This window comes from Triticum aestivum, chromosome 7B (genome assembly GCF_018294505.1).
Source record: "Triticum aestivum cultivar Chinese Spring chromosome 7B, IWGSC CS RefSeq v2.1, whole genome shotgun sequence".
Lineage (NCBI taxonomy): Eukaryota > Viridiplantae > Streptophyta > Magnoliopsida > Poales > Poaceae > Triticum > Triticum aestivum.
The window spans coordinates 43,485,785-43,557,873 of NC_057813.1; the positions used below are offsets into that span (position 1 = coordinate 43,485,785).

The 72,089-nt window shown below is 44.5% G+C and overlaps 2 protein-coding genes across 2 annotated transcripts; both read right to left on the minus strand.

The window, feature by feature from the left end:
- Positions 1 to 17,932: 17,932 nt before the first annotated feature.
- On the minus strand, positions 17,933 to 20,036 carry LOC123160905 (probable glycosyltransferase At5g25310). Its single transcript, XM_044578754.1, has 3 exons — positions 19,556 to 20,036; positions 19,074 to 19,434; positions 17,933 to 18,972 (listed from the first exon to the last, which is right to left on the minus strand). Exons 1-3 carry the CDS (start codon positions 19,825 to 19,827, stop codon positions 18,256 to 18,258), a joined length of 1,350 nt encoding a protein of 449 aa, XP_044434689.1. The 5' UTR covers positions 19,828 to 20,036; the 3' UTR covers positions 17,933 to 18,255.
- Positions 20,037 to 31,774: 11,738 nt separating this feature from the next.
- LOC123158967 (uncharacterized) lies at positions 31,775 to 34,469 on the minus strand. The gene is made up of 3 exons (XM_044576778.1): positions 34,034 to 34,469; positions 32,676 to 32,825; positions 31,775 to 32,435 (listed from the first exon to the last, which is right to left on the minus strand). Exons 1-3 carry the CDS (start codon positions 34,398 to 34,400, stop codon positions 32,137 to 32,139), a joined length of 816 nt encoding a protein of 271 aa, XP_044432713.1. The 5' UTR covers positions 34,401 to 34,469; the 3' UTR covers positions 31,775 to 32,136.
- Between the last annotated feature and the right edge of the window lie 37,620 nt (positions 34,470 to 72,089).

Genomic DNA, 72,089 nt, shown 5'->3' on the forward strand with positions numbered 1-72,089 from the left:
GCGGGATAAGATTCTGCACTTCTTTCATAGCAGTATCAACCCGTTGGTTGTTTTCATCATAAAAAGACCGATGAACTGACAAGTTAGCCTCTTCAGCCAATTGGCTTGACAGCGGACGCATCTCCTTCGTCAGGGCTTTGAGGGCTTCGTTATCAAATGCTGACCTGTTTTCTTGTTCATCCGGAAAGCTCTTGGCGATATCAACTGGATCCAGGTCAGCTATCCATGCTTTGGCCCGAGTCAGTGCTAACAAAGCACCAGCCCTGGCAGCAGATCGCTTCATCTCTTCTATCTGTGCCGGCGTCATCGACAGCTTGGCTAGTGTATCTTTGATCTATGTTGGTGCCGGTTTGTTGTATGAGACTGCACAGATAACTCGTTGGGCACCGGTATACAGTTGCTCAATCAACGTATATACTGCCTTCAGCTTCATCCGCATGTTAGAGCCCAGACGAGCAACACGGCTACCTATAACGGTTTAAGAATTTGATGTTAAACTGGCAATCTCAAAGGTGGTTATTCAAAGAAATTTTGACAAGAATATTTACCAAATATTGCAGAGGTCATGGTGTTTACTTGGCGCTTTAACCCAGTTAGTTCTTCCGCCACCGGTTTAAGAGCTGACGCGGCGTCTTCAGCCCACTTCAACAATGCAGCCTTTTCAGTTTCCCAGCTGGCACGTTCATTCTTGAACCCTTCCTTTAGTTGTTCCATGGCTGTCAAAGCGGTTTTAAGTTCATCTTTGGCCTTGGAAGTCTCTGATTGCTGAGAGTTGATATTCTCTTGAAGATCGACAATCTGGGAGTCTTTGTTGTTTATGTTGACCTGCAAAAATCAGATGATGAAGATGATAATATTTTCTCAAAGTCCCAAGCATATAACCAGTTATACACTTGGCACTTGGGGGCTAATGCGGATTGCTTCTTTCCTGCTAACTATTCAAAGTCCCAAGGATCAATACAGGTATTAATCTTGGCACTTGGGGGCTAATGTGTATTTGATCAGAAAGTAAAAGGACAAAGGAATTGACAACATATAGTTTGGAACATGAAGTCCCGGTTCATCTTGATAAGATAAACCGGCCCTTGGGAACTACTAAGTTGAAGTGTTCTATATCCAAAAAGTCTCGGTTTATCTTCAAGAGACAAACCGGCCCTTGGGAGCTACTAAGTTGAAGTGTTCTATATCCAAAAAGTCCCGGTTTATCTTCAAGAGACAAACTGGCCCTTGGGGGCTACAATGGAGTTGACATACAGAACAAGAATAAAGTGTTGGAAAAATTACCTCATAGTGCTCCTTCATCATGTTCACTAAACCGGCCTCATAATCTTGGCTTGTGTAGAGGCGGTTTAGGAATCCGGAATGGAGCTCTTGGGCAGTAAGGTTCACATAGCTGGATAAATCGGTCTTCTCTTTTCCCTTGCGCATAGCAACATATTCCTCCTTGGCAGTGTGCTTGGATAAGACAACCGAATTGCCTGGGACGGTGTGACCAGTACCAGTGATAATGACATCATCATCGCCACCTTTTGATGGGCTTGGTAGATTAACAGTATCCCTGGCTGGGCTTGGCGGATTAACAGTGTCCCTAGCTGGGCTTGACAGACTGATAGTATCCCTAGCTGGGCTTGGCAGGTCTTCATCCCTGGCCGGGCTTGGAGGATCAACACGAGGACTAGCCGGGTTAGCTTCCGGCGGATCAGCATCAGTGTTTTGACCCTGTGGGGCAGGATCATCCATGACAATATTGTCAGTATCTCTACCAGTGCCTTCTGGGGTCCTTCCCGGATCAACTTCTTCAGTGGGGGTACTGGTTTTAGTTTTCTTGCTCAGTCGGGCTTTGGCGCTACAATATCAGACAAAGGTTAGTATGATAAACCGACGCACGAAGGAAAAATCTGAAGGGTAGTATACTTACCCAGGGACGGTCTTGAGGGGAGGCAGTTGAGTGGTTGATGAACCGCCAGAGGAAGAATTGGAAGACACCCGATAATTCAAATCATACGGATTAACTGGGTATCAGAAGCAACCTGCCAAGGGATAAGGTTTATTAAAAGAGCAATAGACCTCTGGACGTCGTTTCCGGTTTGGAGTGTCTGATAAACCGGAAGAAGTGACTTGCTGGCCACTGTGCCGGGTTGTGCGACGGCCTTCAGGTTGCTGTGTCTTCAAAGAAAATTTTGGATCCAAATGAGCAAGAGGGTGAGAGTATTTTACTTTCCAAACTGCACGATGAAATTTTTGAACCGGCACATGATCTGAATCGGAGGAAAGGGAGATTATCTCAACATGGTCAGCACGACTGGCTTCCGCATCATCCTGGTAATAGTCATTGTCAATAAGGTGTACGAAAAATGAGCCAAGGGAGTCAAGTTCAACCTCTTGTTCCGATTCATCGACATCTTCGGGCGGATCAGAAGATTCGGCGGTTTTCTTCTTGGCTGCTCTCTTTGTGACTTTGCTTTTGGCACGAGGAGCCCTCGCCGGTTTATCTTGAGCTTTCCTCTTCCAGAAGGAATTATTGGCCTATAAAATTGAACAAAGGTTTATTAGAACAGTGTTAAAGCAGAGGCGGATCAAAAGGCACAAAGTTAAATCTTTACCATTGGCGGTTTGTTAGAGGCATAAAAAGGACGCAACCCAGTTTTACCGCACTCGGCGATCGGTTCATCCAACATCTTCTTGACGGATTCAGTTACTTCATCATCAGTCATTTCAATTTCATGATACCGTTGAGGGTCCTTGATGTTGCCAGTATACTCATGCATCAACCCGGGGCGACGGCTTAAAGGCAGGATACCCCATGAAACCCAGCAGCGAAGAAGATCGATGCCGGTTAAGCCATTTGCTAGGAATGCCCGGAGCTTAGCAAGTTGAGGAGCATAAGCCTGTCGCTCTCTGGCAGTGAGCCGCGGAGGTAGTGGATGGTCGTTGCTGAGCCGGTGAGCACGATAACCCAGCAGAGGGTTTTCGTCAGCAGGAGTGGTGTTCTGATAGTAGAACCAGGTTTGATTCCAGTCTTCGGATGGCTATGATCTTTGGCATGAGGAAAATCGACTTCTTTCCTCTTCTGAATCGATACGCCACCAAGTTCGGTATTGGGGCCGTCAGAGAATTCAGTTCGGCGGTTTAAGTGGAAGAAATCCCGGAAGAGCTCAATAGTTGGTTCTTCTTGAAGGTAAACTTCACAAAACAATTGAAAGTTGCATATGTTGGACACAGAGTTTGGTCCAATATCCTGAGGATGGAGTTGGAAGCTAGCTAGTACATCCCGGAAAAACTTTGATCCGGGAGGACTAAAACCCGGGTCTAGGTGTTGCATGAACATGATCACTTCTCCATCTTGAGGTTCAGGAGGGCATTCAGGGCCAGGGACTCACCAATGAAGGACACTTTTCTTGGCCAAAGCGCCGTTAGAACATATCCATTGAGTTGAATTTCTGTGATCCGGGAAGGAACCCAGTTGCAAGCGGAGAATTGCTTGGTCATTTTGGAAGACAAACTGTAAAAGAGGTGTCAAGGCTGGTTTAAGATTCAAGGTTGATGTGCACTAAACTGATGTTAAACCGGGAAATTTAATCAAGGCAAAGATGAAACTTAAACCGGATACTGCTACTCAAAGTCAAGATGGCGGTTTAAGAGAGGGCTAACGGTATCTGGCGGATTATCAACTACTAAAGGTTAAACCGCCTTTAAATAGAAGAGGCAGATCTGAAATCTACTAAGTGTTACAGAAACAGGTTTCACAAAATGGTAATATAATTTTGGATCTACCATGGTTCGGTAAAGAAATTTTTCTAAGACCTACAATGGCGCTAAGCAGAACAGAGAAGGTCTAGAGGGGATTTATCCAGGAACAGCAAGATGTTGTAGAACGGCAGACTAAAGCTCTGGATCTACCGCAGAAGGAAACTATCAGGCCTAGCTAAGATGCAGTAAGAGGCCAAGGGGAAAAGTGGAGAAGCACTGATGAACAGCGAAGAACACAGATGAACACGAAGCCCTAATGGAGATCTAGGGTTAAGGAAGGGAGTACTTACCAGGGCCACACAGCGGCGGAGGAGTATCGCCGGATCCCTGGTACGAACAGGGTGATGCAGCGGCCTAGTCGGTGCAGATTTGAGGGTCGACGGCGGCGGCGGTGCTTGAGCTCTTCGGGCCGCGAGGAGGAAGACGAGAGGCAAGGGGGGGAAATGGAAAGACCCCGGCCTTATTTATAAAGAGAAGGGGATAAGTGGCAGGCGCAAGAATCGAGGAGCCTGAAGCGGCAAAAGAGGGTGCAGCTGTCGCCTCAATCTTCGGGAAATAATTAATGAAGGGAATCTTTATTATCTTTTTATACAGAGATGACGTCATGACAATTCATTGCTGTGTTCAGAGGATGACGTCACGGAGGTTTACCAAGGTTGACAGGGAGAAGACATGATGGCGGTTTACGAGAATCATAAGAAGATGTTCACGGAATTTTTCTAAGTATTGAAGATTGACATGAACAGGTTCAAATCAATCTGGGGCCTAATGTTGAGGATATAGCTACTGAGTGTAAACTGCCCAGGAGGGCCGGTTCACGCTCAATTGTACTGAAGCCCATGAAGACAAAGATGGCGCTTTACTAATGAAGCTTAGAGGCCCAAAGCCCAAAGGCGGATTAGGGCCCATAGTTGTAAACCGCCATAGTTGTATAACTTGTATTGTAAGTCAGGAAAAGGGGGAGATCGAGCCGGACACTTGTATGAGCCAGCCTCGGGACTCCGTAAACCGGCCGGGCGTCAACCTGTGTATTTAAAGGGACGACCCGACGGTGGTTCAGGGGCAAGAAACAACAACTCGAGACCCAGGCAAAGCATATTCTCTCCCTGGTCATCAAAATCCAATCAATTCCATCACAACTAGATGTAGGCTTTTACCTTCATCGAAGGGGCCGAACTAGTATAAACTCTCGTGTCCCTTGTCCGGTTTAACCCCTTCAAGTTAATCTCGTTGTGATGGCTCCACGACTAAGTCCTTCTGTTAGGACATCTAACGTGTTATTTCCACGACACCTTGTGTGCTATCAAACATCACAATGTAACTGGTGATTATAAAGATGCTCTACAGGTGTCTCCGAAGGTGTTTGTTGGGTTTGCATAGATCGAGATTAGGATTTGTCACTCCGTGTATCGGAGAGGTATCTCTGGGCCCTTTCGGTAATGCTGATCACTATAAGCCTTGCAAGAACTATGACTAATGAGTTAGTTGCGGGATCAAGCATTACGGAAAGAGTAAAGAGACTTGCCGGTAATGAGATTGAACTAGCTTTGAAGATACCGACAATCGAATCTCGGGCAAGTAACATACCGACGACAAAGGGGACAACGTATGTTGTTGTGCGGTTTGCCGATAAAGATCTTTGTAGAATATGTAGGAGCCAATATGAGCAGCCAGGTTCCGCTAATGGTTATTGATCGGAGATGTGTCTCGATCATGTCTACATAGTTCTCGAACCCTTAGGGTTCGCACGCTTAACGTTCGATGACAATTTGTATTATGAGTTATGTGTTTTGGTGACCGAAGTTTGTTCTTAGTCCCTGATGAGATCACGGACATGACGAAGAGTCTCTAAATGGTCAAGAGGTAAAGATTTATATATTGGAAGGTGGTATTTGGACACCGGAAGGGTTCCGAAGTGTATCGGGTACAAACCGGAGTACCGGAAGGGTTACCGGAACCCCCTGGTGGAAGATAAGGGCCATATGGGCCATGGGAGGGAGGCTAACCAGCCCACAAGGGGCTGGTGCGCCCCCCACAAGGAAGGAGGCCGAATTGGACTAGGGAAAGGGGGCGCCACCCCCCTTTCCTTCTCCTACTCCCTCTCCTTCCCCCTTTCCACCTCTGTAAGAAGGAAAAAAAAGAGGGGGGGGCAAATCCTACTAGGAGTGGAGTCCTAGTAGGACTTCCCCCTCCCTTGGCGCGCCCCTGGTGGCCGGCCTCCTCCTCCCTCCTTTATATACGGGGGCAGGAGGCACCCCAAAGGCACAACATTGTCTTAGCCGTGTGCGGTGCCCCCCCTCCACCGTTTACTCCTCCAATAGTATTATCTTAGTGCTTAGGCGAAGCCCTACTAGGATCACATCATCAACACCGTCATCACGTAGTCCTGCTGACGGAACTCTCCCTCGACCCTCTGCTGGATCAAGAGTTCGAGGGACGTCATCGAGTTGAACGTGCTAAACTCGGAGGTGTCGTACGTTCGGTGCTAGATCGGTAGGATCGTGAAGACGTTCGACTACATCAACCGCGTTAACATAACGCTTCCGCTTTTGGTCTATGAGGGTACGTGGACACACTCTCCCCCTCTCGTTGTTATGCATCTCCTAGATAGATCTTGCCTGATCATAGGAATTTTTTTGAAATTGCATGCTATGTTCCCCAACATTTTATAGCATCGGTTTCAGGGTCAGTGGGGCCACCAGGTGGGGAGCACCCACCTGGGCGCGCCTGGGGGGGGGGGGGGGGGGCAGGCGCGCCTTGGTGGGTGCTGCCCACCCAGGTGCCCCCCTCAGGTATCTCTTGGCTCCAGAAATTCTCTTTATTGATATAAAAAATTCTCGCAAAGTTTCGCTCCATTCCGAGAACTTTTATTTCTGCACAAAAACAACACCATGGTAGTTCTGCTGAAAACAGCATCAGTCCGGGGTTAGTTTCATTTAAATCATGCAAATTAGAGTGCAAAACAAGAGGAAAAGCGTTAGGAAAAGTAGATACGTTGGAGACGTATCATGTATCGTTGCTCTTAAGGATAACAAAATGGGGTCTATTCCTACATGAATAGATCTTGTCTACATCATGTCATCATTCTTATTGCATTACTCCGTTTCTCCATGAACTTAATACACTAGATGCATGCTGGATAGCAGTCATTGTGTGGAGTAATAGTAGTAGATGCAGGCAGGAGTCGGTCTACTAATCTTGGACGTGATGCCTATATAGTGATCATTGCATGGATATCATCATAATTATTTGAAGTTCTATCAATTGCCCAACAGTAATTTATTTACCCACCGTATGCTATTTTTCTTGAGAGAAGCCACTAGTGAAATCTATGGCCCCCGGGTCTCTTCTTTATCATATTTGCCTTCAAGATCTATTTTTATTTGCTTTTATTTTCAGATCTATTCATCCAAAAACCCAAAAAAATCTTGCTGCAATTTATTGTTATTATTTTATCTCTCGTTCCCGCGAGATCTATTTATCCGATCTACTACAAATTTATCTATCTTTTTACCCGGGAGGGATTGACAACCCCTCTTTTACGTCGGGTTGCAAGTATTTGTTCATTGTGTGCAGGTGCCGTTCACTTAGTGTTGCGTGGTTCTCCCACTGGTTCAATAACCTTGGTCTCATCACTGAGGGAAATACGTACTGTAGCTATGCTGCATCATCCCTTCCTCTTTGGGGAAATACCGACGTAGTTCAAGCCGCATCAGGGCTCGCGGCTCCGGTCTTCTCCGGCGATGGCGAGGCTACCGGTGGGGTCAGGGTGCAGTGCTGACTCCGTTCAGAGGGAGAGCAGGCGTCGGGGAGGTCTCCAGCCGCGGCGGCTAGGGAGTCATAGATCTCGGCGGCGGTGGTTGATCTTGGGGGACATGGCCACAAGGGCTCCATCGAGGAGTGGAGGCGATGGGGAGGAGCGCCAGAGAGTGGGGGGATCTTTGTGGAAAGGAGGAGGGGAGGGGCTCTGCTTAGCTCGAATTTGAGCGGAGCTCCGCAGTTGCCATGGTGGACGGCGGCAGACAGAGGCGAGGTGGAGGGGCTCCAATGGACTAGGAGGGCCGGGGAGACGGCGGTGAGGTGCGGAGTACCTCTAGGAGGCTATATATTGCTGGGGAGAGCTCGGGAGCGCTCAAGAAGCTTCGGCCGACTGGACAAGGAGGAGCACAGAGCTATGCGGCACTGGCGAGCTCGAAAGCGACACAACTACGATGAGACAGGTCGGAGCAGTGGCACAGAGCGACGCAGGGGATCACGGGGGAGCTCTAGGACACGGCGAACACTCGCGAAGAGGAGGAACGGACGAGGTCAGGGGGCTCCACTTGCTAGCGTGCGCCGACGTGCATGCCAGCCATGCAGTCACCGCGTGAACTGGCGCACGCGGTTGCACCCTGGCCGGCTGACCATGTCCAGTGTGTAGTCCCTCTAAGATAGGTTACAACTCTGGTGATTGCTCGAAGAAAAGCATTGTGGTTAGATGTGAATGATCCTCTGAAGTTTACTCTATTCAACTATTGCTTGAAACTGTGATCAACAGGGATGGGGAAGTGATAGAACAATATGTCTCAGATGTTTAGGGTAGGAAGGACAAGAATCCTGTGAAGTTTGTAGGGATTTGGACCAAGTTTTAATACAGTTGCTTAACAGTTGCATAATCTGGTCCAGAATCAAGATCATGAATTAGCACTCACATGGATGATTGGATTAAGCTGAAATTTGATGTAGATGAGTTATTTGGGAATATTAAGATACTGTAAAAGTTTCATACCATTTGGGGATACCAAAATGGTACTTGCTTCACAGTGGCCCTCTCTGCAAAGAATCTAAGAAAAATTCTAGAGAAATATTGGATGAATGAAATGAGTCCAAATTTTCTGGAGAGGTTTTACATGGGTAAGATCATGTCCTGGTAAATTTTCAGAAATAATGAAGGAATATAAAATATAGTTGCTTCACAACCTGAAAATCTGACCAGAAACCAAGATTTGAAGGTGTGCTCACATAGATTATTAGATAGAGCTGAAAATTTGTGCAGAGGAATGATATGAGCACATGAAGGAGCTTGCAAAATTTCAACTCTGACAAAAACTTCTAGCTAGTAATTCCTTCACAAAGGCTTCCCTCTGACAAAAACTTTAGAAAAATGTTGAGGAATATTGGCTAGGCAAATTGAGTTGAATTTTTTCATGTGGCAATGATATGGATAGGAAAGAGTTCCCAAAAAGTTTGGGGACAAACAAGCAAATATAAATAACACTTTCTTTTCAAAAAGCCACTTATGGCAGAAGGAAAAGGAATATTTGTGAATTATTTTTTATCATGCCAATGAAGGGTTTTGGCATATCTGTGGAAGATATGACACAAACAATTTATGAGAATTATTTGGAAATTTTGTGGAAGACGGAAATATAGGTTGCTTCACAACCTAGAGCAAATAGGGTTATTCCTTTAATAGAAAAATGGATATTCCCGAGAAAAAGAATATTGAGGTTGGTCCAAGATGGGAAAGGGCATGATGTAGGGATGGTTTAAGGATGACAAGCCACTTGGGAGAGGAATCAAGGGTGATCTCTCCAGGTTTCAAGACCACATAGCCACAGAAAAGCAATCCAAATTAAAAAAATCCACAGAAAATCAAAAGAAAAAAGGGCCAAAAATCAAGGTGTGACACAGATGCTCTCCAAGTTTTCCACATGTGTAGTATGCAAACCATGTGGTTACCTTACAGCGTAGATCTGTCTCCTCTAGCGAACAAGAAGGTTAAGTTGTCTGATATGTAGTCTTGGGTGATGATTCATTCATAGTTAATGATACCGTCACAAGTTCGTGTCTTTTGTTTGACCTCAGTGTCAAACAATGGTGTGTTGTCATGCCTTGCGATGCATATAGGTTTTGTGGACTACACATGGCAAGTACTTTGCCCGGAAGGCCCCTTTTAAATGGCAGATGTGTGTTTGCTGATGGTTTTATCTACACATGTGAAGATGGAGGGCTTGCTGCTTATGAGCTACTTGAGGAAGGTAACTCTCTGTTGCTCAGCCACCCGATCTTTCTGACATTTTCATGTTATATGGATTGGGAGGGGGAAAGGATGTGCCTGGATTATACTGGCAAAGACGACTCTGGTGCCATTATATTTTTTGTGGTGCAAGGTGGATATCCTTCATCCGACACCAAGCATGGTGTTCATATCGCCACTGTCCGGATTAAGACTGAAAAAACACTCAGCGAGAAAATTAGGAAACCGGTGGGAATCGACTCGTTGGACTGTGTCACACGTTTCGTTGAGCATGAGAAAGGAGCATTCAGTACCAGAAATTGCTTTGCAGCTGGCTCTTTCTGATATTTGAACCAATATCCCTGAAAATGACAAATGGAGGACGAGCTCAATGGAGGACGATTTTTGAAAATTTCAAATTCATAATTTTAGGTTTAACAGTTTTTGAAAACAAATACATGCATACCCAAAGACATGATGTACACGTGTGTAAATTTTCATGATGAGATAAGTTAAAATGACTAAATGAGTGCTACACACACACACACACAAAGAAAAACAAGTCTAGCATTTCAGCACATGCACTGCTCATTCTTAAAGTTCATGATTTTGTTTTTGGTGCAGCTCGCAATTCAAGGTATTTCATCACAAAATTTTCAAAATCTCAAAATTTCGATCTCCATGGAGCTCGGCCTCCAAAATGCCCTACTGTCCCACCTTACTTCCCAATGCTCCTTGGATATGCACATATTTTGGAAGCTGAAGGAGAGGATCAGACTTCAAGTGACACAGATGACAGTCTTGTTACTTCTATGCATTTAATTCTGTTTTGGTGGTAAAACTTGTCTGAGTTGTTTGGTAGAAATCCATATATTTGGTCCCTCGTAGAGCTATTTGTCCATAGAAAACAGATCATAAGCTTTCTGAACAGTACTATTGTATTGAAGTAGATCATTGATGCTGTGCTTTGTGGCCCCTTTAAAAAGAACTGGCACAAATCTTGATGCATAAATTGTATGGCTTGAAAGATTTTTTTTTGCGGGTTATATGGTTTGAAAGTTAGACATGACTTGACTAAATGATAATAAGCAAAACTATTATTATCTTTTAGTCTCTGTTACTTAAAAAAGAATAATGTTCATTTTCTTGTCGGCAGAGTGTTTCGTCGAACCTTATGAGCGTTCCAGCCTCCCCCCCCCCCCCCCCCCCCCCCGCCCTCACCCTCTCTCCATTTTGATTTTTTATCATATATTTGATTTCCTTTTCAATCGGTTTTCCTTGAAAACTGTCTTAATTGTTCCTTTTTTGACTTACAGAATAAAATTGTGTTTTCTTTGATAAGCCAATAAGTTCTTAATACCAAACAACTAATTTTTATTTAGGTAGATAGGTCACAAGCATATTTTTGTAAACTAGAATATCTACATAGAATCTCTAGAATTCAGCCGGCTATTTCTCTGTTGGCTGATGTCACCCACATGAAGTCAAGCCTGTTCTGTTGCTACTGCCGGCCTGCTTGTAACTCAATACTTTAATGTGTAGGATTTTTTTTCAGAAATTTTTGAAACATTTATGAATGTCCTTTTTAAACTTGGAGCACCGGGAGTACCCCAAAAATGGGAGTACCTGATACTTTCCCGGGTAAATATCTGGTACTCGCATCCTTGGGTACTCCCGATGCTCCAAGTTTTAAAAAAAAATCTTAAATGTTTCAAAAAATTCTGGAAAAAAATATAAATGTTTGCAAGGGATGTGACTACAACTCCTAGAAATTTCAGGCCCAAACTCAAAATGTACATTGAAAAACAAAAATGTGAAATCTGTGAATAGTGACAATGTTGATTTTGTCTTTTTGTTTACACTATTCATGCCAGATTTCAAATTTTTGTATCTTAATGTGCATTTCGAGTTTGGACCTGAATTTTTTAGGGGTCGTAGCTACATTCCTTGTGAACATTCAGATTTTTTTTCAGAAATTTTTGAAACATTTATGAATGTCCTTTTTAAACTTGGAGCACCGGGAGTACCCTAAAAATGGGAGTACCTGATACTTTCCCCTGGGCTTATATCTTACACAAAGATTTTACTGGGCGGTTTGTTGTTCTGTTTTCGTTGCCGTCGGCCTATGTGCGAACAAACAGATAAAAAGCTTGTAGTTTGGGGCGCGCCTATGTCTCTCTTTAGTATCTCTCCCTTGTGACGAGTTGTAAGGCAGCCTCGCCCGTGGGAGCGCGAGACTAGGCCGGCCCAGCTCGCGGGAGGCCACCACCGATTTTTTTTCTGTTTTTATTTCACGTGTATTGCTTTCATTATTTTTGACTTTTGTTTATACTTCTAAATATTCTAAATATGTACACGTTTATTTTTTACATAAAACATAAATTTAAAAGTGTTGATCACTTATCAAAACAATTTTATTCATATATTTCAAAAATGTTAACGTGTATAAAAATGTTCCTAATATATACCACAATGTAAATTGTGTATGAAAAAGTAGTCATCAAAGAAAAATATTTGGAAAAAATATCTATTTCAAAAATGTTAAACATATACAACAAAATGTACATGATGTATATGAAAAATGTAGAATGTATATTTAAATTATGAACATAAAACATAAATTTAGAAAAATGTGAACCATGTATAAAAAATGTTAATCATATATTTTACAAATATTAAACATGTATTACGAAATGTTCTTGATATCTACCAAAAATGCAAAATTTGTATCAAATATGTATTTGGAAAATTTTAAACATATATAAAAAATCCGGGTGTATACGAATATGCAAATGTGAATGAAAAATGTAGGCATGTGTTGAAGTGAAAAAGAAGAAAACAAAGAAAGCTGGTGAAAACCAAAGAAACGGAATGAAGAAAAGAACACCTCAGAACTAAAGAAAAAGGACCCTGATAAGTGACATACGTGTGGGCTGAAGGAGGTTGAGCCGCACGTCCTTCTAGCCACCCATTGTGACATGTCAGCCTTTTTCTTTTTTGCTCACATGCATGCAAACAGGAAAGTAAACTGATGATGTCAGTGGGAATCTTTTGGGTCTTCAAACTTTATAATATTTTATCTCTTAAATGAAAAATCCGATTGAAAACCCGTTTTGACCATTAAATCCGTCGCGACGAGAACTTCAAAACTAGATCCCATATCAAAATGTTTCGACGATATTTTTTGGCGGTCAAAAGTTGCCATGTCTATTGCACATAAATTGCCATGGTGTTTACACTGAAATTGCCATGATATGTTTCAACTACTTTTTCTTCTATGCTTAAAGTAAATTTTGACATGTTATAAAAAAAATTAAGAAACTAAACTTGACATGGTGAGTTACTAAAATTTGTCAATGATCCATGAAATAATTTTGACATGGTTCATAATTAAAAAGAAATCAGTTGTCAATTACTTTAAAAATGCATGGTCAAATATTCAAATTGCCATGAACGAGAAACTAAAATTGTCATGGTGAATTACTTAAATTTGCCATGATACATGCACACAAAATTGTCATGGTTCATACAAAAAATAATTTTCATGATCAAAATACTAAAATTATCATGATCTATAAACTAAAATTGCCACCATGATATATTAAAAATTGCCATGATCCATGAATTAAGTTTGCCGTGGTTAGTTTTTAAAAGTTGCCATGGTCAATTAATAAAATTTGCCGTGAAAAGTAGTTGAAATACAATGCTAGCTTAAATCTAGAAGAAGAAAAATAGATGAAACATATCATGGCAACTTTAATGTAAACACTATGGCAACTTCAGTGTAACATCATGGCAAGTTTTGACACCCCAAAAAGTCATCGAAACATATCAATATGGGATCTAGTTTTGAAAATCTCGTCGAAGCGGATTTAATGATGAGAACAGATTTTTAATTGGAAATTGTATTTAAGAGATAAACATTTTTAAATCCAGAAAACTAAAAAAAATTCTATTGATGTCATCTGTTTGATGTGGCAAAATAGGAGGCGTTTGAACCATGTTGCTTCGTGCCACATGTATGGCACTTATCATTTAGAAAGAAAAAACCATGAGAAAACCAAGAAAAACAAAATATAATTGAAGAAAACCAATGAAAACTAATAAAGAAACAAAGAAAATCAGAGAATAGGATAGAAAAAACAAATAAAAATGGAGAAACAAACAAAATAACCAAAGAAAAACAAAGTAAACCAAAAAGGATAAAAACCCGAAGAAAAAGAAAGAAAGAAAGAAAGGAATAACTAGCGAAAACCCAAAAATACAAAGGAACCGAAGAAATAATAGAAAGAAAGCACTGAAGACCAAAGAAAGAAACAGAGAAAACCCGAAGAAAAAAAAAAGAAAGAAATAACTAGTGGAAACCAAAAAATACAAAGGAACCAAAAGAATCATAGTAAAAAAACATGGAAACCAGAGAAAGAAACAGAGAAAGCAGACAAAAGGAATAAAATAAATAAAACCGAGAAGAAACAAGGATAAATGCAAGAAAACAAACAGAAAGGGAAAAGGGAAAGAAAAAAATAAAAGAAAACTCGCTGCAGTGAACACATCTTTTTTTTAGACATAGCAGTGAACACACCTAAAACACGATCGCTGGAAATGGGCTGGCCCAGTAATACGCAAGGAAAAATGAGCTTCAGGCGAGACTGTCTTTCGACTAGCGTCGAGCGAGAAATGGTCTTGGCTCGACCAAGCACGTTTAGTGTAGGGAGTTGTTTTTCCCTTTTTTATTTTTCTTACGCGTGTCTAGCTGCTCATTTTCCGGTTTACTTTGCTTGACCTTTTGTTTGGCTGTTTCTTTTCCAATTTTATTTTCCTTCTTCTACTTTATATGTTTTACTTTTTAGTTCTCTGTGTTCCTCCACCTTTTGAATATCACCGCGTATATTAAAAAAATTACTTCTAAACTAATTATGTATATCCATGTAATAAGAATCAGTACATTTGAAAACAATAGATTTTCCAAAATATTGTGCATACTTTTTTTAACACAGTACAGTTGAAGTCGCTTACAAACACGAATATACATCTATCCCTATGAATGCATGCACGCACACCCTACTCTTATGAGCATCTCCAAAAGACTGAGTTGACACATCATCTTCAGATTGATGATGTTACGATAGACATCTTCATAGTAGACGGGAACGTCTCCTCCCACTGAACGCACATCGCCGGAAGGCCTGGAATAAATCCAGTAAAATACGAGCACTGATGTCATGTCTTGAGACTTAAACTCTGGTGGAAAAGGGATACCATTGTCCTCCTAACCATCCAACCACATATTGGTTCGTATATTGTGCATGCCTTTGGAACGTATTTTCACTCTCGAACCAAGTCCAAGAAAAGTAAAGAAGATAAAAAATCAAGAAAAAAGACGTTGCAATTTGTGCATGAGTGTGTCACGTGCAGTTGCATGCCGGTCATGCACGCCAATAATAGGAATTTTTTAGAAGGTGCATCAGTTGTTTGCAATTGCGACAATTACAGGTGTGCATGGGTGTGTGTGTGAGTAATAGAAAATGTTAAACATTTGTGTGTACAAAATATTCATGTAATTAGCTTTTTAGGTATATTTTACAAAATTAATAGAATTGAAAAATATTGTTCATACTTATACGAGGTATGTTCAATTTTTCAGTTGTGGTCCCGTTGATATTTTGTACTCCTGACCTGACTTAAAGACATGGAGTTGCAATCCGACTTCAAACTTGAATTTTGGTCAAGCTTTATAACTTGCAATTATGACCCTGTTTGTAGTTTACAGTTGCAACCTAACATGAAAACTTGCGGTTGCAACCCAATTGAAAACATGCATTTATGACCCCATTTGAAAACTTGTAGTTTTTGGCCTTGTTTGAAAACTTGCAACTGTAACCTCATTTTTTAACTAGCACTTGGGCCCATGTTTGAAAACTTGTAGTTGCAAAATGGGCGGTTGCTCGCGGGTAACGACACTTGTAGTTACATGTCTAGTGGTGGACATGCAACTGACCTAACAACCACCTCCCGGCTCGAGTTGCAGTCGCTTTGTGCCTATGCAGTTCCAGGTGGGTTATAAGGCTTTGTAGTTGACCACCACCACCCAGACCTGGTTGCAGTCGTTTTATGCCTCGTGCAGATGCAATCGGATTACAATGGTTTGTAGTCCCAGTTGTAGTCGCATTGCGACCCATGAAGTTGCACTCAGGGTACAAACGCTTGCAGTTGCATGTCTAGTAGTGGACATGCAAAAGGTGGACAAGCAACTGGCCTGACAACCCCTTCATGGTCCTAGTTGTAGTCGCTTTGTACTCATGCAGTTGCAATCTGGTTACATGGCTTGCAGTTGTAGGCCTAGTGGTGGACATGCAACTGACCCCACAACTCCCCTCCTACCCCAGTTGCATTCTCTTTGTGCACGTGCAGTTGTAGTCGGGTTGCAACGCTTGTTGTTGCATGTCTAGTGGTGGACATGCAACTGACCTTACACCCCCCTCCACGACCCAGATGTTGTCGCTTGCTGCACATGCAGTTGTAGTAGGGTTACAATGCTTGTAGTTGCATGTCTAGTGGTGGATTGCAACTAACCCGACAACCCCCCTCCAACCGAGTTATAGTCGTTTTGTTCCATGTTGTTGTAGTCGGGTTATGACGCTTGTAGTGGACATGCAACTGGCCCCGAGAAACAGCTACCCAACTCAGTTGCGATCGCTTTGTGCCACGTTGGTGAGTCCATTTTGCATCACATTTTACCTTTTGTTTTACACTATAGTCATAGGCTTTCAAGATTTTATTGCGCTCGCGCACTCCTTTTCTTTGATTTCATTAGGATCCTAAAAGGAGAAAGGTTATCTGAAACACTAATTGGAAAAAAGACCATTTTTATGGGTAAAAATCACGCTGATTAATTGACATGATAATAACCTACATTACGAAGCGACTATCATGTGGGAGCACGACCGACCTTAGAAGGTATCCAAAAGAGAAGACGACTTCTGGTATGAGTGTGTCCACTTATACCAGCAGTGGTACCAACTAGCGCCGCCTCCTCCTAGTCAACTACTTCAATTTTGTATCCTCAGATCTCATAGAAGAAGAACAAAGAGATCGGAACCTGCTCCGGAACTAAGAAACCTCACCTCCGAAAGGATCCGGAGAGGGAATCGCTAGAAGGATACCGCCATTGTCATCATCCCGATCAAGGAGGCTTCATCATCAATCATCATCATCATCGATATCCTACTGATCAACAACTCATTCATCTCTTTGTAATTTCGAACCTAGTCCGGAGGAACCCTCGCGATGACCTTCCGCTGGCCACCGCAATTCGCAGGGAGGCCGTCACCCTGCCGCATAGACCCACCAAAAACGTTGCCTCCTTATGATGTGCAATCAGGGTGGTCGCCACTGAAATAAGAAGAATCCAACACGTCGCCCCACCGCCACCCACCGCGAGAGCTTTGCCCAGCAGCACATAACCAGTTGGGGCGGGGGGGGGGGGGGGGGAGGGGGGGGGAGGGGTGCATGGAGGAGAGGGCGATGGTGGCCTCGGCCTGGAGCCGCCGCTCGAGTCAGTGATCTCATTTTTTGGGTGTTGGTTCCGCGAACCCACACCGCCAATGAAGAGCCACCTCCAACCATGGCTGTTGTGTTACGCCCCAAACCCACGCCGACGATGAAGCAGCCAGCCGGAGCCGTCCCGAGCACCAACGCCGCTGTCCATGAGAAGCTTGTCGCTGTGCCGGAGACCCAACCGTACCGCGAGCAAGATCCTTGCCGCCTCCGTCAGCCACACGGCTTCACCTGCGGCGTCCTACAACACGATAGAGAGGAGGAAAGGGAGATCTGTGGCAGGCTGCCTCCTAAGTAGCCCACACGACAGCAACGCGGGGGCACTACTGTATGGTGCGACGCTCGTGATACTACGAAGAACACAAGAAAAACAGTCATGCATGCGTTGTTGCACAACCCGAAACAAATATCCAGTCGCACCGCATGAATCACAACACATTTGATGTGACGCTGTTGGTGTGAATGACACACGATTGTTTATCAACAACAAATCTGGTATTAGGTATTTATATGGAAAAGCTAATTGGCAACTGTTTTCTAGGAGAGCATGACATTTTGAACGTTTATTTGACGGTTTTAGTTGTATTGGGGGTGATAATTTCTTGAGAATAACATGACATTATCTGACAGGATGATAGTTTTTAACCTTCATTTCAGAAAAGGTCACACTGTTCTCAAGAAACTGCTACTCCCGACCAAATGAAACTGTCATCAAAATGTTCGGAAATCCTAACCCCTCGCAGTGCACGGTCGCCAAATAATAGGGTCCTATTTATATTCTTTATAATGTACCTGCAATTATCTAGTATGAGAATAAAATGTAGAGCATGTTAATTAGGAAGCCAGGGGTGTTGCACGGTGTTCTCTGTTCTAAATTTCTGTCTACTATTATCAGCGATGTGAATTCTGAGCCGGCTAGTGGTCGAGCCTGAAGTTTTTTTTTTTTGAAACTAGTCGAGCCTGAAGTTGAGCCTCCTGAGCCAGACGGAGTGCAGGATCATGTGGAACATGTCGAGCCTCTCCGGCGGCTGCCGCAGCGTGAAGTGCCGCTTCACCAGCCGCACCCCGTCCCGGAGCCGCTCCACCTCCGCCGTCGGTATCCCCTCCAGCACCTCCTTCAGCCTGGGGATGTCGGCGACGGGGACGGTCACCGAGAAGGACTCCCACCGCAGCACGTCGGCGAATGGCGGCGCGTACCCGTCCGTCACCAGCACGGGGATGCAGCCGGCGTGGACGGCCTCCACCACACGCGGGCTCGCCACCTCGTGCCCGCTGGGGCACAGGCAGAAGCGGGAGCGGTGCATGTAGGCGAAGTAGTTGCTCTGCCGGTCGCCGCCTCGCCGTTTGTGTCTGCTGCTGTTGCCGGTGGTGGAGGGAAGGTCGTACTCGTACACGGGGAAGGTGGCCGGGTCGCGGCCCTTCCAGTGGCGGAGCAGCAGATCGCGGACGTGGCCGTGCCGCCCGCCGGCGAAGAAGGCCAGGTAGGGCCGCGCCGACAGCCCCGGCGAGGGCCCCAGGAGCTGCCGCGGCGTGTCGCCGGTGTAGAGGTTGATCTCCGGGATGCTCACGTCCTTCCCCGGCCGGAACCCCTCGGACGTGTTGGCGTTGCAGAGCGCGCGGATGCCGTTGGCGTACAGCTCCGGGTCGCCCTTGGACACGTCAGGAGCCTACACACAATCAAGTTGTACTAATCAGCAATGACGAACACGTGAAGAAGAAGCGACAGGCGAGAAAGTTGATTTTGTGCATGCGTAGTAGTACGGCGTACCCAGTCGTGGCAGGAGAGCATGAAGTGGTCGGCGCCGGCGGAGCGGTTCCAGAAGGGGTGGCGGGAGGCGATGACGCGGACGTAGTCGCCGACGAGGGAGAGCAGCGGGGCGCGGTCGTAGGAGAGGGGCCGGTACGCGAGCTCCACCATCTGGACGACGCTGAAGGGGAGGAAGAAGGCGTGCGCGCGGTCGGCGTCCCACGTCCGGACGCCGGCCGCCGGCGGCGCCAGGAGCTCGAGCTGCTCGATGAAGCGGCCCTCGATGGTGTAGATGTCCTTGCAGAGCCCCAGGTGCAGGAGCGGCGGCTCCCCCTCCTCGTACACGTACACCTTGAACCGCCTCTCCATCTCCACGTAGCTCCTGCCACGCCATGAGTAGAGTACGCGTGTGAGTAATTAATCAAGGTCGGCCGGAGAAGGAACGGCAGATGCTGCTTGGCGTCGGCGGTGGGTGGCTGACGACGTCGATATACATGTCTTACCGGTGGAAGGCTGCCGGGTTGCGGTACACCCTCGCGAGGAGAGCATAGTCCACGTCGTCGCCGCGGAACCACGTGCCGGGCGCGGAGCTGGCGTTGTTGCCATGGCGCCGCGCCGCGCGCCGTATCGCTGCCCGCGCGGCGTCGAGCTCACGCTCCACGCTCGGCCTCTCTGCGCCGGACGACACGGGGACGACGCCGCGGCCGCCGACCGCGACCACCAGGATGGCGGCCGAGAGCGCGACGGCAAGCAAGCGCGCAGCAGCGGCAGCCATGCGCGCGGCCGGAGCCGCCGGCCTTGACGTGCCTTACCAAGCTGGCACACCTGCGCGCAGGGAGAAGGATGGATCGTCGGCCGACGAGATCCGACGAGACGGAGCTGGTCAACGAGGAGGCAGCGATGAGGTCATGTGTTCCTCGAGGCTCGAGTGGGACAAAGTTAGCAGGGTTGCAGGTCGCGAGGGGTTGGAAACTGCCGCCGGCACAGCTCAGCTAGCCAGGGAGGGAGCGGCGGGCGACGCCGTTGGTTCTACGCAAGCCTTCTACTACTAATTATTTGGAAATCTTTTTTTGGATATATACTAGTAATAGGAAATCAACAATGCAGTACTACATATATTCCGTAGAAATAATATTAATGCATCACCATTAATAGGAAATATTTTGCTTCGATCTCCTCGGCGCCCCTGCCTGCCTTCAATGCTCACTCGCTACTCCATGGAAGGATTGGTCGGCTACTCCACGCCGACGGTGCACACATCGCAAGGAGCGGCTGAGCTGGATACATGCATGTGGTCAAAACGGATTCATTTCGCTTGTCTCACACGATAGATTTGAGTATGTTTGGTTCACAATCAAAGTTGGCCACACTTGAGGTTCACAATCAAAGTTTGGTTCATAATCATAGTTGGCCACAATTTTTCAACAAATCCTGGCAAACCCCCCAAAATGAAATTATGGCGGTTATAAGTGTAGCAACATTAGGCAAAAGTGCTACTCCAAAGAATATGTGGCGTGCCACAAATGTGGCAGTGAAACAAATTGTTGCCGCAAAACACCTACCCCACTTGTGGTAAAGTGTGGTGTGGCTATGATCCAAACATAGCCTTATAGTTTGGGGTAGCAATGGATCATTTTTTTAGGAGGTTCTTTTTTTCTCTGGACGCCGGATTTTGAGAACTTGGTGTCTCTCCGATTATGGAGCATATTTGTTCATGACCAAAGTTTGCCATACTTTCCCAATTAATCGTGCAAGCCCCAAAAAAGGAGTGGCGAATAAAATGACCGTCATTAATGTAGCAAGATTAAGCAAAAGTATGAGCTAGTGATAAGTGGGATACACTGCAAAAAATGTGTGACGTGTCATAGATGTGGCAATGAAACAAGGCGAAGTATCAGGTGAAAATGAGTTTTCAGTGAAAATCTGGAAATTTGTATCATGGATTGTTGGATCAATAGTGAATGTCATGGATCACGAGTGGGACTCCTAACAATCCACTTAAACGCAAATTAGCAGATAACCCCCTCTCTCCATTAAATTACTCCAAGATTTACTTACCCCGTACGAGAAAATTGACCGTCTCAATAACCTAGCCATCACGGCGCTCTCCTAGGTGATGGCGGCTCGATGGCCGGGTTGCTACCCCTCAAGCATCTGTGACGGTGGCTCAACACCTCGGGCGACGACCACTGGTGGTCAGGGCGCTGCCACACGCATAGGTGACTTGGTGGCCGGAGCTCCGCCCACACACGGTGGTGGCTCGATGCCTCGGGTGCGGCGACTGGCGGTCTGTGTGCTGCACCATGACCAGGTGACTCGGTGACCGCGCCTCAGTCTAATAACATTAAATCTTATCAAAACATCAACTAAATCAAACACTTTTCTTACCTTTCCCTACCCATACCCAGATCAAATTAAATCTTACCAAAAGCCTCAACTAAATCAAAAACTTTCCTTGCATTCCGATCCCTTATCCATACTCAAATCAAATCTTATGAAAATGTAGAATATGGTTGGTGTAACGTATATATCAAAGACATTAGTGTTGAACCACTAGAATATGTATGCCCATATTGCAACGCATGAGCAATTAGCGCTAGTATTTCATAAATGTTGGGATGACACATTCAGAGAAGCAGACAAATACAATGTGTCTATTTTTTGCGAATGCAATACAATGTGTCTTGAACAACACCTTACGCCATGTATGATGTCCTCTGCTAAAAGATGGCCCAACCAGCATGGCAGGTCGGCCTACCATGTGGGCTTGGCTTATCAATAAGTGGAATAGCTAAACGGGGAAAAGGGTGAATGAATGGGGGTAAGCACAGAGATTCTTAACTCTATGGAATAATACGTGTCACAAGTGCAAGGATTTTTTTTCTCATTTTGTCAAAGGTTTTCTTTAGTTTTTGCACCAAGGCCACAGTAAAAGAGTGTTATGGTCATGGGTGCCAAGAGGCCTCCCCCCCCCTCCCCCCATCCCGCGCCACGTTGCATATTCTTTTTTGCATGTGTTACCATTCCTACGGTCAAGATGAATGTACCCAAGAAGACCACATACAAAGCAAAAGTTTGGGATCTTCTCATTAAACTCGATAGAACACCTTCTTTTTCTCCTTAGTGATTGATAAAGACCTAGTCAATGCTTTGTTCACATCCAATCTCACACGACCACGCACAAAATTCCCAGGAACTTTGGGTGAGGTTAATATGCCAAACCTCTTCAACTCTCTTACATCGAGGTTCTAACGCCGAACTCTCCCTATACCTAGTAGCAGGCCACACAAACTTGGATCCACACATGAATTCTATCAAAAGCAACTTCATCCATCTTGTGTAGCTGTCATACAGCTTGATCTGACAACATTATCACGAAAGATCCACATTCATTGCTCTATGATCATCTCCCAATTACCCACAGCTTGGCCCCAAGAGGCCAAAAGTTTGCGCCTTATGCTAGGCTACATGCCATCCGCATTGCATTACAAAAGGATGCACATGACAACGACCTCGTAGTGTATACACAACAGATAGCCATGAAATCAGACTTCGGACCTTCATCGAAATTCAAACATCCTCCTCCTTCTCATGCAGATCTAATCTCTTTAGGAGGTCTTCAATGTGGGTGTTCCCTCGCTTTTGATATTAGAGGTCTTGCTCTGCTCGTTGGAACCTGAAGCATGGCTTGCCATGGTGGCACAACCCAAACCCTTGGTCAGATGGAGTCTTCACCCCAAACCCCGATCTCACCAAGACCATGAAAGCTGACAAATCCGGCCCCTCAATCAGCCCAAGCAAGATCGGAATACATGGGAGTCTAGATCGGAATTGGATAGAACACTTAATCCGTTCTCATTTATTTTTGCAACACATAAAAAAGGATATATAATCAAAATTTTCTTAGGGGTATACTAGCACATATGCCCGTGCGTTGCAACGGGGGAGAAATTTCTTTGCGAGAAGCATCCGGAGAGATAATTGATGTGTCCACCAAAAAGATCTCCATAGCACTGCGATAGAGAGAGGAGTTGTGGTCTTATCGCGGGTCATGTTTGTTCGCGGGATCTTGATAGTGGTGGGGTTAGTCAGCGTGGCGGCAACCATCCAAATCGTGCCTTTTTTCCTCTGGGTCCGCGCTCTGTCTCTGGATTGTGTCTCCCTCCTCATTTGGTAGCTATGCGGCGACCTTCAGGGCATGGTTGCTTCGGCCACTCTCTCTTACGATGGTGTAACCGGATGGATTACTAATTGTAGCGCATAAATCTCATTTCATTAGCATATTTAGTGCATAACCAGACATCAATGTCACTTCTTTCTTAGGGTTTATTCTCCTTTTTTCACTTTAACGCTCGAGTGCCCACAATTTTTTTATTCAAGGCGAACCAACATATTCTATTTTGTTGGCCCAAGGAAAAAATAGCTCCCTCGGACAACCCAGTAAAGAAAGTGTGGCTGAGGCCCAATACTGCATGTGCGACGGAGCAATTTTTTTGGGCCAACTGTGTGGGAGCTACTATATGACGCTTGTTGCGTAAAATAGCGTGTGGGATGCACATCAGTTCATGTATGGGCCAACGCACAGGTAGGCTCCAAGACGACATGTATTTGTAAGGCGCGAAAACATCCAGAAAAATGATGAGTTGAAGGATCAAAATCATGCCTAAAGACCCGACTACGTGCTGCTAGCCACTCGAAGAAACGAGTCCTACCAACCAATGCCCAACTCAAATCATTAAGATCATACTTCAATGTTAGATTTGAAACATTTTTGTTTTTAAGTTTTTTTCAAAAATATAAATTGCTGAATATTCTTGGACACATGAATAATTTTGAAAATCCCAAACATTTTTTTTTGAAATTCTTACATTTTCAGAAATACACAACAAAATATTAAAAGTTTGAAATTCACAATTTTATTTCAAAATATGAACCTTTTATAATAACATGAATATTTTTTGAATTTGTGATATTTTTTGCAAAGGGAAATACGTTTTGAACATTCAGAATAATTTTTTAAAATGTGTTTCTTTAAACTGAGACATTGTTCTTAATTTGTGAACATTTCACTAAAAAATAATATTTTTCGTATTTGGAACATTTTTAAAATGTAATTTTCTTTTGGAAAAACACAAAAGAAAAAATGTATCATTTTTTTAAAATCTGAACCAATTTTGGAATGAGAACAAATATGTAATGTTTTGAACATTTTTCAAAATGGAATACATTTAACATTCTGAACATTTTTGAAAAAATTGATGTTTGCTGATATTATGAATTTTTTTGAAATTTTTGAATTTACTAAAAAAGGGAGAAAGGTATATAAACTTGAACGGAAAAAATCGCAAAAGAAACAGGAAAGAAAAATAGAAAGAAATGGGTAAAGAAAAATAGAAACATAACACAGAACAAAAAAACAGTTCAGTCCAGCTTGGATGGCCTGTGCGAATTTGTGACTATTATGGAATGAGAACAAAGGTTTGTTGTTCCGAACAGTTTTTCAAAATGAAGTGTATTTTAAAATTCTGAACATTATTAAAAATTTCGATTTGTTATGATAGTATGAAAATTTAATTTTACAAAAAAAGGGAGAAATAAAAGTAAACTCGAAAGAAAAAAGACAAAATAAATAGGAAAGAAAAAGTGAAAGAAAAAGAGAAAGAAACGGAAATAATAAAAATAGACACATAAAGAAACGATTCGATTATTTGATGCTCGCTGCGATAAATAGGGTTTTCAAACCTGTGTGGGCAAAAAATAACTGGGCTGGCTTTACTGGGCCACACTATGGGCGGCCCATGTATGAAATTCTGGCGTTTTTCCTTTTCTAATAGACAGACGGACAAAATTTTAGTACTACCTCAAATAGAAAAAAAAATCAATGATGAACGGATGAAAAAATCGGGAAAACGCACCTCGGTTTATTATATATAATATATATATATATATATTAATATATACATATATTTATTATTTATATTTAGGGGTATATACATAATCAGTTTTTTGGGGGAGAATTAGATTTTTTTTAGGCTACAACACACGCTTTATTACTCAAGAATGTTCAGAGGAATACATCTCAAGTTTGGAGGTTGAAGCAGCCAAACATGGCGACCAATAGACAGACTAAGCGCGTATTTAGCGAGGCTATGTGCCTCGATATTTGTGGTTCTACGTTCAAAAATAAAAGAACAAGATTGAAATTCAGACTCCATTTGCTTGATCTCCCGGATAATATGTGCATGTGTTCCTCCCTTCAGAAATATTGAAGACCACTTCCTTGCAGTCCGATGCGACCACCACTTGTGTTTGCATTAGATCAGATGCTAAAGCCAAAGCCTCCCTGCAAGCTAGGGCTTCAAGAGACGCTGGGTCGGAGACACCCTCAAAACATATAGCTGAAGCTCCCATGAACGAGCCATCAATGGCTCGACAGATGACACCGACTGATTTGCGTCTTGCTGATTTGGTTGTAGCCCCATCCACTTTGATCTTGCAGTGGCCCGGTGGCGGAGGAAGCCAGCACTGAATCAACGTTGGAGCTCGCACCTGGTTCTGTTGCGTAGGCCTCGAGGCTGATATCTCTGAGATGAAACGATCAACAAAGAGGTGCGTACCCGCTGGACTTTGAAATATATTTTCGTGGATTGCCTGCCAAATAGCCCATAGAGTGACTAGAGCCCTGATGAAATCTGACGATGATACTTTCTCCATTATGGTGAAGATCCATCTGCGTGCATCAGGTTCTGTTACCTCACTTAAAGCCGACAGCGGATGCTCTTCCTCCTGCGCCCACACGCACCTCGACATGGTACACTCCAACAACGAGTGACGCCACGAATCCTCATTGCCGCAAATTCTGCACCGGCTTGTCTCGCCATTTTTTAGCAAGTCTGCAAAAGGTATAGACTGTTGTGCTAATCTCCAAAGAAACACTCGGATTTTAGAAGGAACTTGGATCTTCCAGAGTTGGCACCACGACCGTTCCTCTGATTCAGTATTCGACGAGTCGCTCCGTCCTTCCAGCCAAGCTTCCCTCCTGATTTTAGTTGTTACCAACATGCGGTAAGCTGATCTTACTGTGAATATACCCTTACGCTCATGGCTCCAAACCCAGAAGTCATCAACAGATCTTGTGCACACCGGAATGGATAGGATAGCATCAGCGTCGAACTTGATAAAGATGCTTCGGACTAGTCCCCTGTTCCAGTCACCCACATTATGCAAAATGAGCTCGTTCACCATCTGTGGAGGGTTCTGTATCAAACTTGTGATTGGCCTCATGTTATGCTCTCGGGGTAGCCAATTATCCCGCCATATGTTGGTAGTAGCTCCGTTACCAACTCTTCGGATTAGACCCTGAGATAAAACTCCCTTGCCTTCATATATCGCTCGCCACACTTGAGAAGGCGAACTCCCCAACTCAGCTTGTAAGAAATCTGTGTTCGGAAAATATTTTGCTTTCAAGATTCTTGCACTAAGGCAAGTGGGGGAGAATTAGATACATATAATCAGATGGGCAAAAGAAAAGGGAAATCCCCGGCCCTACAACCCATGCCCATCCGGCCCTTGTGTCCCATCCTCGTGACATTTTTTTTCTGCGAGGAACCTCATCCTTGTGACTTCGATCCCCGATTTCCTTCCTTCCAATCCTTACTGGAGTCATGGCGGCGCCGCGCCATGCAGGCGGCGGCTGCAACGCCGGTGTTGGGATCGGCGGCGTCCGGCACGACGACGACCGGCTGAGCGCCCTGCCGGACGATCTCCTCTACGCCATCATGTCGCGCCTCAAGGCCCTGCAGGTGGCGCAGACGTGCGTGCTGTCCACGAGGTGGAGGCACCTCTGGCGCGCCGTGTCGTGCCTCGACGTCGACGAGCAGGAGTTCGGTACCCACAACAACTTCGAGGACTTCACCACCATCCTTCTAGGCAGCCATGCCATCGCGTGTCTGGACGACTTTTGACTGCACGCAACCTCGGCTGCTCTCAGGTCGTATCAGCGTCGAGACCTTACGTCCTTACCCACCGCTGGGTCCGCCGCGCCATGGGTCTAGATGATACACGCCCTTGCCGGCTCAGAAGACTGCATCTTTCCGGCCTGAATTTGAACCTGGAAGACATTGCGAGTCACGTCAGCTCCCGCTGCCCTGCTCTGGAGTCTGGAGGACTTGGAACTGGAAAACTGCAACTACTATATCACCTGCAATATTAACATCGCCTCCTCCTCACTGAAGACATTGGTCGTCGATAGTGTCTCCTTTGGTCGTGATGATCATGCTTTTGCGTTGATTATAGAAGCTCCTGCTCTTGTTTCTCTCTGCTTGGACGGGGAGTTTTCACATTGTTGATTATAGAGAGCCACATAGCATGCCGTCGCTTGTCGATGCATCGATTCATCTGCCCGTGATCGAGGACATCAAAGTGAAGTTCAGTTACCATTATGCTGAATTCCTCACCCCAACTATGCTCGAACTGAATATTATTGAGGCACTGTCTAATGTGACAAGCTTGGAGTTGTCGCAGTTTGTGGTCATGGTATATAATATTGTTCTTGTTCTTGACATCTCCTTTGCATGCAGCAGTTTGCATCTCCTTTATCTATAGCCATTTAAATATAAGAAAATGACTGTCTCTGGGCCGGTTTCAGTTGCGTTTGTACCCGGATTGTGAGGATCTTCCCGTATACAACTTCAAGAACCTGAGAACCTTGTTCCTGGACGAGTGTCATATCAGCGACGACTTCCTCGGGCTGCAACAATACCTTCGGAACTCGCATAACCTGCAGAAGCTCACTTTCTGCTGCTGCAAGGTGCTGCTACTTCTTCTACTTTCTACTCCCTCCGTCCGGAAATACTTGTCATCAAAATGGATAGAAGGGGATGCATCTAGACGTATTTTAGTTCTAGGTACATCTCTTTGTATCCATTTTGATGACGAGTATTTTCGGACGGAGGGAGTACTTCGGAACTCGATCTAATCCGTAATATTAATTCCTTCATGTTGTTCAACAGGTCTCGAATTTTGGACCTAGAGAGGAGCTGATCGAACGCCGCCACTCATATTTTGAGGACCTAGCGGATTTCAAGTGCGAGAACCTTAGGCTTAGAGAAATCGTATACCAAGATGGTGATGATGATGTCCACCTATTGGTTAAGCTTTTGGAGGGCATGAGGAAGAATCTGTCAAACAACAAGATAGAGCTCACTAAAGTCCATTAGCAGAACCGTATGTTAATGCACTATTTTTTCTATCATTTGCTAATCTCTACCCAAGTTGCATGTCCGTCCATACGTAACATCAGCTTTACTTTGAGGCTTTGACTAGTAATGTAACATGTGCAAACATATTCTGCACAAGCTATATACTCCCTCCGTCCCAAAATTCTTGTCTTAGATTTGTTCAAATATGGATGTATCAAGTCACATTTTAGTATTAGGTACATCCGTATCTAGACAAATCTAAGACAAGAATTTTGGTGGAGGGAGTATTTCACTATGTAAAAGAAAACTATTGTTGAACAGAGGATTAATTAACTCTGTTAAGTGAGGATTAACATTCAAAATTAATTCATGAGTAGCTGGGTTTGATGGTCGTTTGCCTTTCACCAACTCGTACCATTTAGACCATGCTTGGTTGGCTGCCAAAAATTCGTTAGCTAATATGTTGGCATGCCAGCACTTGACAGTTCCTAAACTTGCCAAAAAAAATAGCAAGTTTTGAGAGGTGGGCATGGTGAGTATAGTCAATCAATTGTTAGACAATTTTTTGACTTGCCTAAATATTGGCAAGCCAATTTTTAGTGTCAAAACCAAACATGCTGTCATACTATAATAAAAATTGGTTCACATCAATTTCATAGCGTAGGAAAATCATAGGAATAGGAAAGTCATAGGAAATGGGATGACATGTATCTCAAATCCTATGAATAGGAATATAAAAGGAGATGCTATTTGGTTCACATCATAGAATATATTTTTTCCATTGAGTAATGTGTTTTTCCTATGAAATGTGGAGAATAGAAATAATTCCACAATAGAAATAGGATTCTATTCCTACAAATCAAAGAGCTCTAAAATTTTCCTATAGAAATCCTATCCTCTCGAATTCCTACAGAATTCCTCCAAACCAAAGGAGACGCAGATTCTTGGGTGAAATGGAAGTATCTTGTATCACCTCAGTCTCTAGGTGATTTAAGTTGTGCCCTATGACATATGGTATTGACATTTAAGCTTTGTTCCGCAGAGATGTTCTTGCTTACAAATGGCGCAATTGCAGCTGTGGACGTCATCTATTGTATTTGTGTTATTCAATGTTAACACCAAAATAGTTGGCAGTGTCTCTAGAGCAATACCGAAGCACAAGGCAACTACCCACGGTCATACGTGAAACTGAAACAGTTGCATGTGTAGGTTTTTATAGAACAATGTTGCGTGTGTAAGTAGGCTCCATGAGGACGCCTCTGGAATGAAAAAAACGATTATAAACAGGCGATTGTCGTCTTAAAGTTTTGGCGTTCAGGTACACCATTCCCTTGCTCTCTGTATTAGATAGTGCTCTCATCTCCTTTGCATTCGTTTTCCTTACGCACACAGATGATCACATTAGTGGATTAGGCTCTGCAGCAAACGCACAAAGATTTTTTTTCAAGGGATGCGTCAAGGTTGACGCATCAGGATCATAGATAGAAAAAGTCGCCAGAAGAAAAGGCCATTGTTGTTAGTACAACCCTACGGCTGCTAGAGCCCTAAAGAATCCACATGCAGATTACTCGCTCTCGTCCCTCCTATCTACCATACAAATGACTGAGCCACGTTCACGCAGCAGGCCAGCCGCTCTCCAATCCTGAGCCTCTAACTCGATCTTAACAAGCAGGTCGTCCACCGATGGCGACGCGCCATTGAAAACAATGTCGTTTCGGTGCTTCCATAGCATCCATAACACTAGGGTTATCACCGTCCACGCCTCCTTTCAGAATTGATTTTGGGGGTTGAGAGTAGTCCACCATTCGACAAGCTTTGAATCTGCGGACGGCGTCCAGTCCGGCCTACTCCATGTGTTCATGACCTTGGTCCATACCTGCCTTGCTAGAACACATCCGAGAAGCAAATGGTCCAAAGTCTCAGGCAGCTGATCACAGAATGGGCATGCCGACGGGTGCGGCAACTGCCGTCGCTGAAGTCTATCTGCTGTCCAACATCGGTTCCGTGTCGCGAGCCACGTGAAAAACTTGCAAGCAGGGGGGGCCCTGCATCTCCATACCTGCACTGCTCCCGCGCTCTCTATGCGGCCCGCAAAGTGGGCGCGATATGCCGATCGCGCAGAAAATGTTCCTGAGCTCTCCCAAGTCCAGGCAATGGCATCCTCAATGCCCGGTCGCAGTTCTACATGTTGGGTTAGGTCCACCAGCGCCATGAACTCGAACAAGGCCTGCGTTCCCATGTCCGGGGACATATCTTGCCACCATCCAGCGGTGAGGGCCTGCTTGACTGTGATCTGCCGCCCACGCTTCTTTACCATAGCATAGAGGTGTGGCATGGTGTCCTCGATGCGGCCATCACAAAGATTTCACTTGTAGTCAATGTCTTGATTTTTTGAAAGCACACTACCCATAAATGTTACTAGATCATGGGTGGTGAGTGTTGCCGCGTCCATCTATTTGGAAAATAAAGCATGTACAATGGTGCTATCTTAGAAGTGTCACATAGACTAAATGCTGAGGTGGAGGAGAGAGAAATCATAAGAAAAGGCTTGTCTTCTCTTATTGAAAAGATGATCTCTTAGCACAATATTTCTCACCACGTTTTCAGGAATTGCTAGTTATTAAAGATAAGACTAAGAGATAACTCATTGTAGACATCCTTTTATTGTCATCTCTAAATTACATGCAAGGCTTAAAAATAACACTGTCTTATCAACCACTGTACATGCCCTAAGATAATAGGAATTTATGTAAATATATAGAAGCAAGAAAATTAAAGTTAGATTTGGATAAACTGGCATATATAGCAAAGGAAGATGTTAAGTTTGATTTTTTGTTCTCGTATATATCAAATCACAAGAGGCTGGTGTACATGGTGATCTTATAGATCACAAGGAAACTACTAATTACAGCTTATGGCATGGTAATTTAAGAAATTTCATAGCTTTAGTGTTGCGGAATCTCCATCCTGCTAGAGATTTGTCTAAAATACATGTCAATAGTATGCCTGAATGATCATGAACACAAGTTTTTTGCTGATAGCCAGAACAGCAATATTTGGTATAATCAACTTCACAATGTGTACCTAAAATTGGCAAGAAGTGGAAACTGTACCTTAACTCAAAAGCTGGTGCTTGGAAAATGATAAATGTGCCTACGGTTCCGAACACATAAACACAACATTAAATTGATGGGAGTATTTATTATTCACATAAATCCACTATCCATTTGTCTATATTATTCACATAAAATCCAATGAAACTTCTACATGATAATGTTATATCATTAGCCGGTTGACATTTCCCTTCTGTGCAACAAGTTGTTCCAATCTATATAATATATATCGTACAATGAAAGAGAGAACACCGAATGGCATTGTATACAGAAAATGATTACTTTGTCGTAGTTTATATATAGTATCTCCGGTACAGGAAGACACACTGGGACTGAAAGAAGATAAGAACATAAATCTGAAGCTTAAATCAGAATCTATCAAGATTCCAGAACTTCCCAGACGATGTAACAACAAATATTTCACATGATAATTCACATACCGCCAGCGCCCAGTGACATTCAACAATCAAGTGACCAGACAAGCGCAATAACCAATAGCTTCATCACCCACAAGAAGATCCAAATAAAAACGAAATTACGAATACCTACTTGTACTTGGTTGACAATAAAGCTGTTCCTTCCACCAAACTTGACGAAACTAGCAAAATGGTGCATCACCAACTCAACATCACCAGATAGAAGTTCATAAACAACCAAGGCTCAGAAGAACTAAGCACAGTTCATGAGGCAGTACTTAACTAACCCTACACACTTAGGACAAAAAGGCATGAGTCATCAGCCCATGGACAAGTGGTTAACATTCGCGTCTACTTAAGAAAGTTCTTCCTCGGCGTCCAGATTTATGTCACCTAGCTCATCGCCTGTAGGAACAGGCAATCGGGTACCTAGCTGCTGTGTTAACTTCATCGCGCTGCGGAAGTGTGGGCAGTCTGCTTTACTTTCTGGAACACCATTGCTGCGAAACCATTTTGCCCAAGCTTTGCTGAGTTTTGATCTTGTCTCCATCTCTTTCTTGAATATTACATCAATTCGAGTTTGTGTCAGTACCCGGCTTGGCATAAGACCTGTATCGATTCCTTGAACTCTGTTGTGTGTCTTGTCTAACGTATCTGTGGGGCGACAAGAATAAATGATTCAACCACATGTCATGGCTGCACATGCAGTTTTTTTGCAAACTTTCCATGAAATGAGTTATTAACAAACGTGCAGGGCAGCAGGTGCAAGCATTTTACATTAAGAATATTGGTAATGCAAACCCGCAAATCTGCTATTAATTGATATACTCCAAGTCCCAAATGGCCAATGTCTAACTGGTTATAGACACACAAATCAAGATACATGTATCTTACCTCCTTCCGCTACGGTTCCAGTCAAGGCACCTGCAACAACGTCTCCTGCCACTCCTACTCCCCTTGAAGCAGGAGACATGATGCTGACATCCTTCGCTAGAGGTCTGGGGATGCCACCAACTCTTCTTTCGCATGCTGACAAGTCACTCACTAGCAGGGAGAACTGATGTCAGATTGAAAATGGAAAAGGAAGCGACGAGGGAAGACTGCCAAGAGGATGAACTCAGACCTCAGAATCTTGAGTCTGAGTGTGAATAGGTGAGAAGCTTTGTACATATATGATACCAAAACACTATTGGTGTGACATTGTAAGGCCATGAGTCATGGGATGTGAACCCATGTGCTAGTAAATTTAATCATTGTTTGTGTCTTATGCATTACGTACATTAAATAACGAAAACTAGCTCAAAATAACACAAACATCAGATTTTAAAAAAATGTTACCAACAGGTATGGCCGAAAACCAGCAGTAGCCGGCTGGTTACACGTTTTACTCACACACACTAAGTCAGTAATCTGTCCGCAGGATGAACATTCAAACACCACAAGATATGAAAGATGTGAAAATGACAGAAGGCACACGAGATTGGACAACTGAGAAACAGAAAATGCCAATAAAAATAAATGAGCCTCTTTGGATAATGACAGGAAGACACAAACATTTAGACCAGATTGAACAATTGAAAAGGTCAACGTCAGAAAGAATTATCTAAGATATGAACGCCGAAAGGCTTACAGTTAAGACTTGCAGCAGGTCTCTTCAACAGAAGATAAAAGAGAGCTAACAATTACATAAAAGTTTATTTGTATTACAGATGTATGATTAATAGCAAGACTTCTAGAGATTAAAACTATATCATAGAAACAAATTGAATGAAGAATATTACTAACTTTATGCTTCAAAATGGGCCAAACAGCTCACTAAATTGCTTATTTGTAATATCAGACCATCAGAGTTTAAACTTATTTTAGGTTGTATCTTGCAAATTTACATCTGTCATATGCAGCCCATCCTCAAAAGATATGTAATATTGCTACATACGAATGGACACAACCACTGTATAATGTATGTATAGAAAGAGAGCAATAAGCTTTGTATGTATTTTCACGATTTTGCCAGATTCTGTAATGGTTTTATGCACAAGGTCATAGAATAAATTACTTAAAACTGCTTTCTCGCTCCAAAGATGACAATATTTAAGTGCCACAATAAAGTAAAGTTAATCAGTTAACAAACACTTCTTGGCCACAATAGAGGTACTCCAGCAACCAAGTGCAAAAAATAATTTGGTCGTACCTCAAAAAAAAAAATTGGTCATTTCCATGATTCTGTTTTCAGGAAATGTAGAGTGAAATACCTGCAGTATAGAAACTTTTGTAGGGATAATATTCGGTGGTCGTGAAATTATCTTCGCCAAGATTCCTGAACTGCATTGTCTCAAGTTGGATGATGCAGACACCAATATCTGTCCTTACATAAATTTCATGATCATCTTCATCATACCCCAACATCAGATTATCCCCTCCTCCCATAGGCCCCAAACCAAGGATCATGTTCATTTGAAAGGTCTTCTGCAGCATCCATCCAGCAACACAATCACAACCAAGCTTCCTCTCCCACATTTGGAATTTTTGGCACTCCAAGATTGCAAGGCCAATACTGTCATCATCTGTCCGCAAGATCTTAAAGCTGCTCGGGCGGCTATAATAATCCAAATCCGGCATCTCGATATTAGAAAGGCTTTGCCTATCTAAATCATATCTGAGTATGCCATCCTCATGGTCATCAAACACCGAGTAAATAGCATAAAGCTACTAGTTTACAGGTTAGGGTTCCAAAAAACTACCACTTTTTTAATTTTCTCAGAAAGCTACCAAACGCGCGGTCCGCTGTTTCAAAAAACCCAAACCCACGGTGACTAGTGATTTAACCGTTTTTCTGACGGCCTGGTCCCATTTGTCAGCCCACGTGGCCACGCGCGCTCACGGCGCGGCAGTTCACGGCCGTTAGCCGACCGGCCCGGTCGGAAGTGGGGTAAATATACCCGCTCGGTCGGTCGGGAGATCACACACTCGCTCACTCTCTCGTTGCTCGCTCACTCCCCTGCTCTCACTCCCCTGCTCCAGTACGAGCTCGCCGCCGCGCGCCGTCTTCGAGGCCGGTGGCCGTCGACCTCCTTGCCGCAATGCCTTCCTGGAACGACGAGGAAACCAGCTCGGAGGAGGAGTGCGAGGCTGTCAGCATGGACATGGGACTTATGGTAAGTTCTTTGCCACCTAGGGTTAGGGTTAGCGTTAGGTGCTAGTAGCTTAGGCTACAGCCATGGATTTTGCTTAGTGTAGTGTTGTTGTTGTGTGTGTGATACTGTTCTTGATTAGTGGAGGGTGCGGTTTGATTGTAGGATTTAGGTAACCTAGGGTTCATCTCTGTACAGTGTTAGGGTTCATGCTGATTTGGGGATTTAATGAACAGTGCAAGTTGATTCTGGTATTGAGTGCAGATTGAAACCAGATTTTGTTGGTTATTATGGTTGCAGGAGGAACCAGACACCACTGTGGAGCCCCTTTTCTGTGGCCAACTTGAGCTTGCTCATCCCAAGTGCATTCTGCACCAACTGAGGCCTATTAAGCGTGTTGCTTTTGAAGGGCCTGTAACAGGGAGGCGTTTCTATGGCTGCCCAGTCCAGGTTAGATGCCAATTAAGTTTTCTGCTATGGATGTTCAGTGATGTTTGATATGATGGAGCAGTTTGTTTGATATGACAGACACATATGTATTTTTGCCACTTTGGAAACTTACTAATGGCATTGTAATAACTTTTCACATTTACAAATGCAGGAAAATGGTGTGAATTGTGGTGTTACAGAGTGGGTTGATGGGCCTTGGCCAACTGTTCTTCAGAGATGTTTGTGCAAGCTATGGGAGATGTTCCATGAGCAGAACTTTGGAAGGGTACAGGACAAGGAGAAGTTTGAGCAGGAGTTGGCAAGGCTTAAGAGTGAACATGAAAGGGAGTTGGCCAAGCTGAGGACTGAAAATGACAAGCTTTGCATTGAGTACACCAAGCTTGTTGATGATGTATCCAAGATGTTTGATTGGCAGGATGGTAGGGTGGACAAGAAACAAGTGGAGGAGGAAGAACTTGAGAAGAAGAAGAAGGAGCTAGAGGAGAAAGCCATGTTGGAGGTGCAGATGGAAAAGCTCAAACTTGCAAAAGAGCAGAGGTGCATTTTGCAGAGCCAAGCTGATATCATCAAGAACACTAGGAAGGCTATGAAGGATGTTGAAGTTGACAGAGATGTTCTTAAGAAGGAGAAGGCAAAGCTTGAGCTTGTTGTTGCTGAGCTGCTGAATGAAGGGTATGGCAGCAAGGAGAAGTTAGAGCAAATCAAGGCCATCCTTGAGTCTTGAACTTGCTGTGATATGTTGGTGAAGTAAGTACATCCAAAGGCCTTTATATAAGGATGTGGCCTGGCATGATTTCAAGTAATTATGGGTGTACATTTTGGGGGAATGTGAAGTTTAACCTAGTGTGTAAGAACCTTATTTCCTATGTTGTTAAGTTGTAATGGATCACCTATGGTATTAAGTGTTGTAATGGATCTCCTATGCTATTAAGTAGTGGAAATGGATCTCCTATGCTATTAAGGTGTTCAACTTGATCTTATATCTTTTATATGTTATTTGTTATCCTTCATATATTATTTCTGTGGGTAATTGGGCTTAGTGGCCCACTACTCTCTGACCAAATGCAACCCTAGGCCTACTAACCCCAATCCCCCATCCATCTCTCAATATAAACCCCTCCCCACCCCCACCCTTTCCAGTGACTCCACCAGCCGCCACCCAAAAGAAACCCTACAGATGGATCCTGACATGGGAGATGTCACAGAGGAAGAGGGGGAGGCTGTGGAGGTACGGACAGCAGCAGCAGCACAGAGGAGGAGGAGGAGGCGCAGGCAGAGGGCACTAGAGGCGGCCCAGGATGAGCAGCAAGAGGAGTTCAACCGCCGACTCTCCAACAAGGTACTGGAGAAGTGCAATGATGAAGAACTAGAGTTGGTTTTCACTGGTGGCAGGGGAAGGTCATTCATCCAGATCATTAGGTGGGCAAGGATGAGGGCAGTCATGGCTCCTCATCCAGCAACTAGGACCAAGTGGGTCCGTTTCTTTGAGCGCTATGACTGATATGTCAATCTAGCTATCTATCTTTCTATCTATCTTTCTATTTGTAAGTCAATTTGAGAGAGACTTGTAGCAGCACTTGTAGTAGTATTTGTGAGATTTGGATGTAATCTATGAGACTTGTAGTAGTATTTGTGAGACTTGTAGTAGTATTTGTGAGACAGATGAATTGAAGTTGCAAACAAGTGCAGAATCCACATACAGTACCATATTACAAACCAAATCAAAGAGTGCAGTATCAAGTACTTAGTGAGGCAATGTTATTACAAACCAAATCAAATAGTATCAAGAACTTGGAGTTCAACAACTTCATCTAGTTGCCACTTGCATAAAAGTAATCTTTCAGCCTATTAGATGGCTTCCTGACCCTCTTTGACCCATCATGCACAACACTTGTAGCCTATCTAGGAGCAATGAAAGATCCAGTGCCACCTCTATTAGCAGTAGCTGACCTGGTGTTCTTTGCTGGAGAAGACCTTGATGACCTGGTGTTCTTTGCTAGAGAAGACCTTGATCCATTGGTAGGAATAGTTGTGTTCTTCTTCTTGGCAGGTGCTACTACTGTTGCAGAAGATGTGTTGGTCCTGCTCTTCTTGAGAGGTGGTGCTGCTGTTGATGTAGCTGGTGCTGCCCTCTTCCTTGACCTACAAGCTGTCTGTGTTGACTCATTTGTTACTGGAGGAGGAGTTGGTGCAGGTGCAGAGGCAGCAGGTACCCTTGGTGGCCTTTGTGCAGTTGCAGCCATTGAAGATCCAGCCTCAGAGTAGTTTGTTCTATTTTCCTACACAACAATAATATTAGTTAAAAGTATTTTCCTACAAATGAAATGAATGTAACAATGCAATGCAATGTAAGTAACCATGGAATCAATGGACATACCTGATGCTTGTTCAGCCTCATTTGGAACTTAGGTTTCAATGGGACACCACAATTGTTGATCATGTGCCCTTGCATCTTGCAGTTGCTGCATGTGACTGTACCAATCCTAGAAGTGTCTTTTTTAGCTGGCACCTCAAACAGGCCTTTCCTCCTGGCAGTTTGTTTCTTACCTTTCTTTTCTCTAAAAACAGGGGGAGAAATATCATGCCCATTTGTATGAGGCCAATGGTCAGGACCTGGCACAGGGAATATTATGTGCTTATATGTTTCACAATACATGGGTTTCTTGAAGAAAGCAGAAACATAGTCTTCAGGGTGTATCTTCACTTTCTGCATTGCAGCAATGGCATGACTGCATGGGATAGCTGTCATGTCCCACCTCCTACAGTCACAGGTCTCATTGTTCAAATTAACACAATATGTGTTTTCTAAGCTACTTGTGACCTGCCATATCCCTGGTCCTGCCATGTATGCTTCACAATATTTAGCCCACTTCTTACCCTCTTCTAAAATCTCTGAATAAGTAGGTGTGATTTCCCATCTGCAGCCCTCTGTCTTCTCTCTGATCTTCTGAAACTTAATCATTAGCTTTGTTCTTATGCCCTCTAACATAGTCCTGATTGGCTTGTTCCTAACATCCAATATCATTCTATTGAAAACCTCACTAAGGTTGTTTACTACCAGGTCAGTTTTGCACACAGTGTCCATTTTATACCTAGCCCAGGTATGGTCTGGTATCTGGGACAACCACTTCCAAGCTTCTAAACTTTCTTTTTTCAAATTCTCCATGCCTAAATCATGTCCATGTTTGGTAAAGGAATAGGCAGCCTGATCTAAATGTTTCTTAAGTTCCTCTCCTCTGAAACCAGCAGACTGGAAATTGGCATAAATATGTCTAAGAAAAAACCTTTGTGGAGAGTCAGGGAATACATCATCTATTGCCTTCAACAATCCCTGTTCAATATAAGGTAATCTTAAGTGTTACTCATCTACTGAATAACATTTTACTCATTGCAAATGTAAAGGCAAATGTAAAGACTAGGTTGAGAACAATACCTTCTGCCTGTCAGACATAATTGTGTATTCGCCAAACTTATTGCCAGTTCCAATGATTGTTCTCAACTGTGTGAGAAACCATGTCCAACTGTCTGTCTCTTCCTTATCAACAACACCAAAAGCTATTGGGAAGATGTTATTGTTGCCATCCCTCCCTGTAGCTGCCAATATCTGCTGACCAGTGCTTAGCTTGATGAAGCAACCATCCAGACCTATAAATGGCCTGCATCCATTCAGAAAACCCTCCTTGCATGCAAACAAGCAGTAAAACATATAGTGAAACCTTGGGGTAGGAGCTGGGTTAAGTGGGTCCTCATGTGTTGTTACTATGCACCTACTGTCAGGGTTAGTATCTAGCACACACTGCAGGTAGTCCCTTATTCTGTGATACTGGAGTTTGTGATCTCCTTGCACAACCTCAACTGCTTGCTTCCTTGCCCTATATGCCAAGCTTTTAGGCACATGCACACCAAACTTCTTCTTTGTGTATGACATAATTGTGTCAACACCAGCTCCAGGGTTGGATCTGACTGTATCCTCACAAACCTTAGCAACCCAATTGACTGTCACCTTTGTGTTCTCTCCACTTGCTCCACAAGTGTGATCCAGGTTCATCTTCTTGATACTGAAAGTTGCCTCATGAGCTATCTTGGAGGCAACTATGTAAAACTGACATCCATGTTTTCTCTCAGAGCACCAAGCAATAACCCTAGTTGGTTCATTTCTGTGATACTCAAAATTCCTAAGAGTCCTCACATGAAAATTTCTAAGTGCTTCTCTGAACTCAACTACATTTGCAAAGCACAAATGCATTGCAAACTGCTCATGTGCATCAGGCCTTGATGGATCATACCATATCCTCTCCTTCTTCTGCTTCTTCCTACTCTTCCTTCCAGATGGTAGCCTTGGTGCATCATCTTCATCACTTATGCCAAAATCACCTAGAAAACAGTACTCATCAGCTTCAGGGACATAATCTTCAAACTTGATGTGCTCAGGCTGACTGTGAGACTTGCTAGTTGGGCCAGGTTTTCTAACTGGCTTAAGCTTTTTGGCTGCATTTGTAGTTACAGTACCAAGATCACTTATGCCAGGATCCTCTACTTGTTCATCTTCAGAAACAACTGGTTCTTCCTCCCAAAACTCAGAAGGTTCTGAGTTAGCTGCACAGAAGTGCTCTGCAGTATCCGTTCCAGTCTCATCTTCACCCCTACACCAAGCTTTGTAAGAATTTTCTCCCCTCTGTAATCACACCTAAAGAACTCAAAATCTGAAGATGATTTGTCATCTTCAACTTCATCTTCTTCCTCTGGTACATCTTCTTCTTCTTCATCTGCTGCTTCTTCTACATCTTCTTCTTCCACAACTTTTTTCCCCTTGTTAAAATTGCTGCTTTGTTGTGTGTTTATGTAGGGACCATCAGGGGCAGGGTACAGAACACCTTCTTGTGAAACTCTGTAAACAACAGGTTCACCAACATGATCAATGGGGATCTGTTCCTCATTTGCTGGGCTTGGATCAGTAGCTTTTCTGACACTAATGTTCAGTACCTTATTATCAACAAATAAGTCAAGCATTTTCTCTAATGCCTCCTCACTATCCAGGGCCTCCACACCCTCCAGCCCCTTTCCATCTTCCTTTACATAAGTTAGAAATGCATCCATTCCATAGCCCTCCAACTCAACCAATGCTAAAATGGTCAGATAACTGATATCTGAGGACACTGAATACTTTTTCTCCATATTATCTATTCCTTGAAAATGTAGCCTCAAGTCCCAAATCGCATCATCTAAGCTGTAGGATTAAATTGACCCATAAATACAGTAGCACTTTCTTCTAATTTGAACTAAAGCACCCAGAAACATTGAGCAGTGCTTACCTCACTCCACCAAAGGATGAAGCCCAATGGTGGCCGCCTGCTGGATCAGCGTGGATGCGCTTTGCCACTGCCCTGGCCGCGCGGACTTCCATATCTGAGCTCGCCGGATCCACATGAGCCGCGGGCGGTGATGGCTACTGCGACCGCTGCGCCGGGAAGCTCGAGCTGCCTAGCCATTTGTCCACCTCTGAGGGTCCACCGCCCTCCTCGCTAGTGCCGCCTTGGCTGAATCACTCGCCGCCGACGAGATTTGGCTGCGCCGCTGCCATCGCCCACTAGGTCACTGCGGGGAAGAGGAGGGGGAGAGGAGGGGAGTGAGAGAACAAGAAACCCGACAGCCTACTTTGGTTCCGACCGGACCGGGTCGGCTAACGGTCGTGAACTGCCGCGCCGTGAGCGCGCTTGGCCACGTGGGCTGACAGATGGGCCCAGGCCGTCAGAAAAACGGTTAAATCGCTAGTCACCGCGGGTTTGGGTTTTTTGAAACAGCGGACCGCGCGTTTGGTAGCTTTCTGAGAAAATTAAAAAAGTGGTAGTTTTTTGGAACCATAACCTGTAAACTAGTAGCTTTATGCTATTTACTCTCAAACACCCAATAGACAGAACCCCCAACAATGGTACCGGGACGGCTCAGGTCATACATATAACGAATGGCTGCTGTCGAGATGAGCTCGCCCCATGTTCCAGCCTCCGATGAGTAGACCAAGGCGAACGCTCGGTTATTGTCTCTGTGGATACCTATCAAAATCACCTGAAAGGGGTTCGAGTGGCAGTCCCCGTGGACGTGACCCTCGTCGCCGGCAGCACAAAGCACGGCGCCGTTGAAGACGACAATCTCCTTGTTGTCGAACATTGGTGGGACGGCCACACGGCGACGGCATCCGGTGGCGGGGTCCCACACCATGAACTCAAGAAGCCCCCGGTCGAAGAAGAGGACGCGTCCATGGCGGCAGCCCACCAACTCCATGTAGAGGTTGAGGATGTCTGGAGGAAAGAAACACTCGTGCGGAATGAGATCTGGAGAGCTGAGGCTGGACCTGAAGAACGGCTGCCCGTTGTATCCCATGACGAGGCCGAGGAGTGGAGGTTTCTGGTGGTGGTCGCGGAAGCCGCGGAGGAATCGGGGGTCGGTGACGACGCCGCGCCATTGCTTGCAGACGGCGGAGACGCGGGGAAGGGAGGAGGGCTGAGGCGGGAGGAGGAGGAAAATCTTCCGTAGGAGGTCTTCGTCTTCCAGCGCCGCCGGTGGCGAGGCAGGGCGAGCGCGGCGGCGGCGGCGGGCCATGCCGTCGTCTACTGGATGTGGTGTGGGGGTGTGGACTGTGGAGTAGATTTTTTTTAGGGGAGACTGTGGACTGTGGAGTAGATAGGTGGCTAACAGGCCGGCCCGGGCATGGCACGCACCTAAACGGGCCTGGCCCGGCACAGCCCGTGGCGGGTTTTAAACGGGCCATGCCGTGCGGGTCCGTGTGCTTTTCAGCCTTTTGAGCTATTTATGGGTGGCTCCATCAATCTATTTTCCCTCTAGCTAGGGTTTACTCTCCTCTCGCCGCCATTGGCGACGTTGAGAATCTACCTTCTTTCCCCTCGATCTGGGGTGAGATCCGCGGCTAGGGCGCCCAACCTGGATGCGGGCTGAGCTCTCGGAGGGGCTTAGGGTTTACTTGTCTCCATAGACACGGAGATCGATCTACCCTTGGAGGCTGGCATGCATGGCGAACGGAAGTTCGTCGGGTTCAGGCCACAAAGGGAAAGGCAACTTGGAAGAATTGATGAAGGAACTGGCTCTGAAGAAGGATGATCTTGATGACGTGATCTTCGAGGATGATGATGCGCCGGCGGAGGAGGCGCTTCGCTGGAAGATTTTGGCCCGAGTCCATATGGATAAGAGCTTCAGCACGTATTGGTTTTTCCGGAACATGAGGACTGCATGGGACCTTGCTCGGCCAGTCAAGATCAAAAACGAGTGCTTACTGGACTGGTGCCAGGTTTGCAGCATGATGGGCACGAATTCAAGGAGCACAGAGATGGGGTTCATCCTCCCTCTGCCCTGGTATTCAAAAACCTCCGTGTGCTGGCGACAACAGCTTAGGGGACCCGACGCAGGAGCAGGATTTAGAGAGCAAGAAATCATGAATGAAAATCTACTGCCGACGCTAAACAGGGCGAGGAGGGTATGCAGGAACAGGAGGAGGTGGATATGGACGCGACTGAAGCCAACCACAAAAGAACTTCTGATCAAGTCATGGGCTCACTGTCCGTGTCAAAACCGGCAGATATCGGGTAGGGGGTCCCGAACTGTGCGTCTAAGGCCAATGGTAACAGGAGGCGGGTGACACGATGTTTACCCAGGTTCGGACCCTCTCAATGGAGGTAATACCCTACTTCCTGCTTGATTGATCTTGATGATATGAGTGTTACAAGAGTTGATCTACCACGAGATCGTAGAGGCTAAACCCTAGAAGCTAGCCTATGATTATGATTGTCCTCGTCCTACGGACTAAACCCTCCGGTTTATATAGACACCGAAGGGGGCTAGGGTTACACAGAGTCAGTTACAGAGAAGGGAATCTTCATATCCGAATCGCCAAGCTTGCCTTCCACGCAAAGGAGAGTCTCATCCGGACACGGGACGAAGTCTTCTATCTTGTATCTTCATAGTCCAACAGTCCGGCATATGCATAAAGTCCGGCTGTCTGAGGACCCCTTAATCCAGGACTCCCTCAGTAGCCCCTGAACTAGGCTTCAATGACGATAGTCTGGCGCACAGATTGTCTTTAGCATTGCAAGGCGGGTTCCTTCTCCGAATACTCCAAAGTAGATCTTGAACACAAGAATCATGTCCGGCTCTGCAAAACAAATTCCACATACAACCGTAGAGAGTATAATATTCCACGAGTCCAATCTGCTGTCAATTTTTTGTAGCGTGACATCACGCCACTGCCCGGTCATTATTCGAACCGTTTCTTAGCCTATCGTTCCGTATTTCGAGGTGCGGTAACATTGGCACGTCTTGTCGAAGCAGAGATCGTGTCCCCTTATCACGGGATTCTCATCAATACGGGTATGGGTAACCCAACCGCGCCAATTGCGCGGCGCTTGGGGAATAAGCGAGTTTTGGGACAAGTGGGGAGGCACAAGATTTAACTGCCTTCATAAAGGGATAAGGATTCCCCTCTTTCACCCACGCCTTCTCCTTCCTCTGCTCATCCATTCTCGAGCCCTAACGCCCAAGCGCTCGCCTTCTCCGCCCAAAAAGCATTCCGAACATGTCCGGATCCGGAGAGGGAGGCAAGTGGATGGCCTCCTCCGTCAAGAAGGAGGACATCAAGAAGCTCTGGGAGGCTGGGTACTTGGCCAAAGACATCGCTCATCGGCTTCCGGCCCAGGGGCAGATCATCCCCACCCAGAGCCCCAGGAAAAGGTAGTGTTCCTTACCCACTTCATGCGCGGGCTGGGATTCCCCTCCACCCGTTCATCTGTGGACTGATGTTCTATTACGGGCTAGACTTCCATGATTTAGCCCCCAACTCCATCCTCAACATCTCGGTATTTATTGTCGTGTGCGAGGCATTCCTCTGCATCCCACCTCACTTCGGCCTATGGCTGAAGACCTTCAATGTGAAGCCCAAGGTGGTGAGCAACCAACAAGCGAAGTGCAGGGGCGCCATGGTGGGCAAGATGCCCAATGTCACCTGGCCCGAAGGCTCTTTTGTGGAGACTGTAAAGGGGTGGCAATCGGGGTGGTTCTATATCACCTAGCCGTGCGACTCCAATTGGGTGGCGACCCCCGAATTGCGATCTAGTGTCCCCATGTGGCTTACCTCCTAGCAAGAGAAGGGCTTAGCCTGTGGCTCAGAGGAAGAACTGACCGGGCTCCAGACATGCGTCCAGAACATGATAAGCAAGAAGATCAAGCTTGTCAATGTGGTCCAGGTTATGCTCCTCCGTCGGATTCTTCCGTGCCAGAGCCGGATTTGTAATTTGTGGGAGTTAGACTCGGCCAAGCACTAGACGCTGCTAGAGCTCTTTGACACGACGCACGAAGACGTCTGGAAGGTGCTTTTCAAGGCCAGCGAGGTACCACCGCCCACGACCAAAGATCGTGGGCTCAGCGCAAAACGCCGGGCTAATCCGGTAAGTTTTCATGTTTGCAAGGCATACTCACTACAAAAAAAATACACTTCCGTGATGATACGTGTTTGTCACAGTAGGTCGCGTTTTTTGTCATGCATGTACATCCATGACAAATTTATGACAGAATCAAGATAGTCATACATGTGCTGTCATAGAAGTGTTCCATGACATTACCAAAATTATCATCACGGAAGTGTCCACTTCCATGACGATAAATCCCGCGTCACAGAAGTGCTTTTGTCAAGGGTGACCGACACGTGGCATCCACTGTAACGGAACGCCCTTAAGCTATCGGGTCGGGTTTTGGATCCGATAACCCGTTAACAACCCCGACCAATGGGGATTTTCCACGTGTAAAATCATCATTGGCTAGAGGAAACACGTGTTGGCTCACCGTTGGGACAGATGTCATCCACTCATTGGATAGAAGGCGCCTATGATACGTCAACACGTGGCACGGCCCAACAGAGGCCCATTCCTGTGAAAAGGCCGGCCCGTTTGACTTGGTCAAAAGGTGGCGGGCCGGCCCATGGAAAGCCTGTTAACGACGTGTTCGCATATAGCCCATTTACAGCTCGCTAACCCAAGGCCCGTTACGCCCTATCCGAATTAGGCCCAGTAGCGTCATCTGGGCCATCCAATATGATTCCAGCCCGTTTTCACTTCTGGCCCATGTATGGCCCGTGACGTCTTTCGGCCCATATGAGGCCCTATGTAACTCTTGGCCTATTAACGGCCCGTGGTGAAACTGGCCCGCAGTGAACAGTGTATCACTTTACACCCATTAACGGCCCATGGTGAAACTGGCCCGTAATGAACAGTATATCACTTTATACCCATTAAGGGCCCGTTATTCAGTTGGGCCGTTTCCAGCAAATGTTATCTTTCGGCCTTCTTAGAGCCCATTTATTCTTGGGCTCATTTCCAGCATTCGTTTACTTATGGCCCGTTACTGTCATTTTCTGCTTGTGGGCCAAATTCAGCCTGTGGTTACATCGGCCCGTTTGTGGTCCGTTAATATGTTGGGCCATTTTCATAGCGTCATCAAATACGGCCTATTAACGATGGCCCGTTATGGTCATACGGCCCGTATAAGGCCCATTGATGATACAGACCGTAGAAGGCCCATTGTTTCTATGGCCCGTAGAAGGCCCATTGTTTCTACGACCCGTAGAAGGCCCATTGTTTCTACGGCCCGTAGAAGGCCCATTGTTTCTACGGCCCGTAGAAGGCCTACTGTTTCTATGGCCCGTAGAAGGCCCATTGTTTCTACGGCCCGTAGGAGGCCCAGTGTCACTACAGTAAATATTAGCCCATGGTTATTGTGGCCTAGTTTTAAAAAGAACTACACTGACTACAAACAAACAAATAAACAAGACAACAAGGAAATAAATAAGCAAGCAACTTATGCTAGGCTATCACGGCTGTTACACATATTACATCCACTGGGAATCAAAGTTCGCCACCAGTGCAAATATAGGGAACAAAGCAGCATATCACATACACTGGTTGTCAAAGTTGGCGACCAGCGCAAATAAACGCCGCAGCAAAACAAATCCAGAACTGAAACCACTTCAGAAGATCTCAAGAAACAATATCCTGGGTACCCATAATGCTGGCAAGATGCTTAGCAAGCTTATTAACTTTCTCTTATTTGGCGCTTAAATCCTCCAGCGCTTGCTGTTGCACCAGAAAATATGCATCTAAATTCTGCAGGGACTTCCTCAGTCCTTCATCTTCCTGTCGCAGCACATCTGATCAATGTCTTTCAACTTGAAGTTGAGATTCAAGAAGACGAACTGATTCAGACAACGAGTTCGAAGAGCTTGTGCCAGCAGTAGTGGCCAGTAACTCGAACACTACATCAAGACAGGACTTTTGGGTTCCCTCACTGTCGTCAAGATAGTTTTTATCAGCTTTCTTGAAGACCAACAGGGATGTCTCACTATCTTGAACCTTATCTGCATTACTTCCTTTACCATTGGATAACGCGGTACTGTTCTCCAATATTTTGTCCGCATTCTAAAAGAGAAACAAGCAGACACATCACATGTTTACCATGTTGTATATGAAACTCATTTTGGTAAATGAGTTCAGTAGTAAAGTGGAAAGGATAGCAGCATGAAACAAACATATATCTATGTACCATGGTCACTTTATGGTCTATATCATTCTAGTTTTTGTTGCCAAATCAAGATAGAGACACAGTTCAAATAATATTTGTTCAAGACAAAGCAGAATAGACAGAATATAAGTGTGGGTAACTATAGAGCAATAACAACACTTGTAATGTGCATGACATGAGAACATAACTGTTTATTCAATTGAAACTGAAATCAACATAGAGCAGGTTACAACAGCAAACCAGTTAAAGAAACAGGTTTAAAACATACCTGTTGCACCATTGGAGTTTCAATTCCATCCTTCAAATTTGAAAATAGTTGGTATGAGTAAATACAGTAATGCAAGAGCAAAGGAGTATGAACCATAGCTACAGAACCTGACCTGAGAACAAATCTTCTTCTCCTTTAAGCGTTGAGTTGGGATTCTGAGTGGTAGTCCTCATGCTTTGGGAACTGCATTTCCCTTACTAACCGCTCGTGTTTGGGTGCTCTGTGGTGGAGACGGTGCTGTGTCAACTGGAACTGGGTTACTATCTACCGGGGTTGGGGTTAGAAGGGGTGTAGCTGGTTCTCTGTCCAACTGGGTAGGGGTACAATCTGCGAGAGTCTGGGTTATGTGTGGTGGATCTGGTCCTTGGGCAAGTACAACCGTGGTTCTATCTGCATCAACTGGTAGCACTATCTTTTCTGAAGACCATGTTGTTACTCCCTTAGATACTGCCATCACGCTCTCCAATTCAAATGGCTGATAAACAAGAAAAGTAATTGGAAGTATAGACATTGTATGATAGACAAGTGCAATGGATAGTGGGGAATAAAAGAGGGCATAAAATAATTCATATTTATGTTGTCTAACCAAACAAGATAGCATGACACAATTTCACATATATGATGGCTAACTAAACAGGATAGCATGACACAATTTCACATTATGATGGCTAACTAAAAAAGATGGAAAGACAGTTCAAAATATGAGACTATGTAAACAGGATGACATGACATAACTATATAATGTGTTTATTAAATAGGTTGGCATGCCATAATTCACATACAGTCATGGATAGAATGCCATAATTCTAAATATGATGACTGTAAACACTAAACATGATGAGATGATATAACTATATGATGTCTTTATTAAATGGGTTGCCATCAAAGTTTTAGATCGCAGGCGAAAAGTGAGCGATCGCGGCGCAATCGCGGCCTGGAGGCCTCCCCGCGACGCAATGCCTTAAAAAACGCTAACTGCCGCTAATCGCGCGATCACCCGCGAAACGGCGCGATTTGACTTTGCGTTCGCTTCAGTTTCGCTGGGATGGGCCAAAATTCTAAAAGAGAGGCCCAAATAGAGGTCAGCCCAAATCCCTGGGGATAGATAGCACTTCCTCCACGAAACCTAGCGTGGTCTCTCCGTTCCCTTCTCTCCCTCCCACCGAAAAGGTTGCGGCGGCTGCGCCGTTCTTCCTAGCTGCGGTCGGCAGGCCGGCTGCTGCTTTGCCGGAAACTGGATCCGGTGACGGGAGAGGCGGCAAGGCAGCAAGGTAGCGAGGCAGTAAGGCAACGACCACGGCAAGGCATCCGGCGACGAGGGGTCACTGCACGACTCCGCGACCACGAGCAGCACGTCAGGCTCTTGGGATTGCATTGCAAACTTGTAGGAGCGGTTCAGGTTGGAGGTTCAGGTCCAGGTGGTGCCAAATGTTGATGAAGAACAAGCAGAAGATGAAGATCAAGAACAAGAACCAGCTCTGACCATCAACTTCTGCTCTCTGGTTCCTCTCCTTCAGAAAGTCCTCTGTTTTCTGCTGAAAACTCCCCTGCTTTTTGAGATAAATATGCACATGTACTGGTTTGGATGGGGGATATACGTGCACATGTTACTGTTCCCGCGAACTGGGTTAGCAGCCGCTATCTCCAGCTATAGCGGCTTTAGCGTTTGCATGAGCCAGCCGCGAAATGGGTTAGCCCGCGATCTTAAACTTTGGTTTCCATGCCATAATTCAGATAGATGATGTGTATGTACTATGTAAACATGATGGCATGATATAATTCAAATATATGATTTATACTAGTTAATTGCCCGTGCGTTGCAATGGGACATAACAAATCATGTAAACATGTATATCTCTAAGAGCACATTAAACAATATTGTCAACTATAGTTTCATGTTATAAATAACCCTTCTTCATCATCTTCTTCACCACTATCTAAACTCCTCATTCCAAACTGATCACCGTCCTTAACAAATCATGGTAGCTTCAGAAAACACGAGAAAGTTTAGTAGCTTTAGAGAAGTTTTCGGGTGAATATGGAACATAAGTAGTGATAAATATTGAATGGCACGGTACGATATATATTGTTATAACTCAGACTGAAGGTACAAACACCAAAAAGGGTTTTTTCTGAAGAAAGGGTTATCATTGCGTACAATTCGAAGTAGGTATAGAATATACTCCCTCTACAAACTTTTATAAGTTGTCACCTAAAATGTCTTTAAAAAATTTACACAGCGAGTACCTTTTCATAGTACAATACCAATTACACGAGATTTTTCAAGTGCCTCTAGTTGTTCTTCTATATGTACAGCGTGTACTTGCAGCTAAGATTGTATTCCATTTCTCCAACAGGGGAACATAACTGCAGGGTAAGCATGAGTTATGTTAGGACTCGAGGATGCACATGATGCAAGCAAAAAACAAAAACAAGGCAGTTGCAGTCACTGGAATGGAATGAATTCATTGTACTGACCCGTCAGGCCAATATATTAGGTAAAGGCCAATGTTATCCGCACCCAGCCGGTGCAATGATTACAAAAGGAAAGCATATCAAACATATCATCATATAATATGAACAAAAGTATTACTCCCTCTGTTGGAACGGAGGGAGTACTAAGTAAGCAAATGGTTCCTGGAGAACCATGTATTGTGTTGCTAATGACGTGCATGCCCAACGATGGTGATAAAGCTTGTTGGGAAAGCGTCATCAGAGAAGCAAAATAGCAAGCAACTCTTTTATAGTCCCATAGATTACAAGAGGAGCAGCAAATTACTCCCTTCGTTCGTAAATATAAGTCTTTTTAGAGATTTCAATACAAACTACATACAGATCTATATAAACGCATTTTAGAGTGTAGAGTCACTCATTTTTCTCCGTATATGTAGTCTGTATCGGAATGTCTAAAAGACTTATATTTAGGAACGAAGGAAGTATAATGGAAGACAGAACATCCATGCGTCAAAATCTTTAAATAAAACAAGAAACTCTATGGTTGACAACCATGTAAACTGAATAGAATTTTCTAGGAAACGATCCTACGCCTTATTCCCTGTCATTATACCTTAGACTCTAAAGTCGTTTTTGAGGGTGCCAACAGGATGTATCGCGTGCCTTCTCCCAATGCTGCAATCGCTCCCATTCAAATTCTCTCCATACAACAACATATAATTATCTTGATAACAATGTGGTACACATTTGGGAACTGTGCATTGCTCACTTGCTGTAACTCTATTTCTTGCATTTCCTGTAATTTTTAGCAATACAAAGTGGCATCATCCATGCTCAGTCCTAGGCTGAGCTGCATGACAATGGCAGCACACATTGTGATCACAAATTTCAGGAATATCAATAGTAGTGTGGTGAAGAATTCAAGCTCCCATCAAAGCGAGACAAATTCCAAAGTGAACCTATCACCATGCCAAAATCACCACCAAAAGTCTGAACCTAATTATTAGTAAAGAACCATTATGGTGGATCTTCCACTGGTCAAAAGTTCACATACAAAAGACAAATAAAATATTTAGAATCTTGAAAACTACATATCATAGTATTGATACATCGCAGACATTATTGTTAACACATGCTTTAGTGAAAAAGGTGATCCAAAAATTTGGGATGGAATTCTATATACATGTAGAGACATGTCATGTCTACACAATGTTAATGGAAGAATGTAAACGAAAGATTACGCTTGATTGCAGGCAGTCATGATAAGATGCTAATTAAGCTCAAACTGAGACAAATTGCAAAGTGAATTAGTTCCTTTCAAGCCTTTTCTTAGAGCAAGAACATATGGATGATGAACTTCCTTTTCATTTTTATCTTCTTTGGGGGAGAGAAATAGTTTGCCAAATAATCATCACAAATCATACATAGAACAATTGCATCAATGGTCGAAGATTTACTTAGACTCGTAAATGTGGTGATTCTTGCAAAACAAATTATTTTTAAAATTTAGGCATTGTGTTGATTTGCAAGGCTCTACGCCTTTTCTGTCTTGAAAATATTTAAACCTTCATGTTTTTCTCCGATTGCAAGGAAAGATGATGCTACATTGCACGTAGATATAAGAATATGCAAATGATGCTCAAAGCAAGTATAAGTGCTCAATGAATTTTTCAATAGAAAATGAAACGCAAAATATGAAAATATACAAAGAGGTATTTGCTCTTCTTGAGGCAGACCCACCTCAATCTTGTGGAGCCAGGCAAAGGCCTTGTCTACTTGCTCCGTCTCCCAGTCGTTGATGACAACCACCCCCCCTCTTGAACCAATTTTTCATTTTGTCCACCTCTGCCATCTACCACACCACCACCTTCGTCCCCACGTCCTCCTTCTTCACCTGATACATCTCCACTGGCGGTGTCGTGGCCCTCGGGACAACCTCCAGGTCAATGTACAACACCCTGTTGTTGCTGCCGCTCCTGCTGGCTAGTGTGGCGATGTAACATTAATCGATGAGTATGCTTACATTCCGTACAAAGGCTTATAAAATTATAATCCAGTAGTTGTTCTTGAAAATGTTAATTAATTCTTCTCAAGTAAAATGAACAGTCATTCATCAACTTGCATCTGGACACTAACAAAGTTGAATACAATATTATTAGTGCAATTCCATAGAAGGAACTACTGTACAACAGAAAAATGAAAAACATTAAATGGTGGATAAATTGAGCCGATCATGGCATAGTAACGAAATTCAAAACAATATATGTATCACTTGAATTCCCTAATTTTGAATACTGAAAAGATACACATGAACCTGCAGACTGATATGAACACTAATATTGTACGTAGGAATTCTTGCAACAGGGCAACGAGACGACCTTGGGCTTGGCGTGAGAATGTGATACATTGACTGGCACGTCTGATTCCGACATCGGTGGCTTCGTGTGTGGAGGCTGCACTACGTGAGCAGTTGGCACCACATGAGGAGGCAAGAACAACTTGAGAAAATCTCATCTGTGAAGTGTCTGCAACACAACAACACACAAACAATTCGAAATCAGGAACTTGCAAATTATGAGTCCCTGGCGACTAACCTGGATAATCAGGGGAGGATGTAGGGGCTAGATGAACTATGAGAGGAAGGGGAGGACTGGGACGTGGGCTGGCGACAGAGGATCCGACAGTGTCCCAATCAGCAGGCCAGGTGGCGGCGGAGGAAGGCCAGGAGTACTTGCCAAAGCCCCCATTGACGACGTCGAGGAAGTAGCTCCGAACGGCGGCAACCAATCCTTTGTTCCCCGCGTTGATAGCCTCGGGTGTCGCTGGCGAGTGGTCGTCAATGCGAGATGGGAGGCACAAGCACGTCCGACAAGAGATTGGAGACAGAAGCGCGAGATGGGAGAGGGAGGGGACGGGCGGCGCCGAATGCGATGTCGATCGTTGGGGCAGCGGCCAGATCGTGATGGGGAGGATAGCGCTAGGTGGATGCGTGCTTTCTTTGTGTGAGGCGAGAGGGGAGGTGGCTGAGGTGAGATGAGAAAAATCAGGACATGCTAAAATAAATCGGTGGGAAGTGAAGGAGGTCGGAAGAAGCGAGGATGGATCGACGAAACTAAAGACGTAAGAGGGGAAACGGAACCTTACGGTTCTTTTAGGTAGTAGTAGATAGTAAGCAAGTAAGCAAATGGCAATCTATATATGATGTAAAAACTAAGCAATGCAAGACAACATGCATGACATGGGTAATATAACCCTGCCAAGTTTGAGCATAGACCTCAGGGGGGAAATAGGACTGGTCATCAGTCTCTGAATCCTCCTCTGAGGAGCTCTCTGTAGCCAGCAAGATGTCTGCTTCAGCAGGTAGCATTGTCTGCTCTGAATACCTTGTTTTCACTCCAGATACTTCCATCACCGCTTCAAATGGCTGATGCACAGGAAGAGTAGTTGAATATACAAACGTTGTCGACAAATGGAACACGTAATACAAAAATGATAGCATGATATAATTCACATACATGATGATTGGCTAAACAGTATGGCATTGCATAATTCACATATATAATGCCTTTGCAACAAGATAGCATTATATAATTCACATATATAATGTCTTGCAACAAGATGGCAATGCATAATTCACATATATGGTAATTAGACACTAAACATGTGGCATTCACACAAAGCATGTCTAAACTAATCAAATGGCATAGCAATGTGAGACACCATACGCACAATATGAGCAACATAACCCTGCCAAGTTAGAGCATACACCTCGGGGGAGGGGGGGAATAGGACTGGTCATCTGTCTCTGAATCCTCCTCTGAGGAGCTATCCATAACCAGCAATGCAAGACACCATATGCATGATATAACCAACATCAGCATGCCAAGTTAGAGCGAAGACCTCAGGGGGTAAATAGGAGTTATCTTCTCCTTCTGAATCCCCCTCAGAACAGATATCTTCCTCTCGATTACAATCCGAAATGCGTGGAGGGGGGGCTGCCTTTGCGCCTACCATGGAGCGACGTCTGCATGAAATTATATTGCCATGCAAGACTCGTCTCTTTTGCTCTACATGTTCAGTTTCATTGTTTACAATAACTGTCATGCATAGACATAAAACATAGTGAGATTATGTAAGGAGTGCATGCAGAAATCCAAAGTGATGGTAGCAACCTGTGGATAGACCCAAAACCAATAATAGCAGGCAGATAATGGCTTCAGTTAATAAATACAGATAATGGCTTCTTTACTGTTTGTTTCCCACCCAACATGAAACTCATAGTAGACACCGGAGATTAACCAGATAGTAGATAGATACTATTGATAGCGGCCCCGATATGTACCCCACAACCATTTAAAAACTCAAGTTTGACCATTAGTTTGGAGCTGACTCAGAGTCTAATGGGTGAACAGGATGATAAAGTAGCATGTAATATTAAGCGATGCATAACGTAAGCAGACACGAAAGAGTGCGACCTCTCTTGCGGACCCGTGTAGTCCTCGAGGTCATCTGCTCAGTTGATGATGGTAATGCAGTTTTCATGGCTGCCAGCGGCGGGGAAGAAGATCTGAGGTGGCGAAAGACAGTCTGGAGGCCGGATCCCTGCTGTGCTAGACCCTTCTGTCGTTGGAGCAGCTGAGCTAGGGTGGACGACGGCGCAGCAGGAGCGGGACAAACCATGCAAGGTTTTCTTTGACAACTATCTGTAAGAGAAGTAATTCTGTAAGGGCTTGTTTGAATTGGAGGATTCCAACAATGCAGGGATAGGAAATAGACAGGAATTGGATAGGAATGCACGTGCAAAACAGAGAATTTAAAAACACAGGATTTCTGCCAATCTGGGTGTTTGATTCACAACAATTGGAAGATCACAGGATGCAAAGAAGCATGATGATATTAAGTCAAACCACAAGAAAATGTACGGTTATAATGCTATTATGCTACTATCTCTTAGTCTTGTGCTTCATGAATAGGAATTTGAAAAGGAGGATAAGTGAAAATTAAAATTCCTATGTTTTTTCTTTCAAGGAGACACTAAAGGAACAAATCCGTGTGCTCAGTGGACAATATATATAACATGTAGAGTAAAAAAGAGATGCAACAAGTGTACAACCTCTTTGGTGAAGCCATGTTGATCTCAGCGTGATTGGGTTGGCCGGTGAGGATGCTCTGGCTGACTTTGCTGTCGGAGGAGGGGAAGAAGATCTTAGGCGTCTGGAGATGGAGCCCGAGGTACTGCTCCGCTGTGATGGAGGGTTTCGTTGTTGGAGCAGCTCCGGTGAGTTGTACGACGCCGATGCTGAAGCAGGACAAGAGAGACAACGAACAATGTTAACCTGAGTGGAATTCTAATAGCATATCCAATACATGACGTAAAATACATAACCACAAAGTGCTAGATGTAAGGTGAACCTAACTGTCGAAACTGAACCTAACTGTCGAAACTGAACCTAACTGTCGAAACTGGATTTTGCTGTCGAAACTGAACGCACTAGCAAGGTGAGGCTACACGTCAGTCGACTGACTTTTTCATCTCTGGTCAGTCGATTTTGCAGCCGTTGGATACGAAATGAAGGGCCTGCGGTTCATCTTCAACCTCCCCCCCCCCCCCCCCCGAGCCGCCAGCCACCACCGGCCAAACAGCAGCCCCGCACCGCCCGCGACCGGTAGTGCGCCACCCCGCCCGCCCCGAAAAGACTCCCCACCGCCGGTTCGCCGCCACCCCGGCCATCCCTCTAGGCCCCCCCCGTGCCGAGCTTTTTCTCTGGCGATCCCCACGCCACCGCCCCGCCACCGCCGGTGACCACCGCCCCCATCCTGAACCCTAAGATAAATAGTGGGGTACCTCTCCGGCGAGCCCCCCTCCCCACTGCGGCTGGTTCTTCCTTCACCCCGGCGAACCCACCCCTTGAAAATCGACTGACCCAAAAGTCGATTCAGTCGACTGAAGTGTAGCCAAATCGAAGCAGCATCGCAAGCAAGAGCAAGAGCGAGAGCAGTAGCACGAGCAAGAGCAATAGCAAGAGCAGACCAGGCAGGGGACCGAGAGCAAGAGCAGAGCAGCAGCGTGAGCGAGAGCTAAAGCAGCAGCAGCTCCTACTGATGTGGACGTCGCCGAGGGAGCGACGCCGTGGAGGAAGTGGCCGGCGATGCCGCCGTGGATGGAGCCGCGCCGTGTCAGCTCGGGACTGAGCGCCGACATCACCGTGAGATCGAATCAAGATGAAAATGCGGCGATTAGTGTACAACCTCTTTGGTGGCGCCGATTAGGTCGCAGCTTCATCCGAGGAAACGGTGATGATGATGCTCTTCCGGTGGTGCAGGTGAAGACGACAGTGTGGCAATGGAGGTGGCGCGAAAGACGAGGGGAACGTCGGGGCAGCTCCTTGGAGGTGGAGGACGGGGTGGCTGAACCGGTGGGACGATGAGATCGACGACTGATCCTCATCTGGTACGGTGGATGAGGGACGTCGAGGTGTTGTTGTGGACGACGTCGTTGGGGAAGAGGCTCCGGCTGGGTGGCGGACGGAGCAGGGTGTGGGGTTTCGTCGTGGGTTTTCGCGGCCTCGGTGTATGAATGGGTGGGCGGATGGGATGGCAGTGGGGAACCATGGCTTAGAGACGCGCTTGTCCGAAATGTGGGGTAAGTTACGAAAGTAGCCCCCACCGATTTGAGGCGGTTCTTTCGGTTCAGGGGTACCACGGGCATTTTGCGTGTCGGGATTTCACAGGAGGTGGGAGTTTTCGCGCGTGTTGTAATTTTGGAATAGCAAGGCGCGTGTTGAGATGGAGGGAGTTGTCGGAGCACAATGAGACAAAGATATATCTTAAATATTTTGGGCTAACAAGGCGCGGGTTGAAATTTCTGGACAAGCCTAACATGTACTATACCAAATCAATGCACACTAAAATGTCATTCAAAACTTTGAATTCATGTTATGTTCAATTAAAATATTTCGCTACATGTATAATGCATGCAACCTACTACTCAAATGAACGTTTTAGTGCATTCCAAACATATATACTACCGCTTCAATATGAACTAAATTTGAATAAGATCTACAGTAATGATTGTTGTGAAGTCAAAGCATTTGAATTCATTTCTCTATTTTAATAAGATCTACAATCATCATTATTGTCAAGTTAAATCATCGTTTGTGTATTATCTTCACAGCACACCACATGATTAGTCTCGAGTTACATATGAACTATGTGTACTATATGAACTCGAACTAGATTTTTTGAATCCACTTTATTTTGATTTCAAATCACATTACATTTCTAGCTCTAGCTAGATCTTCGTAATATAAACCATGTCTCATATGTATAATGTGTTTATGACATTATGTATGGTGCCCCGCCCCCTACGCCTACAAGTATTTAGATGTGACTTGCAAACACCACACATTACCACAAATTCAAATAAAATGTGAGAATGTTCGATATATAGTATTGTTTAGATTGCTCGATATTTAGTTGTAAGCTGCAAACGCCGCACATTATCACAAATTCAAATAAAATGTGAGATTGTTTGATGTATAGTATGGTTTAGATTGTTCGGCATTTAGCTATGAGTTGCAAACGCCGTGCATTATCACATTATGGTATAACATGTGCACAGCACGTGTATCACCGCTATATTCATGCATGCAATGTTTAAAACACTATGATCTCCTATTCAAATATATGAATCCGCTTTCATATAAAATTATGATCTTTGTTAGTCTCTTACACCCACACAATCCTCTAACCTTTGTAGCTACCACTAACTTTCTCTCGTGCATGCACACGCCCTCCTCGCCCTCCCCCTCCCTTGGCATTCTATCCCCCAGGCACATTCATTTTTGTCTTTAGGTCGTTCTCCCAGTGACTCCACAACTCCTTTCTGACACACACCGATCGATAAACCTCTCCAGCAATGCCTGCCTACAACATACACACACAACTTCAATGTCCTCCTTTATGTGTCCTTGCCTCGTGTCTCTCATATGGTCAGACACACGTGTAAACTCTCGCCCCTCTTTTCATTGATCTCACAACCGCACAATCCTCCCCCTATCTAGCTAGTAGTTGGGCCTCTCGCACCACCTCCTAGCTCCATTCTCTCTGTCTATCCGTCTCGCTGGGCCTTATTTGCCTCTAACAAATGGACGTACTGTTGGGGAACGTAGTAATTTCAAAAAAAAATCCTACGCACACACAAGATCATGGTGATGCATAGCAAAGAGAGGAGGAGTGTATCTTCATACCCTTGAAGATCGCCAAGCGGAAGCGTTTATCAATGCGGTTGATGTAGTCGTACGTCTTCACGATCCGACCGATCCAAGTACCGAACGCACGGCACCTCCGAGTTCTGCACACGTTCAGCTTGATGACGTCCTCGCCTTCTCGATCCAGCAAGACGGGCGAAGTAGTAGATGAGTTCCGGCAGCACGACGGCGTGGTGACGGTGTTGGTGAAGAACAATCTCCGCAGGGCTTCGCCTAAGCACTACGGAAACTATGACGGAGGATAAACTAGAGGGGACGGGGTTGCCGGCACATGGCTTGGTGTTTCTTGATGTCTCTTTGGTGCTAGCCCTGCCCCTCTATTTATATCTTGAGCCTTGGGGTCGAAACTTGGAGTAAAAGCCTCCACAAAGTCGGTTTCACCCGAAAGGCAAGAGTCCTTCCCGGACTCCAGGGCCAGACGCCAGGGTTCCCGGCGTTTGGACCCAGACGCCAGGGACCTTGGCGTCTGGCCCCTGGACTCCGCAAAACTTCCTTTTGCGCTTTCCAAAAACCTTGTGGGCTTTCCCCTTTGGCCCAAATAACGTGTTCTCGTTCCCAAACATTTCGGCAAACATCCAGAACCCCTTCCGGTGAATTCCGGAACTCTTCCGGAGATCAAACACTATTATCCCATATATCAAACTTTATCTCCAGACCATTCTGGAGTTCCTCGTCATGTCCATGATCTTATCCGTGACTCCGAACAACATTCGGTTACCAACATACATAACTCATATAATACTATATCGTCAACGAAACATTAAGCGTGCGGACCCTACGGGTTCGAGAACTATGTAGACATGACCTAGAACTTGTTTCCGGTCAATAACCAATAGCGGGACCTGGATGCCCATATTGGCTCCCACATATTCTACGAAGATCTTTATCGGTCAAACCGCATAACAACATACGTTGTTCCCTTTGTCATTGGTATGTTACTTGCCCGAGATTTGATCGTCGGTATCCAATACCTAGTTCAATCTCGTTACCGGCAAGTCTCTTTACTCGTTATGTAATACATCATTCCGTAACTAACTCATTAGCTACATTGCTTGCAAGGCTTATAGTGATGTGCATTACCGAGAGGGCCCAGAGATACCTCTCCGACAATCGGAGTGACAAAACCTAATATTGAAATACGCCAACTCAACATGTACCTTCGGAGACACCTGTAGTACTCCTTTATAATCACCCAGTTACGTTGTGACGTTTGGTAGTACCCAAAGTGTTCCTCCGGTAAACGGGGGTTGCATAATTCTCATAGTTACAGGAACATGTATAAGTCATGAAGAAAGCAATAGCAATATACTAAACGATCAAGTGCTAGGCTAACGGAATGGGTCATGTCAATCACATCATTCTTCTAATGATGTGATCCCGTTAATCAAATGACAACTCTTTTGTCCATGGTTAGGAAACATAACCATCTTTGATAAACGAGGTAGTCAAGTAGAGGCATACTAGTGACACTATGTTTGTCTATGTATTCACACATGTATTATGTTTCCGGTTAATACAATTCTAGCATGAATAATAAACATTTATCATGATATAAGGAAATAAATAATAACTTTATTATTGCCTCTAGGGCATATTTCCTTCAGTCTCCCACTTGCACTAGAGTCAATAATCTAGTTCACATCATTATGTGATTTAACACCAATATTCACATCTGTATGTGATTAATACCCATAGTTCACATCGTCATGTGATCGACACCCAAAGGGTTTACTAGAGTCAATAATCTAGTTCACATCGCTATGTGATTAACACCCAAAGAGTACTAAGGTATGATCATGTTTTGCTCGTGAGAGAAGTTTAGTCAACGGGTCTGTCATATTACAGAGTCGTATGTATTTTGCAAATATTCTATGTCTACAATGCTTTGCACGGAGCTACTCTAGCTAATTGCTCCCACTTTCAATATGTATCCAGATTGAGACTTAGAGTCATCTGGATCGGTGTAAAAGCTTGCATCGTTGTAACTTTTACGACGGGCTCTTTTATCACCTCCATAATCGAGAAACATCTCCTTAGTCCTCACTAAGGATATTCTTGACCCATGACCAGTGATCTACTTATTAGATCAAAATTGTATTCCTTTGCCAAACACAGAGCAAGGTATACAATAGGTCTGTTCACAGCATAGCATACTTTATAGAACCTATGACTGAGGCATAGGGAATGACTTTTCATTCTCTTTTTATTTTCTGCAATGGTCGGGTCTTGAGTCTTACTCAACTTCACACCTTGTAACACAGGCAATAACTCCTTTCTTTGACTGTTCCATTTTGAACTATTTCAAAAATTTATCAAGGTATGTACTCATTGAAAAATCTTATCAAGTGTCTTGATCTATCTATATAGATCTTGATGCTCAATGTGTAAGCAACTTCACCGAGGTCTTGCTTTGAAAAACTCTTATTCAAGTATCCTTTCATGCTATCCAGAATTTCCATATCATTTCCAATTAACAATATGTCATCCACATATAATATTAGAAATGCTACAGAGCTCCCACTCACTTTCTTGTAAATACAGGCTTCTAAAAAAGTCTGTATAAAACCATATGCTTTGATCAACTCATCAAAGCGTATATTCCAACTCTGAGAGGCTTGCACCAGTCCATAAATGGATCGCTGGAGCTTGCACACTTTGTTAGCACCTTTAGGATTGATAAAACCTTCTGGTTGCATCATATACAACTCTTCTTTAAGAAAACCATTAAGGAATGCAGTTTTGTTTATCCATTTGCCAGATTTCATAAAATGCGGCAATTGCTAACATGATTCAGATAGACTTAAGCATAGATACGAGTGAAAAACTCTCATCGTAGTCAACACCTTGAACTTGTCGAAAACCTTTTGCGACAATTCTAGCTTTGTAGATAGTAACACTATCAGCGTCCGTCTTCCTCTTGAAGATCCATTTAATCTCAATGTCTTGCCGATCATTGGGCAAGTCAATCAAAGTCCATACTTTGTTTCCATACATGGATCTTATCTCAGATCTCATGGCCTCAAGCCATGTTGCGGAATCTGGGCTCACCATCGCTTCTTCATAGTTCGTAGGTTCGTCATGGTCTAGTAACATAACTTCCAGAACAGGATTATCGTACCACACTGGTGCGGATCTTACCCTGTAAGACCTACGAGATTCTGTAGTAACTTAATCTGAAGTTTCATTATCATCATCATTAACTTCCTCACTAATTGGTGTAGTAGTCACAGGAACAGATTTCTGTGATGAACTACTTTCAAATGAGGGAGCAGGTAAAGTTACCTCATCAAGTTCTACTTTCCTCCCACTCACTTCTTTCAAGAGAAACTCCTTCTCTAGAAAGGATCCATTCTTAGCAACGAATGTTTTGCCTTAGGATCTGTGATAGAAGGTGTACCCAACAGTTTCCTTTGGGTATTCTATGAAGACGCACTTCTCCGATTTGGGTTCGAGCTTATCAGGTTGAAAACCTTTTTCATATAAGCATCACAACTCCAAACTTTAAGAAACGACAGCTTAGGTTTACTGCTAAACCATAGTTCATACGGTGTCGTCTCAACGGATTTAGATGGTGCCCTTTTTAAACGTGAATGCAGCTGTCTCTAATGCACAACCCCAAAACGATAGTGGTAAAACCGATAAGAGACATCATAGATCGCACCATATCCAATAAAGTGCGGTTACGATGTTCGGACACACCATAACGTTGTGGTGTTCCAGGTGGCGTGAGCTGTGAAACTATTCCACGTTGTTTTAATTGAAGACCAAACTCGTAACTCAAATATTTGTCTCCGCGATCAAATCGCAGAAACTTTATTTTCTTGTTACGATGATTTTTCCACTTCACTCTGAAATTCTTTGAACCTTTCAACTATTTCAGACTTATGTTTTATCAATTAGATATACCCATATCTGCTCAAATCATCTTGTGAAGGTCAGAAAATAACGATACTTGCCATGAGCATCAACACTCATTGGATCGCATACATCGGTATGTATTATTTCCAATAAGTCAGTAGCTTGTTCCATTGTTCCGGAGAACGGAGTTTTAGTCATCTTGCCCAAAAGGCACGGTTCGCAAGCATCAAATGATTCATAACCAAGTGATTCCGAAAATCCATCTTTTATGGAGTTTCTTCATGCGCTTTACACCAATATGACCTAAACGGCAGTGCCACAAATAAGTTGCACTATCATTATTAACTTTACATCTTTTGGTTTCAATATTATGAATATGTGTATCACTACGATCAAGATCCAACAAACTATTTTCATTGGGTGTATGACCATTGAAGATTTTATTCATGTAAACAGAACAACAATTATTCTCTGACTTTAAATGAATAACCGTATTGCAATAAACATGATCAAATCATATTCATGCTCAAAGCAAACGCCAAATATCATTTATTTAGGTTCAACACTAATCCCGAAAGTATAGGGAGTGTGCGATGATGATCATATCAATCTTGGAACTACTTCCAACATTCATCGTCACCTCACCCTCAACTAGTTTCTGTTTATTCTGCAACTCCCATTTCGAGTTACTACTCTTAGCAACTGAACTAGTATCAAATACCAAGGGGTTGCTATAAACATTAGTAAAGTACACATCAATAGCATGTATATCAAATATACCTATGTTCACTTTGCCATCCTTCTTATCCGCCAAATACTTGGGGTAGATCCACTTCCAGTGACCAGTCCCTTTGCAGTAGAATCACTTAGTCTTAGGCTTAGGTCCAGACTTGGGCTTCTTCACTTGAGCAGCAACTTGCTTGCTGTTCTTCTTGAAGTTCCCCTTCTTCCCTTTGCCTTTTTTCTTGAAACTAGTGATCTTGTCCACCATCAACACTTTGATGTTTTTCTTTGATTTCTACCTTCACCGATTTCAGCATCACGAAGAGCTTGGGAATTGTTTTCGTCATCCCTTGCTTTATAGTTCATCACGAAGTTCTACTAACTTGGTGGTGGTGACTAGAGAATTCTGTCAATCACTATATTATCTGAAAGATTAACTCCCACTTGATTCAAGTGATTGAAGTACCCAGACAATCTGAGCACATGCTCACTAGTTGAGCGATTATCCTCCATCTTTTGGCTATAGAACTTGTTGGAGACTTCATATCTCTCAACTCGGGTATTTGCTGGAAATATTAACTTCAACTCCTGGAACATCTCATATGGTCCATGACGTTCAAAATGTCTTTGAAGTCCGATTCTAAGCCGTTAGGCATGGTGCACTAAACTATCAAGTAGTCATCATATTGAGCTAGCCAAACATTCATAATGTCTGCATCTGCTCCTGCAATAGGTTTGTCACCTAGCGGTGCATTAAGGACATAATTCTTCTATGCAGCAATGAGTATAAACCTCAGATCACGGATCCAATCCGCATCATTGCTACTAACGTCTTTCAACACAATTTTCTCTAGGAACATATCAAAATAAACATATGAAAGCAACAACGCAAGCTATTGATCTACAACATAATTTGCAAAATACTACCAGGACTAAGTTCATGATAAATTTAAGTTCAATTAATCATATTACTTAAGAACTCCCACTTAGACAGACATCTCTCTAGTCATCTAAGTGATCACATGATCCAAATCAACTAAACCATGTCCGATCATCACGTGAGATGGAGTAGTTTTCAATGGTGAACATCACTATGTTGATCATATCTACTATATGATTCACGTTCGACCTTTTGGTCTCCGTGTTCCGAGGCCATATCTGTATATGCTAGGCTCGTCAAGTTTAACCCGAGTATTCCGCGTGTGCAACTGTTTTGCACCCGTTGTATTTGAACGTAGAACCTATCACACCCGATCATCACGTGGTGTCTCAGCACGAAGAACTTTCGCAACGGTGCATACTCAGGGAGAACACTTCTTGATAATTAGTGAGAGATCATCTTAAAATGCTACCGTCAATCAAAGCAAGATAAGATGCATAAAGGATAAACATCACATGCAATCAATATAAGTGATATGATATGGCCATCATCATCTTGTGCTTGTGATCTCCATCTTCGAAGCACCGTCGTGATCACCATCGTCACCAATGCGACACCTTGATCTCCATCGTAGCATCGTTGTCGTTACGCCATCTATTGCTTCTACGACTATCGCTACCGCTTAGAGATAAAGTAAAGCAATTACAGGGCGTTTGCATTTCATACAATAAAGCGACAACCATATGGCTCCTGCCAGTTGCCGATAACTTCGGTTACAAAACATGATCATCTCATACAATAAAATATAGCATCACGTCTTGACCATATCACATCACAACATGCCCTGCAAAAACAAGTTAGACGTCCTCTACTTTGTTGTTGCAAATTTTACGTGGCTGCTACGGGCTGAGCAAGAATCGTTCTTACCTACGCATCAAAACCACAACGATAGTTTGTCAAGTTGGTGCTGTTTTAACCTTCGCAAGGACCGGGCGTAGCCACACTCGGTTCAACTAAAGTGAGAGAGACAGACACCCGCCGGTCACCTTTAAGCAACGAGTGCTCATAGCGGTGAAACCAGTCTCGCGTAAGCGTACGCGTAATGTCGGTCCGGGCCGCTTCATCTCACAATGCCGCTGAACCAAAGTATAACATGCTGGTAAGCAGTATGACTTATATCGCCCACAACTCACTTGTGTTCTACTCGTGCATTTGACATCTACGCATAAAACCTGGCTCGGATGCCACTGTTGGGGAACGTAGTAATTTCAAAAAAAATTCCTACGCACACACAAGATCATGGTGATGCATAGCAACGAGAGGAGGAGTGTATCTTCATACCCTTGAAGATCGCCAAGCGGAAGCGTTTATCAACGCGGTTGATGTAGTCGTACGTCTTCACGAGCCGAACGATCCAAGTACCGAACGCACGGCACCTCCGAGTTCTGCACACGTTCAGCTCGATGACGTCCTCGCCTTCTCGATCCAGCAAGACGGGCGAAGTAGTAGATGAGTTCCGGCAGCATGACGGCATGGTGACGGTGTTGGTGAAGAACAATCTCCGCAGGGCTTCGCCTAAGCACTACGGAAACTATGACGGAGGATAAACTAGAGGGGACGGGGTTGCCGGCACACGGCTTGGTGTTTCTTGATGTCTCTTTGGTGCTAGCCCTGCCCCTCTATTTATATGTTGAGCCTTGGGGTCGAAACTTGGATTAAAAGCCTCCACAAAGTCGGTTTCACCCGAAAGGCAAGAGTCCTTCTCGGACTCCAGGGCCAGCCGCCAGGGTTCCCGGCGTCTGGACCCAGACGCCAGGGACCCTGGCGTCTGGCACCTGGACTCCGCAAAACTTCCTTTTGCGCTTTCCAAAAACCTTGTGGGCTTTCCCCTTTGGCCCAAATAACGTGTTCTCGTTCCCAAACATTTCGGCAAACATCCGGAACCCCTTCCGGTTCCGGAACTCTTCCGGAGATCAAACACTATTATCCCATATATCAAACTTTATCTCCGGACCATTCCGGAGTTCCTCGTCATGTCCATGATCTTATCCATGACAACATTCGGTTACCAACATACATAACTCATATAATACTATATCGTCAATGAAACGTTAAGCGTGCGGACCCTACGGGTTCGAGAACTATGTAGACATGACCTAGAACTTGTTTCCGGTCAATAACCAATAGCGGGACCTGGATGCCCATATTGGCTCCCACATATTCTACGAAGATCTTTATCGGTCAAACCGCATAACAACATATGTTGTTCCCTTTGTCATTGGTATGTTACTTGCCCGAGATTTGATCGTCGGTATCCAATACCTAGTTCAATCTCGTTACCGGCAAGTCTCTTTACTCGTTATGTAATACATCATTCCGTAACTAACTCATTAGCTACATTGCTTGCAAGGCTTATAGTGATGTGCATTACTAAGAGGGCCCAGAGATACCTCTCCGACAATCGGAGTGACAAAACCTAATCTCGAAATACGCCAACTCAACATGTACCTTCGGAGACACCTGTAGTACTCCTTTATAATCACCCAGTTACATTGTGACGTTTGGTAGTACCCAAAGTGTTCCTCCGGTAAACGGGAGTTGCATAATTCTCATAGTTACAGGAACATGTATAACTCATGAAGAAAGCAATAGCAATATACTAAACGATCAAGTGCTAGGCTAACAGAATGGGTCATGTCAATCACATCATTCTTCTAATGATGTGATCCCGTTAATCAAATGACAACTCTTTTGTCCATGGTTAGGAAACATAACCATCTTTGATAAATGAGCTAGTCAAGTAGAGGCATACTAGTGACACTATGTTTGTCTATGTATTCACACATGTATTATGTTTCCGGTTAATACAATTCTAGCATGAATAATAAACATTTATCATGATATAAGGAAATAAATAATAACTTTATTATTGCCTCTAGGGCATATTTCCTTCACGTACACCGACCGATCTCTCGCTATACATATAGCCAGCTAGGTCCTTATAACTCGTTTTTACCCACACATCGATCGATCTACCTCATTAGTTGTGTCTCTCCCTTCCTCCGACAAACAACAATTGATCTACCGATCTAGTTAGGTTTGCTTACCAAACACATGGTTCCCCTTCATCATCCATGGATGCGTCCCGATAGATCTATCATGCACAGGCACACACAAAAACACATCCCCACTCTTATTGATAACATTGTAGTTCCACCCTCAGTTTGTCTAGTAGGCCTCTCCCAACATCTCCGAGAAGCAACTCCATCACCCATCCAGCACTCTACCCCTCTCCCTCCCTCTCTCTCTCCTCTCTCTCTCTCTGTCCCGTCATATTTCCCGCCCTTCAGTTATGTATGGATGTCGACCGATCTCCCTCAAGACATAGTTGGGTCTCTCCTTCTCAACACATATACGAGTCGTTCTACCTCTATAGTTAGGCCTCTGCCTACCCCTCCCCCCACCCCCTCCCCCCCCCACACACACCGATACATCAAGCGCTCTAGTCATGTCTCCCTGCCACACACAAACTTGACATGTGCCCTCTAACGTTCCGGTAGGCCAGTCGCCCTATATCTTTGACTTGCACACACACACACACACACAATTTCGATGGCTCTCTTCATCGATCTCGCACCCACCCACTTGATCCTCTCTTCGACTCTATCGATAGCTATGACCCCTCCCTCTCTTCTCGTGGATTGCCCGGCCCTCTATGTATGATATGGATAGGCCTCCATTTCACACACATTGCATGCAAAATTTTGTTTGAGATGTCATCGACACATATTCCCACAAATAATTCACGAAATGACCCCCCACCCCACCCCCACCCCCACCACAAAACAAAAAACACTCACGAACGCGGTTTGTATCTCTCACACACACCCACATAGGTGGAGGATGTGCACGAAGAGAAGAGGTGCATGCATGGCGCACGTACTCCCGTATCTTTCCCAACCACACCCGCGCGGGTACACGGTGGAGCTCATTTCTGTACGAAAAAGGCAGCCCACGTGGTAATTTGGCACGTGTACTAGTTGTCCACTTGGTGGAGGGAGGATCGTCTACCACGGGTGAACAAACAAATTGCGACTTGACGCGTTATGTTAAATTAAAAAAAGAGGCAAACCATGTGGGGCCTACCTTAGAGGCAAGGCTCTATACACTGGAGTACTTTTGATGTGTCCCATCAACTCGCAGAATGAGAAGAAGCTTGCTTAGTATGCCGTCTCCCCCGCCCATGGGCGCGGTGGCTCGCAGGATGAGGTGAAGCTTGCTCCTCCCTCGCCCATGTGCGCGGTGGCTCGCAGGACGAGGAGAAAAATTTACTACTCCCTCCGTTTACTCCTCGTCCCTACTACCTCCGTCCTAGTTTATTGGTCCTCATTGTAATCTGTGCCAAATTTTGACCATAAATTTAACTAACAAAATGCTCATGCATGTCACAAAAAATTATATATTTGAAAACTATGTTCGAATATGAACCCAGCGTTATAATTTTTGTTAACATGCACTAACATTTTGTCAGTTAAATCTTTGGTCAAAATTTAGCACAAACTACATAGGGGACTAATAAACCATGACGGAGGTAGTACTACCTCTGTTATAGAGATTATATCATATTATTTGGAATATATATGTCCTTTAGTAGATTTCAATATGAACTACTAGTACATACTCCAAACACTGATGTATATAGACGTATTTTAGAGTGTACATTCACTCATTTTGCTCCGTATGTAGTAGCACTCTCCCTCACCCCTCGACCCTCGCCCACGTGGTGGACGTGCAGCAATTCATTTGGTCTCATATAGCCAGAATGATATATACTGCACTACCATTATTGCTCGACTTCCCGAAGAGGCGAAGAGCCAATCGCAAGGTTAATATTTTGGAGATGCCAAGCGCAAGGTTATAGGAGAACGAGTAGTAGGTGCCGCGTCATTTATAAATAAATTTTTTTTCTTCAGTGGCACGTACGCAATATGATAGGTTCATATGGAGAGAAAAGAAAACCGCTCCACTATATACATAGTCAGGACGGGCCAGCCTACATGGTTGCTTATTGGGGTTGCTCTCTTCACACTCTCTCGCACAAAATGACTGTGGCCACATCTCTAACATCCCGGCGGATCACGTCCGCTTGGGGAAGGGGTGGATGCTTAGTGTAGATGCGGTGGCCGTCGCCGACGGTGAAAACCCACTGTCGACATGTTCTGATCACGGGTCCCCATTGTTCTCTCTCACAAAGCCGGTGAGGTTGCCTTCGTCCCTTGCTCACTGTCGCGACGTGGGAAGTTGCCGCCTCCCGCCGCCCTCCTCAAGGTTGAGCTACGTCCCTTAGGTACAACTCCCTTTACAGCCGGCTTGCACCACTGCTCCAGCTGCCCACATCACTCCCTGTGGATATTTCTATACTTCTTTGCCCCGCACATACCTGATACCTCTATTGGCTTCTATGTACTATATTTGTGATGAGTTTATGTCTCATCAAGTAGTCCTAGTAATCTTATTCTAATCACGCTTCTTCAATTTCTTTGCCACGGGGATGCTCATCTCGATTTTGGTGAAACTGCACAAAATGAACCGATGGTCAAAAGGTTGCAAACTTCATTTATTAGGAAGCTTGAATGTTGCCAGCAAATTGAAGCCTAGTCAGGGTTCACGGTTCAAGGGCTAGGGACTGCATGGATCGTTTTTTCTTTAGCTGCCTCTGTTCCAAAATAAGTGTCAACTTTAGTAGTAGTACAACTTTGTACTAAAGTTTGCACAAAGTTGAGACACTTATTTTGGAACAGAGGGAGTACATATTTGCTATGATCTGTCAATCATTGAGATGCAATAGCATGCATGTTAGTCTCCTTTGTATTTGATGAAATGTTGCAACGGGCAACCTTGGACGCAAGATACATGTAACAGGAGCTGGAAGCTTCATAGCATTGTACAAATTTATCTCGCTGATAAATTACAGTATGTACTAGTACTATACTAGTACTTCCTCCGTTCCTAAATATAAGTCTTTGTAGTATATAGATGCATTTTAAGTGTAGATTCATTCATTTTGTTCCGTATGTAGTTCACCTAGTGGAATCTCTACAAAGACTTATCTACTAGTAATAGCTAGCCCCCACTACTAGGAATTCTCTATCCTCTCCTTGAGCCACATCATCAAAATTGGCGTAGCCGTTAGATGAAGTAAATCAGTCATAATAGCCGTCTGATCTAGACGTTGAGAGGCTCCGCACTAAGCCACATGCAAGCATGCAGAAATACCGTGGCACATGCATGTGAGTGGGTTTTAAATCACATCAACATGTCTGCATGCAAGCATGCACCGGTAGCATGCATGTAAGTGAGCTTTTAAGTCCCATTAACATGTCAAAAAGAAAAATATAATCCCATTATGCAGTAGGAGTTGGCTGATCTTTTTTCCTTACGTGGGATGATCTAAATGATGATGGGAGTTTATTTAGTTTGACTACCACATTTGTCATGCGGTTATAGATTTTTTTAGTTCTATGAAATCGATAATTTTGCGCAGAGAGATATACCGCTGTTCCGCGGCAACGCGCGGGAACTCATCTAGTAATATTTAGGAACGGAGGGAGTACTATGTAAAGAGTTAGGTGTCGCACGGTGATGGTGTGAGGTGGGCCATGTAATCACTGAGCCTGCGCGTTTTCACTGCTCTTGCACTCCTTCGCTGTAAGAATGGAGAAAATTGTAATCTACTACCTCCTTTCGCTGAAAGCGTGGGACATCCAGCAGTCCTACCACCTCAGTAGTAAAGACCAATGAGCCGTCAAATCACATAGACCCAGCAGTAAGTTGGACGGATGAAGCAACCATCACTCTTGCGCCAGTGAGAGGTCGCGTCCGCTCTGCCCGGGCATGAATGTGGCACCGATTCTTTGGAGCGGCGCTGACCGTTTCGGGCGGGAAGCGCGCGCAGGCGATGGAGGGGCTTTGGGTGGGCCAGGCTGGTCAGGAGCGGGCGTGGCAGTTGTCCGCATGTCCCTACCGGACACGCCCGGAAATGAGAGGATGCACCGACTCTCGCGGCTAAAATCGTACACTACACACCATATCTCTGTAGGAGTAGGTCGATCTGTCGCACTCTCTAACACACACATGTTGTTAAACACACACACGCACACGCACGCACCTTGGTCCCGTTGCACCTTCTAACGTGACTTATTACACCTAGATGGAGGGAGTAGTAAGTATACGAGATACGGTGGCACACTGACTTAAGTCGAATACAAGTGCCCAAAATTTGTGTGCATGTTATAATAAGGATTCACTTAAAATAGTACGTGAGCGAACAGAGGGGACAATTGGACAGTGTTCCTGAGCAGTAGCGAGATGTGTGAGGTAGTAAGATACACCGCTGGCGCTTTTAATTTTTCTTATTAATTTTTTTGTTTCACCCTCTGACTGGTGGGACCCAACGTACTACGTGGAGAGAGGTAAGGTGACTAAGGCTGCATTATTTCTGCACCACTGTGGATAGTCTTACCACCAAAGCCACATGACACGATTATGATTGAAATCCTAATGACTCCCACACACACACACAAAAAACACGACATGCCTATCACACGAATGCAGGAATGTATAAAAGGTTATTTTCCTCTCGTTGAACATAACGGGAGGGTTGTGTAGCTGGTTAGCCTGTTCGCTCATCAAACTTGAGGTCTTGGGTTCGATAACTAGTATATATATACACGCTGGAGCCTCAGCGCTTGTAGTTGCTCTCTTCACACTCTCTCGCCCTCTCCAGATCTAAGCAAGACTTTGTTGGCCTCTCTCTCCCCTCACTGCTGCTCAAAGAGCCGGCAGGATCCGTCCGCCGGGAAGGGAAGGAGGCTTGACGCTGTCGCCATCAGCGAGGGAGGGAATCCACTACCGGCACTGCTGTTCACTTTCCACCCAGCGGCGGCACGGGAGGGCCTCCGATCCCTTCTTCTTCGCCGTCGTCCCGTCGCCCACCGAACCACGCCCCAAGAACCTTAAGGTATATTTTACTTACTCCACATGCATTGCTCTAGCTGCATGTATACCATGAATCTAGGACGTGGTTCAAAGAGGAAAGGAGTGGGGGAAAGTAGTGGGAAAAGTTGTATATAGCATGAATCTAGGATGTGGTTCAAAGAGGAAATGAAGGAGGAAAGTTGTATAGCATGAATCTAGGACGTGGTTCAAAGAGAAAAGGAATGGGGGAAAGTAGTGGGGAAAGTTGTATCGCATAAATCTAGGACGTGGTTCAAAGAGGAAAGGAAGGGGCGAAAGTACTAGTTAAAAAAGGAAAGGAAGGGACAAGGCTGTAGAGTTTGAGCAGGACTAGATTTCCTGCGCTCACATAGGGAAAGGTGTCTAAAGATAACAAAACTAGGACCAACACAAATATGCTCCTTGGTTGTTTGTTCTTTGTTGCAACAGACTGTGCATGACCACAGTACATCGGTAGATGCACATGGTGCTGGTGCGTCCACTGTCCCGTGCAACTCATTAGTTGTTGTTAATCTAAGGCCCTGTTTGGTTAAAAACTCCCTAGTCCCTACCTGCTTGGTTCCAGGGACTAAACATGGACTAGAGGTTATTAAATGACATGATAAAAGACCATGTTACCCCTAGTAATGAACTAATAGAAACAAGGTGCGATGCGTGGCAGGGGCAACTGTTGGAAAAAGTCCC

Bases quoted from the DNA above. Each gene is read 5' to 3' on its own strand.
- LOC123160905 (XM_044578754.1), bottom strand. From the start codon at position 19,827: ATGGCTGCCGCTGCTGCGCGCTTGCTTGCCGTCGCGCTCTCGGCCGCC. The intron at 19,435-19,555 runs GTAAGACATGTA...ATGGCGTGGCAG, and splicing joins AACCCGGCAGCCTTCCACCG to GAGCTACGTGGAGATGGAGA. The intron at 18,973-19,073 runs GTACGCCGTACT...GATTGTGTGTAG, and splicing joins TGCTCTCCTGCCACGACTGG to GCTCCTGACGTGTCCAAGGG.
- LOC123158967 (XM_044576778.1), bottom strand. From the start codon at position 34,400: ATGCCGGATTTGGATTATTATAGCCGCCCGAGCAGCTTTAAGATCTTG. The intron at 32,826-34,033 runs GTATTTCACTCT...TCTCCCTGCTAG, and splicing joins CAAAAGTTTCTATACTGCAG to TGAGTGACTTGTCAGCATGC. The intron at 32,436-32,675 runs GTAAGATACATG...GTCGCCCCACAG, and splicing joins TGGAACCGTAGCGGAAGGAG to ATACGTTAGACAAGACACAC.